Here is a 72,089-nt window from a genome sequence, read left to right as displayed (position 1 = left end):
CTATCTGCATGTTTCATCATGGAGTGTGGCCCCATGGTTTTAACAATTGTTTTATATAAAGGTAAACTGTACAAAGTAGTGATTTCCACTTTTATTGTAACCATTAACCATTTTAATCTTTACAAAAAGGTCATATCAGAATGGCTAAAAGAATCATACTGATACAGAGGTACTTCAGGACAAAAGCAGGGAGAGTAACCTGGACATAGGTGAGGTCAAAATAATGGGGCGCTAAGACTGGTAAACAAATTAAAAGGAAAAGACGGGCCAAAACAATTGCCAGAAATAGTGCCTTTTCTTGTTAGGAAATAATGTCTAAAAAAGTAGATAATTACTGAGCATTGAGCTGTATGAAAAAATATCTGATTATGCCCGTAATGTCATACGCATGTCTGCCCTTATGAAGCACCAATTTGTGACACTTTCTGTCAAATTAACCAAGTAATCCAAAGTTGTGAAGCAATGATGCTATGGTAAAACAAAAAACTAAATAAATGATATAATAGATGCAAGAGGGTCCAAATGTTGTGATCTATTCATGTATTACGACAGTGAGGTTGTATTTCTTGAACCAAAGAATCATCAAGACTAGCTGTCCTACTTTACATGGTGGCCTTTCTATGATTTGTAAATCTGCTTTTATTTTCATTTAACTGTATTATATTAGTATTTGCTCAAGTATATGGGTTGTAAATTCAATTGCTCCTTATGGGGAAATATTGAACTTGAATTTTAGAATATGGGAATTAATTTTAGAAATATATTAGATACTGTATATAGTTTCTTGTTAGTCATGTATGTTTTTTTTTTAACAAATCCAAATTCTCTGTTTGAAATCTGAGGTGCTCATTAATGTTTGTACATTAACCACTACCTTATAAACCTTAATATGTAGGTTTGGATTTTTTTTCTCCCTAAATAATAAACACCATCATTTAAAAACTGCATTTTGTGTTTACTTGTGTTATATTTGACTAATGGTTAAATGTGTTTGATGATCAGAAACATTTTGTGTGACAAACATGCAAAAGAATAAGAAATCAGGAAGGGGGCAAATAGTTTTTCACACCACTGTATGCAGTGTAACGATGTCCTTTTGTGTTTTTGAACTGCATCCTATTTACTTATTTTTAGGCATCTACCAAAGACGATTCATCTTCAGGTTGAAATAGATGGCAATACTTTTCTGGTATGGTCCCAGGTTAGACTCCTGCACGGCTGTGTGTGACCCGTAGTTCTGAATAGCAGACCTGTTGGGGTCATTTGATGCTGCACAGGGCTCTGCTGGCAGAAGACCTCCCTCTTTTAGGGAGCTTCTACATTACCCATCAGTGCTTTCACCATGCCATGCTATGGCACTAAAGAAGCACTCCCAGATCCAACATAAAAGGAGCTGCCTCACCGTGATCGGGAGTCAACATCAGGAAACAGAGGACAAAGCTCTTTGGATTAGTGGAAGGGGAGAGGAGGAACTATACTTATCCGTGTTTGTGGCTCTTTGATTGTGCTTACCTGTTTATTAAGGTACTGTGATTAATAAAAAGGACTATACTTGAACCCATGACTGTGTCTAAAGTTTGGGGCTTGGTTGTGCCTCCTACTAGTTATAATGCATTATAACTTGTTTTACAAGACATCAGGGATAAAGGTGAAAGCTAAATAAATAATTATAATAACAAAATATATATACTTTATATACTGAAGCATATATTATCTCAGGATGCTGGAATTCTAAAAGTTTCAAAGATAAATACAACTATTGTGGAGGGCTGAAACTTTAGCTAGAGTGCTAATAGCTGTTGAATGATTTGCCTGGTTTGTGCGAGATACCTTATTTGTCTCAGCATTTAAATTGAGGCTGAAGATTCACTACTATTTTCAATCACTTATCGATTAGAGAATACATTTTTCATATTTATCCCATTTGCTGAAAAAACAAAGCTTGGCGATCATTATGTACATTAATGACACACTGCTGTCTCTCTTCCTGCCCATGGCCACCTTAAAAGATAAACATTAATAACCCAGTCAATTAAAACAAACTGTAGCCAGTGAGCAGAGCAGTGTAGATATAATGCTTGTGCAACTTCATTTCTTAATTTTTCCTAGGCTCCATTGTTGTGTGAAGAAACACCTGGAACAGCATTGTAGCAATGGTTATTACCATAATGCATAGTACTGCCACCACTCAGGACCTAAAATACCAATGAACAATATGCATGATGACATGAAAATATTGGGTTCAGCCTATTTACATTTTTTGTTTTTTATTTTGTTTATATTATTTAGACTTTATCTTCTAAGCTTCACATCTTTGAGTACACTGTGTGGTGCTGACAAAGATGGTGAGTGAATCCAGAGGGTGGGAGCATTACAGGGTTAATTACAACTCGTTGCTGCACCGACCACACAACAAACCACCTGGGTTGGGACCCAAGTGACACAGAAATGACCCATATTACTAATCTGTCTTGGAAATGTCTGATGTGGAAACCTGGCCCATCAAATAAAACTGGTTGAACCTGTTTGAAACACTACCAGAGATGCAGATCCTAAGGAAGACAACAGTTTCCTTAAATCAAAGGTTCTAATAATGCAGTAGGAGGTACACTATACCATATAGGCTAGTAGTGTGGCCTGTGGTTAAGCCACAAAATCCCAGTATTTCCAGTTCAGTTCCCACCTCTGATTCTCTGTCATTTAACATTTTAGTATTTCACTTCTAGAAAATACCTTTAAACAATTCTCTTATATCGTTACACATGTACAGAACCTTCAAATGGTACATAAAAAATAAGGACTGATTAGTGCATTTACTGGAAATGATCACAGTCACCGAGCACAAACATAACTGCAGACCATGTTTCCAAATCTCACCTATTCCTTGTATGAAAACATTATCAGAAAATGCAGATCTATACTGTTTACTCCTTGAAATACTTCCAATGTATAACAATTTTCGGCAATTTTGCTGCTTCCTATAAATCCTCAGAGTGTTTTATCATGAAATCTGCATTCCTCAGGCAAGAAAAGCATACTATGCCTTCCCCACCTGCAAGCATAAGTACAGATCACAGGCCTGTTGCCCTTCAGAGACTGGAAAAATACACTAACAGACCTGCACAGTTAGTTTTATTTCACCTGAACAAATGCAAGACTGGGAGATGATTTTTTTTTTGTTCTCAATGGACTGCAAATTAAAATTATATGAATTTCCAGCTTCTTCAAAATGAAATGTGTTTTATGGACCTGCCATATTTACTTGGGTGATGATTAAATTCTGTTGTAATTCAGTAATTACTGAATTACTTGTCATTTTTTTGCCAACAGACAAACACGTTTGAAATGTCTCATCTTTTTCTGGTGTCAAGTATGATGTACACAACATTCCTTTCTCTACATTTTCAGGCTCCAGCCCAATGAATATGCAAACAAATAACTTCTCCATGGTTAATAACACCCCAGGGAATTTACCAAGAATAGACACATAGTGTTATTATTTACATACATAGCTTTTAAAGGTTAAATAATTTAAGGGTCACAAATGGGTTTTAAACTGGAAACCTTGCAGCTTAAAATCTTTAAACCTTTTTCACTCAAGCCAGCCATGTAGCAGATACTAGAGTCTTGGAGTGAAACTATATTTATTTCTTTATATAAAATGGCAAAAATCCTTTTCAGCAAAATGGTCAGAATAATCTCAGAATAAAGACAAACACATATAATGATAATATAATCAAATCAAAACAAACATATGAGGAGTGCCATGGATATTCATCCTTCCCTTTTCAAAAGATCGTATAATATAAGATTTAAATAATAATTTACAATAAAAACAAAACATGGCATTTACCCATCTCCTTACAAACAACCGTTTCTTGCACTGCTGACACTGTTCCCAAATTTTGAAACCAAAAGCACTAGCAGACCCACTGTCCAAGCTATTTTAAACTTGATACCTGGAAATGTCCGCGGCTGATGGAACACCATTGGCAAACAAATGTGACGGACGGATTGAATTTTGAAATATCCAGCACAAATGAATACAAAGAAGAGGGGGATGTCATGGAGCACACTTTCTTTTCAGACTTGCAGCAGCTAGAAGCCATTGTTTAGCACATAATAAACCAAGTTAGCTTTAACCAGTGCTATACCATCCAGCAGCTGGTCCTAGAACGAGTCTTTTAACCAATCACAGTGCTTGGCTGCCTTTGAACTCTAACCCAGTGCACCTGCAGCTGAATGGCAAATGTTTCACATTTCTAAAAGACTATAAAAGACTTTTGAAAGTGTGGGTTATAGGGTCTGACATCAAACAAGCTGTTTATTTGTTTCCCTTTTTACATAACCCTTATTTTAGTTGAGTTTAGTTTAGTTTGGTTTATTCTCCACCTGCTACATTCTTTCAGAGCACTGCAGCAGGTCATGCAGTTCTTTACACGAGGTTGTTTAAGCTAAAAGTTCATTAGCATGCTTCACTGGTAATGAGTCTTTTATGCTATTCTTTAAAAATGAACTGAAAGATGGATATCTAATTTACTGGCTGAGCAAGACCATTATAAGGATTGTTTATTTGTTTGTTTGTTTGTGTGATTGCTTGTATGAATGCTTTGATTTGCATCAGATTAGCCTGGACAGAAACATCAAACTTTTAGGCTCCAGTAAACAATTATAACTTACAACAAAAGATTATTGCTGTAAAGAAAGCTTTGAGCTTCTTTAAAAAAAAAATAATCAGGAGAAAAGTGTTTTGTGAATTCATTATGTTAACACAATGAAATGTAATTGGACTTGCTGCAAAAAGAAATCTACACTTTAAAAGCATCTGTACTAAAGTGAGAAAAATTATCAAATAGAAAATACTGCTTTTTATAAGCATTTTAGAAAAACATCATAAGAATGATTAAAATAAACAGTAGATATTTTTATATGTCACATTTTTCTCTTGGTACTTAGTAGTGTGTCCTATAAAAGGTATTACCTATAATGCAAATTAACCAAACATTATAGATTGAGTTAAACAAATTAACACACACATGCACAATATTTTTGTTTTTCAGTTAGATAGATAGATAGATAGATAGATAGATAGACAGACAGATAGATAGATAGATAGATAGATAGATAGATAGATAGATAGATAGGCTATGTTTCTTTTGTATCCTTTTCAGATCCAGTTCAGCCTACTACACTTTTATGCTGCATATTTATAGAGTTATTAGATTATACGCTGCATGTCTTGTAAACTGGGCACCACACTGATTCAACAGGTTGCTTCATAGTGCTTATGCCCCATGTGAAGTTTGTTGGTTCTTCCACATTTCTGGGTTAACTCAGTTAACTTTCTGCCACTATTAACAGACAGTTGACCAAGCTGGCTATTGATTTACTGTACTTTATCATAAACTAAATGTGTGTTACATTTATGTACACAGTACACAAAGATATAAAAATGCACAGACATGTATATATATATATATATATGTGTGTGTGTATATATATATATATATATATATGTGTGTGTGTATATCATCTATATATATATATATATCTATCTATATGTGTATCTATCTATCTATATCTATCTATCTATATGTGTATCTCTCTCTCTCTCTATCTATATCTATATCTATATCTATATGGTTCAGTTCCTAGCTCAGTCTTTGTATTAAGTTTGCCCCTTCTCATAATGTCTAAATGGAGATTTTTTAGGATTCTTTTCAAGTACTTCTTCTGAACCAATAATGTAAAAATCCTTGTCTGGATGCTGGATTTCTGGATACTAGATTTTTATATCTACAGTAGATCTACACATTATGTATGATAACAATACATTCTGCTGTGTGGATGACATCTGATGAAAACACTACAGAGAGAACATTATGGTAAATGTATACATCTTTTAACTTTCCATCACACAATTATGATAAGCCATAGTTGCTTTTTCATATTGCATCATCAGCAGCAGCCATAACATCACATACACCAGTCAGCCAGAACATTAAAACCACCTGCCTAATATTGGGTACGTCAGCTTTGTGCCCCCAAAACAGGCATGGACTCCACAAGGCCTCCGAGGTGTCCTGTATTATCTGGTTCCAAATTGTTAGCAGCAGGTTCTTTAAGTTGTGAGGTGGGGCCACCATGAATCAGGTCTTGCTTTTCTAGCACATCCCACAGAAACTCAATTAAATTTGAGATATGGGACATTTGGAGGCCAAGTCAACACCTTGAACTCTTTGTCATGTTTCTAAAACCATTCCTCAACAATTTTTGCAGTGGGACAGAGCATATTACCTTACCGAAAGAGGCCCTACCATCAGGGAATACTGTTGCCATGAAGTGGTGTACATAATCTGCAACAAACTTTAGGCAGGTAATACATGTCCAAGTAACATGAATGCCAGGACTCAATGTTTCCCAGCAGAACACTGCCCAGAGCATCACACTGCCTCTCCCAGCTTACCTTCTTCCCATAGTGCATCCTGCTGCTGTCTCTTCCTCAGGTATATGAAGTGTACATGTATCCTGTCCTCCACGTGATCTGAATGAAACTGAGATTCATTAGACCAGCCTCCTTCCTCCATTGCTTCATGGTCCAGTTCTAAGGCTCATGCGCCCGTTGTAAGTGGATACGGGTCAGCATCGGTATTCTGACTGTTCTGTGGCTACCAAGCCCCATACGCAGCAGGTTATGAGGTTATGATTACCAGATGGGTGCCAGTTCACAGGTTGCCCATCCTTGGACCACTTTTGGTAGGTACTAACCAATGCATATTGAGAATACCCCACAAGGCCTGCCATTTTGACCCAATTGTCGAGCCTTCACAATTTGGTGCTTGTCAGATTTATTCCGATCTTTACACTTGCCCATTTTTCTTGCTTCCAACACATCACCTTGCTGCCTAATATATGCCACACTTTTAACGGGTGCCATTGTAATGAGATAATCAATGCTATTCACTTCACCTGTCAGCAGTTTTAATGTTATGCCTGATTGCTAATAAAACTAAAAAAGAAAGTTGCATACACCAAAGTATTTATTAATTTTTTAACTTGTTTTTTTCCCCCAAGTATATGGGTGTGGGGGAAAGGGATTATCTTGCATGTCATAGATGTATTATAAAGGAAAAAGCACATTACTGCTTCAGTGTCATACCTGTTATTTTAGAATATTTTAAAGTAAATCACATTCTATATGAGATAATAGAGCCAGTCTGCTTTCTCTTTTTGTCATTCTTGTGACAGTTGTGCCTTGATAATGTAAATGAAGGATAAATTATGAAGGGTAAAATGTAACATAAAACATAACATTTAAAACTTCTTTAATTCCAGTTATGGGTGATGGGGACCAGAGGCAATCTCAGCATTCCTGGGTATAAGGCTGAAAACAGATATGGAGAGGCAGGGTCCACTTCCACACCCCCATACTCACAATGGGGCCAATTTAGAGTCCCCCAATCAACTAAATCGTTCTTAGGGGCTACATAGTAAAAGAAAAACTGGGGTACCTGCAGAAAACCTTATTTACACTTGGGGAGAATGTGCAAACTCCACATAGACAACTAAATGCAAAATTCAAGCCAGTGAATGCTGATCCATAATACCCACAGTTGCCCAGTTTAGAAGACTTTGATAACACCATTAAGTCACATTACTTATATGCTTCCACTTTTCAGGTCAAATAAACAATTTCAAGTTCTTAAATTCAGATTTGTAAAAGTAGTCTTGGCCTCTCTGGGAAAAAATGTGTTGTCCTATTTCGCTTTATTACGTTAATGGTATAAAAACGTGGGTTTTCACAATTTATAAATACTGTACTGTACTTCAATTTCTTAATTACAACAGGACTAGATGGAAGGCTGTGTGGTAATCTGCCTAGCACGCATTTACACCTTAACGAAAAGGGTCCGAAGTATGGGGAAAAGTCGACTTTTACTGGGCATCAAAGAAAACGTACTGTTTTAATTGTTTAAGTGCTGGTGGGCGTTTCGCTATGATTTTGAACTTTGGCGGGTTCACGCAGCGGGACGCTGGCGACAGGTCGGGCGCGCCTCCAGGTCAAGCCTGTTGGAGGACGCTGAACGTACCCTGTCGTTAGTAAAGAGAAAGCTGCGGAACGTTGAGTTATTGCGTGTACTAGTGTGACAAGGGCATCCTCAAGAAAAAGTAACTTACTTTTTTGTGGTGCGTATCGGCTCTTCCGAGGACAGCGTGTCGGGATGCCCTCAAATTCACGCTCGTCCTCGTTTAATACATGCCCTACAAGGACTGAGGGATGCACCTGCGCAGAATGCACCGTCAGTCGCGATGGGATAAGGGAGCAGCGCGTCACAGGATTGGCTGAAGATTTGTTGCCCTTGTGTAAGACGCACTTCCTGCCTCTAGGGGTTGTCTTTTAGACTCGAATAACGCGTTCTTTAGTATACTAAACTTACTTATGTATAGAAATCTTCTGATTGAGTATTGTTTTGGTGGAGGTACAGTATTTATATAGATTTTGGATTTGTGGTGCACTTTTTGTTTTTCATGTATATACACTTTTTTTTTTTGAAAATATTTTTTGTGGATTCTTTGGTCTTCATTGTGTGTAGTTTCTGCTTTTTTCTTTATGAAGACTACAATTTTGTCTATATACATTTTTGAGTATATTTTTCATTTTGGGGACTGACAGCTTTACTGTAAATATAATTCACTGTTTTTGATTGGGACATCATTTTTGTGTTTTTGTGCACCTGTAAATAAAACCCACTTTTGTTTTGGAAATATCCACCTATTTGTGTCAGTGTCTCCATGTCTAACTTGTCTCAAGTCTGATTCCTGTTGGTTGTGACCTATGAGATGGCCACTATGTATTCTGGTGCAAACCTTGCCACTACACAAGGTGTCAGAGGCTGAAACTAACTGTAGATTGGATACCAGCCTACTGCAGAACATCCATACTCACACCCGGCCATTTTAGAGTCAACAATCAACCTTAACATACAGTATGTGTCTTTGGGACTTAGGAAGAAATGTGCATTACTTGGAATCCATGTATACACTGGGAGAAAAAGAAAACTACACAAACAGTAACCAGACTAAGATTCCAACACAAATGTGGTGCCCATTTTGCCATTCTTCTATTAACTTATTCATTACAGGAACACAGCTTCTGTATCCATCCTGGCAGTTTTCCTTATAATACAGGAGGCAACCCTGAACCTTGGGCATATGGCTTGGAAGATGGAAGAAAACCATGGCAGTAAAAACATGCAGACACAGGGAGAACCTACTTCACAAATTCCACACAAACAAAGAAGACTCAAGGAGCCTACAACTGTGAGACAGGAGTGCTAATTTTCATATCACGAATAATCTAATGACATTCTTAGTATAAATCCATCCATCCAGCTAGCTATATCCTAACTACAGGGTCACTGGAGCCAATCCCAGCCAACACAGGAACAAATCCTGAGCAGGGCACCAGCCTACCGCAGGACATACACACCCACAGCACACTTTAGGATCGCCAATGCACCTAACCTGCGTGTCTTTGGACTGTAGGAGGAAACCCATGCAGACACAGGGAGAACATGCAAACTCCATGCAGGGAGGACCCAGGAAGCAAACCTGGGTCTCCTAACTGCGAGGTAGCAGTGCTACCACTGCGCCACCATGCTGCCCTCTTAGTATAAATATTATGTCAAATTCAAGGTTAAAATACATTATGAGCTGAGACTATCAAACATTTATACTCGCATTTAAATGCTTTATTTAGTTAAGTCTGATATTCTGAGTAAGTTCTTTCAATATAATATATGTGTCAATCTCTTGATTGATTTGTCCATATTATACAACTAATTATTCAATTCAAGGCCGTATAGCCCAGGTCCTACTCGAACAGCAGTGGGTCGAAGACAGGAACTATCCCTGAATGGGGTCCCAGTCTATGAATACTATAATTCTAATTAAATACAAGTTTGTCATGTAATGACTTTTCTGTATTGTTTATTTGTTTTTATTTTTTCACAATTTTTGGCTTTATTAAATTTCCTTTTTTATTTGTAAGGAATGACTGGGTGGAGGATTTGTGAAACAGACTAAACTTTAAAGATGAGAATGCACCTGCGTCAGTCACGTCAGTCAGTCAGTTCAATAACTTGGAGTCCTTGATTCAACACAAGTCTTAACATCTGTTTTTCAGGATTATATATGGCACATCTATGCACAGTTATCAATTAGAAGTCAGAAAATGTACTGACTCTATTGAGATGGTTTGTTTTCTGGGATGCAAGGATCCAAGCTCACGGTTAATAGGAAGAAGGTTGTGCTTATGCCAAACATGCTCTAAATGGAAATATATGTGTTTTTAATTCAGGTCAATGAGACATGCATACAAAATCACCTGCTGTTTATATCAGACTCACAGTGAACATCTGTATTGTTTATTTAGAGCTGCTCAGCCAGCCAGCTCTTTCTTATGCAATTCCTCAGCTTTACTTTATAAACACATTCAAACTTTATTTCAAGTTAAATCAACTCTGCTCCCAAAGTACAAACTGCTCATCATAAGGTAGTAACAGATATCAGAAACTAAAAATGACATTTTAAGATTCCCCTTTATATTCAACTGCTAGAAGCTGTAAAGCAAAGTATGAAAATAAATGGAAACAAATACAGGGTGGTCCAGATCTAAGTATGCAGACCCAGATCATCTGGATGACTTTATGCTGGGACAAATCTAGTTTGGTGCAAAGACGATTGATTCTTCATGTCGTCAGTTTGCACACTTCTCGATGGTCCCGTATTTTTCGGGTGATTTTCTATGTAATAAACTTAAGTTATAGCGTAATGAAAATTGCATAAATAGTTCTGAACCACCCTATATATGTTCACAGTTCCAATTATACGAAATGAATGCAAAACTACAATACAGGGATGTAATGAATACATTTAGGATAGATTCGACTTTTATTGAGCAAAGTGAAATTCTTGTGCCACCGTTGTAATGATGTATAAATGAATGCAGTAATTATGAGTATTAGAAGATAAATAAATGAATACATAAACAGCAGAAATAAATATAGTAAATAAGATAAGAGTTTAAAAATAAATAACAAACACTACAATTACATATAAACCAGCAGGTGGGTACAGTACACAGTGCAGGGAAGGTAGTATCAGGATACTGGGAGTTCTGTGACCTTATGGCCTGGGGGAAGAAGCTATTCTGAAAGTGGGTAGACCAAGTGGTGCAGCCTAGAAGGTTTGGGAGCATGCGCTGATAGCACATCCACAAAACGCAAACCACCTTGATTTGGAACCGAGGACAGAGTGAGACACCTCAGCAACACACTGAAAAAGTGTGAGTTTTTTTATGGTGGCAAAAGGTAGAAGTGAAAATAGGAAATGGTCTGGATGGCTGCCATTAGAGATCATGGATTCAGCTTTCCTCGGACATCTAGATAAGCAGATGGTATGAAGCTGTGGAAGATCAATCCCAATAATTTTAGAACCTGGTACAGATTGTACTTGAAGATGCTGTTGCCTTCATGCTTTTCTATGCAGTCATAAGTAAATAGACTTACAGTATAGCATTGGGCTGAGGCAGCAGCCTTGTGGAAAACTGAAGTTGGTGAACTATGTGGACTTTTTACTTTTACTTTTTAAACGATTACTAGTGCAAGGTATTCAAAGGGAGGTAGAGTGGCTTCCTTCATAACATTACTTATTTCTGTTGCTTTACAGTTTCAGGAAGATGAGATTATACTTGGACTGTTCACTTTTGGTGGGGACTTTACATGGTTTTCCTGTGTATTCTGTTATTTTAAAGGCTAACTTCAAACTAGAAAAGGAACAAAAGTGTCTGAAAGAAAAAAAAAAACCAGATTTTATTAAAGCTAATCCATTTTTGATTGCTTACAATATTTTGATGTTTCATTCAGAGTTAGGTCCTGCATTGTGAAAGGCTCACTAGGGGATGAAAAAGAGGCCTGAACATAGAGAGAGCAAATCAAACATGGTAGAGTGGAACAATACTATGAGATGAAACAAGGAAGTGCCGGCATTTCCCCCACCGGTTATCTTGGCAGTCTCAGATACTAACATTGAATACAATTTTACATTTACTGCATGATCTTGTAAAGGACAAAGCAGGTGCAAGAAACAGACTGATAATGTCTGTATGGGAAAAAAAAGAAAAAAAAACCACAAAATGTATTGAAGTTGGAATAATGGAAAGTACTGTTGTTACTATCAGAAAGAAAAAAAGAAAATAATTTTTATCAATAAAATAGAACCTGACCACTTCCTTTCTTTACACAGATGAGTGAAAAATGGAGCTTAGGAATGCATGATTATCTGGAACCACCAGAAGAACCCAAGAACTCCAGGATAGAATTTTAAAGGCTGTACCCTACCACACACTGTTAGAGTTTAGATTTTGGAGATGAGTTGGACTAGGATCTCAACTGGAAGGGAGAAATTCTGTATTTTTTACACGTTTAGTTTTTTCTCAATGTACAAAGGTATTAATCTTATTATAAAAATGAATCAAAGAACAATATAGACAAAGTAGGTCATGTAGGTAGGCAATTCAAAAACACAAAGCCGTGTTTAGTTAGTATGTATAAATAACGTATTAAATTACCTGGTAATGAAAATATAATGGCCAGTCCAGTACAGAAGGTGAATATGGGAACTCTCTGTCAACGTAGTAATGACAGGGGAAATGTAGGAATCTAGTGAAAATATTCCATGCAAATACACCGTCATTCTCCTAGATGGCTGTAGTAACTCAGTGGACTCCGGTAATGTTCTTTTTCATGCTGTATGCCATCATATTATCCCCTTTCTGACAAATAAGGGTCATAACTAATATGTGTGAGACGTTGTATGTTGTATAGCAGTGACACTTGGCAAATGAAGATGAAACAAGAAGCAGACTGGGGGAAGTGGAGATTAGAATGATTAGGTGACTGTGTAGAGTTTCACTAGTGGATGAAGAGTTAAATGGTGAAGAAGGACAAAGAAGTGTGGAGGTGATAAGACATGTTATGAAGGGAAACAGTCTAAAATGGTTTGGGCTTGTTCAGTGAAGGAGAGAAAATGATTAGATTTGTAATGAATCTATGATGGAAGTTGAGGTAGATAGAGAGGGATGTAGCGAAATGCTGAAGACATCATATGCTGTCTTGTCCATTCACATTAAGAAGAACGGATCTCTTTTGCCCAGAAAACTGTAATTCTAATCAATCAGTCATTGACCGTTGTTTGATTTTTTTTATTTTTTATAATCTGTGCATTTATTGTGATCTACCTTTCTTCACATTCCAGTCCAGGCAATGATTGTCAATATTATGGGTGAAATTCTCTTTTGGTACTCCAGTTTTCAAAGGAGACTATAGATTTGCCCCATGTGGCATGTGTAGGAAAGAGACCAGTGATAGACTGGCTATCCTTCCAACAGCTGGTTCCTGCCTTTGCTCTGGTGCCCCCCTACAACTGAACTGGATTAAGTAGGATTGTGAAAGTTTCATTCTTTTGATGCTGTGTAGGCATTCTCATTTCTGGATAATTAGCTTCAGCCATGCTCTGCACATTTGTTTGTTTGACTTGACTCTTGTATTTGACTTAAAGACCTCATGACAAAAACTTTTCCTGTTATTTTTTCCAAATGCATTCTGCTCTTCTTGCATCCTCTGATGCATTTCCTTTGAAAAACACATAGACAGCCTGTGTCTCATTCAGCTACATCTCTGCTCTCTGTTCCATTATGACTTGGTAAGCAAAGGTACAAATACTGTATTGGTATAGGTGTGGATGGATGGGTGGATGTCATAAAGGAAAATTAGTACTACTCTGGGGGTTAATGAAAGCTTTAATGAAACCTCCAGAGAGGTGTATTTAATAGGAGATTTCAGCAGATTATCAAAAAGGATGCATATATTACTTAAAATATTTTAATGACGAACACCTTGAACCTCAAATGGCAGTCATACAAACAAATATGGAATGGAGCAACCCATTTAACTGCAGTGGGCTGGCGTCCTGCCTGGGGTTTGTTTCCTGCCTTGCATCCTGTGTTGGCTTGGATTGGCTCCAGGAGACCCCCCAATGATCCTGTAGTTAGGATATAACGGATTGGATAATGGATGGATGGATGGCAACCCATTTAATGACTTCATCATGGCATGGATTCAGCAAGTTTAAAAAAAAAGTTCTTTTGAGATTCTGATCCATCTTTGACGTGATCCCATCACACAATTTCAGCAGATTTGTCAGCAGCACATTCACGCTACAAATCTCCCATTCTATCACTTCCCAAAAGTGTTCTGTTGAATTCAGATCCAGTAACTGGAAAGGCCACTGAAGAGAATTGAGCTCAGTATTGTGTTCATGAAACCAGTTTAAGAGGAATTTTGGTTTGTTGAATGGTTCAGTATCATGCTGAAATTAGCTGTTAGAAGATGGGTAAATTGTGGCCAACAATACTTAAATAAGCTGTGGCACTCACGGGTGATTGATTGGTATTAACAGGGCCAAAGTGTGCCAAAAAAACATTCCTCATCCCATTACACCAGCAAAACCAGCCTGGACTGTTGACACAAGGCAGACTGGGTACATGGTTTCTAGCTGTTGGTGTTAAATTCTGATCCTACTGGGACTCATCAGACCAGGCTGACAAGGTCATCTGCTGTTGTAGCCCACCCACCTCAAGTTTCAATGTGTTGTGCATTCATAGATGCTTTTCTGCTCACTGCAGGTGTACAGAGTGGTTATCTTGGTTACCTTAGCATTTCTGTAAACATATATATATATATATATATATATATATATATATATATATATATATATATATATATATATATATATATATATATATATATATATATATATATACACATACATACATACATACAGTAATATATATTACTGCCGGGATGCCCGGAAGGACCAGAGGAGGGATTATGCCTCCTCCAGACCACAAGGGGGCCACTGCCCTGGTGGCTTTGGGGACTACGGGAACTGAGTTTGGAAGCTCAACCCTATAGGGGCCTGTGGTCACCGCCAGGTGTCACCCCGATGCCTGGAGAGCCCTGGTCCTCAGCACTTCCACCACACCCAGAAGTGCTGGGGGGAAGACAACCAGGGACATCCGGAATGCCAGCGGAGATTAATCGGGAGGCACCTGGAGCATGTCCGGGTGATTATAAAAGGGGCTGCCTCCCTCCATTCTTTGGCTTGAGTCGGGAGTGGAGAAGGACGGAGCTCATGAGCAGAGGAAAGGAGGCAGCATGAAGAGAGAGGCATCATTGCGTATAGAGGCCTGGACTTTGAGGGAGTTTTGGGGTTGTGTTTGAGCACTAATTGTAAATAGTTGTAAATAAACGGGTGTTGGGTGATTTAAAACCATGTCTGCCTGTCTGTGTCTGGGCCATTTTCCACTATATACGCCTCCTCCAGACCACGAGGGGGCGACTGCCCTGGTGGCTTTGGGGACCATGGGTACAGAGCTTTGAAGCTCAGCCCTGTAATGGCCCGTGGTCACCGCCAGGGGTGCCCCGATGCCTACAGAGCCCTGGACCTCAGCACTTCTGCCACACCCGGAAGTGCTGGGGGAAGAGGATCAGGGACACCCAGAGTGCTTCCTGGTGCGCAGCTGGTACTTCCGCCACACTGGAGAGTGCCGAAGGAAGATTACCGAGAGGCACCTGGAGCACATCCGGGTGTGTATGAAAGGGGCCGCATCCCTCCATTTGTTGGTTGGAGTTGGGTGGAAGAAGACAGAGCTCGGAGGAGAGGAGTGGAGGCGGATCTGAAGAGGCAAAGACATTGCATTGAGGGCCTGGACTGATGGTGATTGGTGCTGTGGCACTGGGTTCGTGTGTGCTTCATACTTGTACATAAGTGTAAATAAACGTGTGTGGGTGATAAAATCATGTCTACCTATCTGTGTCCGGGCTGCTTACCACTAATATATATATATATATATATATATATATATATATATATATATATATTTTTTTTTTTTTTATATATATATATATATATATATATATATTTTTTTTTTTTTCACTGAGGGGACCTGGGGAGCAAGCATGGACAAAACAGTACCTCCCCTGGGACGCTAGATGACAACACCCATGGGTGGCAGTGGTGCCTCGGATTCCCACCTGGCTCCATGGGAGATGGAGTTCTCTACAACTCTGTTGGGATCTGGGGGCACTGCCAGGGGGTGCTGCAGTTGTTTCTGAGCCTATGTGGGTGGTTCTTCTGCCATACCTGCAAGTGTAGCCGGAAAAAGGTAATCAAACACCTGGAGCACTTCCGGGTGGGCTATAAAAGAAGCCAGCAGCCACCACACCGGGAGCCGGAGTCAGGTGGAAGTGGACAGAGCTTGCAAGTGGAGGAGTAGAGGTGGCAGAAGACTTGTGAGAAGAGAGGAGAAGAAAGGACTGTGAGCAATATAGCTGATTTATATATATACTGTATATATATATTTAAAACTATTCTTGATCATTGAAGTAATGGTAATACTGCAGGACTTATTATTTTGTTATTTAACCTATTTGACTTTTGTGCACATATGCAGTATTCAAACTGTCCAACATAATTTACATGTATACAGGTTAGAAACACAACAAGCACTATGGAAAGCAACTCTTCAAGTCATTTTCTATGGACTTTCACCTATCTTTGTAAAGTATGCAGACACTTGTCTAGGACGCAGCCTCTAACCTTGAATCTAAGCATCATGAATATGAAGAGATATCCAAAAATACTCAGAATCAGGTAGTACTGTAGTTATCGAATATGCTACTAAGTATCATGTGCCTACAAGTATGGTTAATCAGTCCAACATGTGGAATTGTGCTGAGTGGATTGTACGAGTGTTTCTGGCATTTAATCTACAATGGCACAGGTGTCTTTTGTGATTTTCAAGAAACAATGATGATCACATTTTTTGACTTGTTCATAAAGAGTTTGTTCATGTGAACAGATTCTTAATCAGTGACATTACACTGAACTGCTCAGTCATCCATGGGAAAGCATCAGGTAAAAAAAATGTCTGGAGAAGTGGCCCATGTAGAACTGCATTTTGGACTATGATGACATACCTGCACACACTACATTATTAGTCAATAAGTATGTGATCAAAAACAATGTAGTTGTTGTTTTGCACCCTCTGTTTTCGGCAGACCTAGCTCTTTGTCACTTCTTTTTGTTTCCAAAATTAAAATTGAGTCTGAAGGGAATTTCTACTGTGGAAGGAAAACAAAAAACCCACTTTCTGTGAACAAAGAATTGTTAGCATATCTGTGATTACAGTACAGGGCTAACATCTTGAATGGTATTCTCCTTAAGTCCATATTGCATTAAGCAACTTTTCGAGCAAGGAATGAAGGGTCAAATAATAAGTACAAATAGAAGTATGCAGCTCTGAAGAGTGTTTTCAGAAGTCTTCATTGATGAGGTGGAAAACACTGGGCTAGTGTAGATGAAAGTCAACAAATGGAGACCAATGCCTGCATTTTAACAAGAAAACATAGAGTGTGGGTGGGGATTAAATGGACAGCTGACCGTTTAGTCCTGGAGAATTGTGAATTCCAGCTCTAAGAAAAAGTTTTACCCTATAAAAGAACTCAAACAGGGTGACTTTGATCAAAGGTCCCAAAATATTCTATGATAGGCTTTTAATTTTAATGGCTTGAACACTGAATTGTAGCTTGGGCAATGCCTCTGGGAACGTTGCTTATTCTAACAGCGCCTACGTGGGTTTCCCTCAGGATATTGTGTGTTTTCTACCACATCTTAAAGATTTGCATTTTGATTTAAATGCAGATTCTTATTAGTAAGTGTGGGCATGTTTGTGAGTGTGTCCTGAGGTGGACTGGCACCCTAATGGCTGCTGGGGAACCAGAACTGCAAAAGTGAGTTAGTAAAGATAACAACAGCATGATAAATAATGACAAGTAAAAAGGTCAATGAATACTGCCATGAAATTAGCATGACTTTAACAGCCAAAACAATGAATCTAGGTTAAATTGAGGTTTATTTTAAATAGATTTATTTTAAATAGCTGTTTAGTAATAACTAGTTCATAAAGCCGACAAATTAGAATGATTATCTCTTCTTCAAATGCACATTTTGAGCCATGATACCCCCTGCACAATCCTAAAGCTCGCAGTCTTCAACCCTCTGGCTTACGACCATACACATTCAGTCTTTGCCTCAGAAGATGTTTGATTTTAAGCCTTTCTGGCAATCATCTTTAATTTGAATCCTTTTCTATGAGAGCACTGCAGCACTCTTTTACAGAGCACGGAATAATTGGTTATTTGGAAAGCACAATGCTCTTATTCTAACAGCGTACTTTGAAAAGTGTTAACTCATTAACTTCAGAAGACACTGCAAAAAGATAAACCTAAGCCAATGGCCTATGGAAAAGAAATCCCTTCTTGCATTTTTTTTTATTTTCCCAACAAAGTTTGCCTTTGGTAAATTTCAACTAAACCTAACCCTATTTGACCCTGTGGAATGACCCTTAGCCTTCCCATTGTCCTGTATCCTGTAGATGCTATATTGAAAGAACCTAATCATAAGAAAAGCCTTCTCCATTTCACACAATGGCGTGGCCAAGTGTGTACAATGCAGGCGGTCCCAGAATCGACCAGGGGGTCAGCACCTGTGCTGGTAAGCAGGTGACAGTAAATCATTTGGGCTAAGCTGCAATAGTTTCTTTCCTCTCAGTTGTACGTGAGGGGTTGAACCATTCAGAAATGTGAAAGATTAGATTTCCTTTTGTGCCGAGGGACGTTAAACAAATTAATCTATTGTTGTGCAGCTAACTGTAAAATCTCTAGCTTTATTGTTTCTAAAAGGATCTTTCATTGAAGTTTACTGAGGTCGTAATGTGTCCTCCGCAAAACTGCCTGACAGTGTCTCTGGCTTGTAAGGCAATTAGTCAAGAAAAAAAAAGGCAGGGAAATGAATCATGTTTTTCCTTATGCAATGTTAGTTCACTTTTAATTAGTGGTGCATTTCCTAAATGTCCACAACAATAGTCTCATAAGTGATCCATTTTTTTTTTTTTGTTAGTGAAGTTTGGCTGGAAAAATATGTTTTTACTATTATGCTGCTAAACTTTAGAACGAAACAAGATCTTCCCATTTATATTTATTATTTGCTAAGTGCACCATTCCAATTAAAATGAAGTTTGACTTAAAAGGAAAAGTTTTTCTACACAAGACTAGATTAGTGCATAACATGCTGCTAAAGTGAACTTTCCCCAGTTAAATTTGTAGCCTGACATGCCCCTTTATTAATCATATAAATGGAAGTTTATTATCTGCTAATCACTACTTCATGGCCCAATATTACCATAAACCATCAACTTTCAAACCTGGGGCGGTGGGCTTTAGTGGTATTTAACACAATGCAGAAAGCAGCCCTGAACAGTGGAGTGGTCAGTCTATTGCAGAACATGTTCACACACACTCATAGTCAAGTCAACTCAAGTTAGGAAGCATGCACTGGTACTGCACGTTGCTGCACCACCACCTGACGAAACAGCTCAGGATCCTGGTTGGTAACCCCCCAGGCAGACACGCGGTCCAGTCCCACCCTCCGGAAATGAACCTCTATCTGCCACAGCCAAGTGTTACGCGGGCGACCCCTTGGCCTGGTCCAGCCACTCGGGTCCCCAACAACGAGGATCTTACAAGCCATAGTGCCGTAACTGACACTCCCTCACAATGCAGGTAATGTGCCTCATTCAGGACTCCATGAGCAACCTCTCAATCGACACAAAGTCAAACCTACAGTACCCAAGGATTTTCTGGAGAGACACAGTACCAAAGGAGTCTAGTCTTCATCTCAGGTCACTGGATAACGTCCATGTCTCGCAACCATATAGCAAGACAGGAAGCACCAAGACTCTAAAGAACTGGACCTTTGTCCTTTTGCATAGATATTGGGAGCGCCACACACCCCTCTCCAGTGACTTCATGACCCCCCATGCTCTCCCAGTCCGTCTGCTGACTACATAGGAAGAGTCACCAGAGACATAAATGTCACTGCCAAGGTAAGTAAACCTCTCAACGAGGTCGACACTCTCTCTGCAAACAGACACACTGCTGATGGCTGTGCCCAAGAGGTCATTAAAGGCCTGGATCTATCTATCTATCTATCTATCTATCTATCTATCTATCTATCTATCTAGATAGATAGATAGATAGATAGATAGATAGATAGATAGATAGATAGATAGATAGATAGATAGAGTGCTATTACAAACAGATAGATAGATAGATAGATAGATAGATAGATAGATAGATAGATAGATAGATAGATAGATAGATAGATAGATAGATAGATAGATAGATAGATAGATAGATAGATAGATAGATAGATACTTTATTAATCCCAAGGGGAAATTCACATAATCCAGCAGCAGTATACTGATACAAAAAACAATATTAAATTAAATAGTAATAAAAATGCATGTAAAAGCAGACAATAACTTTAAATAATGTTAGCATTTACTCCCCCGGGTGGAGTCGCATAGTGTGGGGGAGGAACGATCTCCTCAGTCTGTCAGTGGAGCAGGACAGTGACAAAAGTCTGTCACTGAAGCTACTCCTCTGCCTGGAGATTACACTGTTCAGTGGATGCAGTGAATTCTTCATGATTGACAGGAGTTTGCTTAATGCCCGTCGCTCTGCCACAGATGTTAAACTGTCCAACTTTACTCCTACAATAGAGCCTACCTTCTTAACAAGTTTGTCCAGGCGTGAGGCGTCTTTCATCCTTATGCTGCCTCCCCAGCACACCATCACGTAGAAGAGAGCACTCACCACAACCGTCTGGTAGAACATCTGCAGCATCTTATTGCAGATGTTGAAGGACGCCAACCTTCTAAGAAAGTATAGTCGGCTCTGACCTTTCTTACATAGAGCATCAGTATTGGCAGTCCAGTCTAATTTGTTATCCAGCTGCACTCCCAGGTATTTAAAGGTCTGCACCCTCTGCACACAGTCACCTCTGATGATCACAGGGTCCATGAGGGGCCTGGGCCTCCTAAAATCCACCACCAGCTCCTTGGTTTTGCTGGTGTTAAGATGTAAGTGGTTTGAGTCGCACCATTTAACAAAGTCTTTGATTAACTTCCTGTACTCCTCCTCCTGCCCACTCCTGATGCAGAACACAATAGCAGTGTCATCAGCAAACTTTTGCATGTGACAGGACTCCGAGTCATATTGGAAGTCTGATGTATATAAATTGAACAGGACCGGAGAAAGTACAGCCCCCTGCGGCGCCCCTGTGTTGCTGACCACAATATCAGACCTGCAGTTCCCAACATGCACATATTGAGGTCTGTCTGTAAGACATTCCACGATCCATGCCACCAGGTGTGAGTCTACTCCCATCTCAGTCAGCTTGTCTCTAAGGAGCAGAGGTTGGATGGTGTTGATGGCACTAGAAAAGTCCAAAAACATAATTCTTACAGCACCACTGCCTCTGTCCAAGTGGGAGAGGGATCGTTGTAGCATATAGATGATGGCATCCTCCGCTCCCACCTTCTCCTGGTATGCGAACTGCAGAGGGTCGAGGGCGTGGCGGACCAGCGGCCTCAGGTGGTGAAGCAGCAGGCGCTCCATGGTCTTCATCAGATGTGATGTCAGAGCAACAGGCCGAAGGTCATTCAGCTCACTAGGACGTGATACCATTGGGACTGGGGTGATACAAGATGTTTTCGAAAGCCTTGGGACTCTCCCCTGTTCCAGGCTCAGGCTGAAGATGCGCTGTAGAGGACTCCCCAGTTCCAATGCACAGGCCTTCAGCAGTCGTGGCGATACTTGGTTTTTATCCAGGACACTCGCAAACACAGACACTCAAAGACTCCTCACTCAGTCTCTTGAGCGCCCCAATCAGAGCCTCCACACTCATAGGACGTGAGATAAAAGTCAGGACTTCTGAGCTGTGAGGCAGGAACACTAACCATGACACCAACATGCCTATACAGTAAAAATTACAAGCTTGCCTTTATACCTGTTAAAGTAACAAGGTTGTAAATATTTAATTTTACTCATTCACATGAGTCAAAGGTTTAGAACAATCTGTAACTTGCTCATCTGGTTTAAGGGGCATAAAGAAACATCCATCCATACATTCATCTTCTAACGCAGTTATTAAGTTCAGGGTCACGGACAGGCAATAACCATCTCAGCAGCACCAAGTGAGAAGCATCATTAGACAGAGTGCAAGTCCATCACACTTGACCTCAACACCTCTGTTCACTCATACAGAGCTTTCAGAATGATAACATTTTGGATTGTTAGGCTCAAAGGATTTTTATACTTGTGTTAGAGAGAGAGAGAGGGTAGGAGCACATGCTGATACAGTGCATTGCCGCACCCACCACATGACAAATCAACTCAGGATCCCAGATTAGGACCCGAGTGTAGCCAAGCAATGGGTGACACCTTAGCACCACACTAGTTCAGATGAAGTGGAACATTTTTATGGTGGCTGGAGTGCCAATTCTGCCACCAAACCTCAGGTTTCCCTACAGGTTGGAGGGCCTACATGCAAGGCTGGATGCAGATTAACGTCATACCCAGGATGGAGCAATTACAGGTTAAGGGCCCAACAAAGTAGAGTCTCCTTTGGCATTAACAGTATTTGAACTGGCAACCTTCCGATTGCCAGTGCAAATCTCTAGCCTCAGAGCCACCACTTTGCTCATAACTGTGTTAAATAAACAGATATTGTTCTAAGAGATGCAGCTGTGATCAGCTTGTCCTTATAAAGATGTCATGAGAAATTTTATACAGACTTTTGTTTTTCTGGTTAAAGTATGCAGACACTTGTCTAGGAAACAGCCTCCAACATGGAGTCTCAGCACCATGAATATGAGGAGGAATCCAAACATACCCAGAATTTGGTAGTGGTTATTGAATATGTCACTAAGTATCATGTGCCTACAAGTCTCAGTACCAAGTGGCACTGTGCTGAGTCTATGGAGAACGGTGCAGGTGTCTTTAGTGATTTTTTTCCCATGCCAACAGGGCAGATTCTCAAGAGACAGTGATGATCACATTTTTGACCTGTACATAAAGAGTTTGTTCGAGGTGAACAGAATGCTAATCAGTGAAATTACACTGAAGTGCCGAGTTGTCTATAGGAAAACATCAGTCCTGAGCAGTGGCGCATGCAGAGCTGTGTTTTGGACCATGACAGCAAACCTGCACACACCGCATTATTAAAGAGTTTTTAATCAAAAAGAACATGGTTGTTACTTCACACCCTCTGTATTTGTCGGATCTTGTTCTTGGTGACTTAGTTTTGTTTCCAAAATTAAAACTGTGACTGAAGGGAAGAAGATTTTCTTACTGTGGAAGGAATATAAAAAATAAATAAATGAAAGTCACAGTAACAAAAGTACAGAAAACGTTGACAGGAATGGGAGAAGCACTGGGAAAAGTGGATTGCATCTCAAGGGAAGTAAAAGTTCATTTCATGAATTTAAGGAATTTTTGAATCTCTCTCATATACTCCATTATTAAGCTTAGATAATCCTACTTTACCTATAAAGAAAATGTGCTTGTGACAGTGCGGGTCTAGCTTCATACTCCCACTTCTCTTTTGGGAGCCTCTCAAACCGAACACCGTCGTTAATGTAACCAGATGAGCTGTGCAATGAGGACAAATCACACTGGCAGCAAGGGGATTGTAAAAGTGCTTTTATTGTCCAAAGTGCAGTGCATCAAAATGTTTCAAACGAGGTTAAAAACAACAGGCTGGAAGCATCCCCCTTTTAAAAACCCGGTGCCTTCTTCTTTTAGCTGGCAGCTTCCCTGCTTCTCCCATACGGGCCCTGAAACAGGGGAGTCGCCCTACCTGCAGGTGCAGCTGCAGCTCACCCTCCAAAGTCTCCTCGACTCTCGCTGCCTTCCGCGGCGAGCCCTCTATACTGCCGGTCACTCCAACTCCTAAAAACCGTTCCGCTTGGAGCGACCACTTCTTTCAGCCCCAGAGTGTTGGCCAAACGCTCATTCCAGGGGCTGTCCTGCCAGCTGCCTGCCATACCCAGCGAAACTGCTCTCTCTTGCTCCCTTGCTCTTGCACCGGCTCTCAGCGTCTCCTGCCTTCTTCCTCCCTTAACCTCAGTCATTCTATCTTTTCTCTTTTCTTCTCCCCTCCACACTCGCACTCCTCTTATTTATAATGGGGACGTGGCACAAGTATGGCAATCAGCAGCTCCCAGCATCAATTACAGACACGGGGGATCCTACCCCTGTGCACTTCAGTGCGGAAATGCCCACACCCGTATAACTCCCAGGAACTGCTCTGGCCACACTACCACAACCCCTCCTTATGCCGCGAGTGCGGCAATTATTTATGTAAAAAACTAGCCATCCATTTGGAACCGCTGACCCGCTATATCACAGTGCTTTCCTAAAGATTTGTATATATTATCAACTATATGCTAAAGATGCTGTTATATATTCATAAGTGTAAAAGCTTTTTGAGAACAAAGAATTGTTAGCATATCCATGATTATGGTACAGGGGTAACATCTTGCATGATATGCTCCTTAATCCAATATCAGATTATGTGACTTTTTCAGCAAAATTCAGTTGTTACTTTCATTTACAAAATTTTAGCATAACAGAACCAGTCCCTAGCATGTTCCTGTGAATCTGCTCACCTAATGTGGCATATCCAATGATTCATTGCAACTAGTCCATGACTCTCATCAATAAAATCAAACATACATGGGCATCTTAGACATGGTTACCCTTGGCTATGGGATTTATCAAAAAACTGTACTGATCCATAAATTATTTGCCAGTTTGTACAGTATATGCATCTTTCAAACTGTAGAAAACACAATTTAGATGTTTACAGGTAAGCAACACAAGTGCCATGGAAAGCAGCTCTTCTATGTCCATTGTGTTGGGATATGATTTTCTTCGGTGAAGGGTGACCAATCAGGGAAAGGGATGGGCAGGATCCAATCAGGGAAGGGACACATACTGCAATAAGCATGAACCAATCACAGCTCAGTATCTACATTTTTTAAAACTCCCCATTTTTTCCCATCCACATTGTAGTTTTGAGCTGGCATTTTCGGAAGTATATACTGTAGTTCTGAAAAGTGTTCTCAAAATTCTCTGTTTTTGGGGGTAAAAATGCTGTGGTTGTGTGGAAGAAACTAATGTGTTTTTTAAATGACAATATAGTACTGTGGATCTAATGGAGCTGATTGAGGATAGTTGAGCAAAATATTCCCTTGCAAGCCAAACTTCTTTTGCCTTCTGCTGATTATTGTTCACATTTTTTATGTCTGTGTTTGAAAAGACTATGGGACAGGGGTGAAGAAGCTATTCTGCTCTGGGCAGTAAAATTTGTGTAAAGGATTAAACATTCAGAGTGAAAAGGGCATGACTCTGATGAACTGAACCCTGGAGAGAGAAATGTGCAGCTAGAGTGCAGGAAGAGCGAATGTACCAACATCGGCATTCACACCCGTCCTGAGTAGAGCCTGAATGGACTTCTGATCTTCACCTGTTGTCAAAGGGGTGGATTGATATGTAGATTACTTTATTCTTAATTTTCACAATTTGGAACAGAATGAAGATATAATCACCTCAGAGATTACACGGACTTTGCTCCCTTGTTCAGAGTGAAATGCTGAATTTACATTACTGGGATTGGTTAACGTGCTTACAATTGAGTCTTTGTTTTACTATATTTTTAAAATTTGGTTAAGGTTTAACAGTTGCTTGTTTGTTTTTCTCTTTGACAAAATGTTCTGTCATTTGAATGTTGTATTTGTATAATAATTATTTACTGGGTGTTTTCTTTATAATAAGGAGGTATGACTGGGTACTCACAGGATGAACATGCCTAACAGATAAAAGACAGAAACCAGACAATAACAATTCCATCAGCGAATGACATAATCTGCTGTGAATCTGCCTTGGGAAAGACTCAGTAAGTAAGGAATGTGCACCCAGACTGAAAAGTAGTGCAGACATAATAGTCCAGGTTTTATATGTTATATAGTATAGTATAGTATAGTATAGAGGTGTGTGCTTCTGCTTATCATATTAACCATATTGCCTTTCTTGTCTGAGAATGAAGAGCTCATTATCATTTCCAGGTCAGTAGGAGATCTGAAAGGTGATGTCTTCAATACTGTTTGCACATAATCTTGTCTTGGATTAATCAGCACTATAAGTAAGGGTGTACCTTAGTGGCCATGACTGATCTTGTTCAGGTGAAAACACTATATAATACTACAGCTTGGAGTACATGCTCCCACAAACCAAAGAACCTCAAGTTTAAGGTCAGTGTGAAAAGCAAAGGATTTTCCTTGATAGTACACGTCCCTTAGAGCTTTCAGAAGAATATGTACAGAACAGTCAGAATTCCTCCGAATGACCTGTGTCAGTGCAACCATGCTTCCCACAACTCAGAATAGCCTAATTTACACCACACAGGACCACAGTGCTGCAACACATCTTCATGCTCTGGATCCTCATAACTGCCTGAATACTATAAAATAAACTGCCCTAACAGCTCTTGTTGACTCACCCAAATATATACATATTTTAGAACCTGCAAAAGGTACTTTTATATGATATTCACATTATTTGAACCCTCAACTCACTCTCTTTCTCTCTCCATCTATATATATACAATATATATATATATATATATATATATATACACACATATATATATATACATACACACATATACACAGTATATATATATATATATATATATATATATATATATAGTGACAGATAGGGGGCGCTATCACTCCCTTGAACCCTTGTCCACAACTCCAAACACCAGGTAAAAGTCCAAGATTTGACTTTATTAAATTGCCACAGTGCACAAAGCACACTCTCCTCCACAATACTCATAAACAAATCTCAATACTCAATAATAATCCAATAAACAATCCTCCTACTCCCAAACACATTGCCACCCTTCCACCCAGCTCAGCTCGCCGTCTGGGAGCTCCCACAGTCCTTTTAAATACCCTGACCTGGAAGCGTTCCAATCCCCAGCCCATGTGACTCTCAATCCCTTCCGGGTCAGGTACAAGTCCTTTCTTTTCGCCCCAGAAGCACGTCACTCTTCCTCTGACTCACTTCCGGGTTATAGGGCACGAAGAAGTCTTCGGTCCTCCCTGCAGCTCCCTCTTGTGGCCCCTGTGGTATCCAGCAGGGTCTTGTATAAAAACTACATGTCCCATGACTCCCTGCTGGTCTTCGGGGCACCTCCATACTGCAGGGAGGGCTCCATCTGGTGGCCTGGGGGTATTGGCCGAGATGACAAGCCGGCCACATCTCACAATATATATATATATATATATATATATATATATATATATATATATATATATATATATATATATATATATATATATACACACACACACTATGTGTGTGTTTGTGTGCAGGTGCTTAGGGTTAATGTTGTCACATGTAAAGAATACAAAGAATACATCTGTCTCGACTAAAACTCTCCAAAATGTTTCCAGGACATGATCCAACCTGCGAATGTTGCAACCAAGCCCCAGCCTCACTAGGTCACATGTTCTGGGCCTGCACCAAATTAACATTATTCTGGACAAAAATTTTAATTACCTCTCAGACAGCCTTGGACTCACAATCCCTCCTAACCCATTAACAGCTGTGTTTGGGGTTCTTCCAGAGAGGCTTAAAGTGGAGAAGGACAAACAAATTGTGATTGCATTCACTACACTGTTGGCACGCAGACTTATTCTGATAAACTGGAAGAACCCAAACTCTCCTCTTTTAAGTCAGTGGGAAACTGATGTGTTATATTATTTGAAATTGGAAAAAATCAACTACTCAGTTAGAGGATCTGTGCAGACTTTTCTCAAAACATGGCAGGATCTAATCAGTAATATTTTAAAATAAGTTTATAAAGCACAGAGAATTTATTAATTTAGGTATTTTTACAAGCCTTAAATTTTACACCGTTTGGCTTGCTCTCTCTCTCAGGAGGGATCGATCTGTTCTTAACATAATTCTTTTTTTTTTGTAAAAACTTGATTGCTATGTATTGATTGTAATAAAATTAGTAAAAAAAAAAAAAAAAAAATTTTAATCTGCATGTGGTAATTAACATGCAATACGCCGCTACGCTCTGGTGCCGTCATCACGGAGTATTACTAGTTTATTGTTTTCCTTACCTCAAAACTTGCATGTGTGGTGTGTGTGAAAAAGAAAATACATCTTCTTTCAGTCTCACAGGCAGAATATTTAAACTTTGTACAGACTGGATGCAAACCTAGTCTTCTGGGTCAGTATGGCAGCAGTGCTAATGACTGCGCCACTATCACCCATTCTTTAGAAATATCAGAATAGATTGAACAGACTTTTTCTTAGTTAATTTATAAAGCTACTATGAAAATACGTAAAATGCATATGGTAATACCAACTTCTACACTCTTCTACAACATAATTTACTTAGATTTCATTAGAAGTGAACTGGAAAGCTGGATTTCAAACAGTTTAATGAGCAGGAAACAAACACTAATGATAAATGACTCCACATTGGTTTGAATTATCACAGGAGTAGCTCAGGAATCCACAGTTGGACCATTATTCTCTGTAATTTATATTAATAACACGGATTCTAAAAAAAAAGTAAACTTTTAAAATGTGATGATTACTTCAAAATTGAAAAAACAGCAAATACCAAACAAGCAGAGATTCCAAAAGTCCATGACCACCATCAAAATTGGGTAAACAGTAGAAACATTCTGTTTAGTGTAACATAACATTTTCAAACTCAATTTCATTTAATTTAGGAGGTTGTGTGTGAGGGGGCTCAATCCCCGCAGTGTTGGGTACAAGACAGGAAAGCAAAAAACAGTTATGGCTAAGGCAACAGGCCTTCATAGGGCCCACTAACACAACACCCACACACATTTAAGGTCACTTTTGAATGTGCATTAGAGATGTGGGAGGAAAACCAACACAGACATGGGGACAATATGAAGATTTCAAGCAAGTAACAACTTGGGTCAGGATATAAACTCAGGATGCTGGAACTGTGAGGTGGCAGCACTACTCATTGCACAACCATTCTTCATTTAGAGGAGTCCACATTGTGTCCGTAGCAATTAGTCTTTGGACTAATTTGTCTTATTTTAACGGGGTAATGGAATTAAACCTTTGATCTCAAGCAGATAAAACAACATTTAGATGTAGCGCAGGTCTTTAAAATACTCAATGGCACTAATAAAATGGACCCACCAGAAGTCTTTCAATTAAATACTGAATCACATACTCATCTGTGGAAATTAAAGATACGAAATGGCTATCTAAAGTCTCAGTGCTACTGTAACAGCCTGTCCCCTAGTGGTTACTTCAAGAAATGGTGCTCTCTTTCGGATTCACCCTACACTTTTACAGCCGGCCTTATTTTTTGCGATTTTATCCCCACCCCTACCTTGACTAATCCCACCTTCAAATAGTCAGGGATGAGCTGCCCTAATTATGAAGGGAATGTCCGACTAAGCAACAGTCTGGTATCCCACCCCGGATTAGTTCCTGCCTTTCACCTAAAGCTTCAGGGACAGGCTCTGTCTTTCTTCTATCCTGTAATTTAAAACAAACAATAACAACAAAATGAGCTGGTTTGAAAAACTGATGTTAATTTTAAATTAATTTTATTTGACAGAAACTTCTTTTACTTTATTTCTTTGATTTTATCTGACTTTTTTGATTCCCTGTCATGGTCTTCATAGAGGATTTTAGGTAAAGTTTTACATGCATGGCTATAATCTGCCTTACTTGACACTTTATTTAAACAGAGGTGTATTTCAGAGGATAGAACATAACAGTTTCGCTATCCCCCACTCTTTGACCACTTCTGGTCCGTAATTTATGCAGGGCGAGTGTGCAGAAAGGACTCACAAGGCAGTGTCCTCTTTGGCTGTGGTGTGAGCGGAGTAGGCGTGTGCCATATACATCGTTTACGATTATATCTTAATTGCTGTTTTAACGATGTGCGAGATTAAATGATCGAGTATGTAACTCGCTTTGCAAAAAAAAAAAAGAAGAAAAGAAACAGAGTTCATTAACTAATGCAACAGTATAGATCACTGCGCGTGCGCAAAGCGAGTTGCTTAGGCGTGCACGTCCAGCAAGCCGCAGGTTAGCGTCGCTCCCTTCCTCAAAATGAGTGAACAAACAGCGCCAGATGATAAAACAGGCTCGCCATCTACGTCGTCTGAGTTAATTGCCAGACGTGGTTCATTCTCACTCGCATGGCAAGGGGTTTGGTTTTGAAAAGACTGAGGTTGCTCAAAAAACGGCAATCTGCAAACTATGTGATAAATCGGTTGCCGTTAAAGACAGCCCGACAACTAACTTGTTTCACCATTTGCGAACTAACCACCGAAAAGAAGACGAAAAGCTTAAGGAGTCAACTGTCCAGCACAAGTCTAAAGTAACCAAGGTACAAGCACAAAAACACACTCAGCAAACTTTAGCGGACTCATTCTGCAAAAAAAGTGCCTTACAACAAGAATACCAACAGATAGCATGACATAAACGCCGTCACCAATTACATCGCAAAAGATATGGTGCCAGTTCAAGTGGTTGACAGATGGTTTTAAACAATTTTTGAATACTTTAGACCCAAGGTACACACTGCCTTGCCTAAAATATTTCAGTCAAACAGCTCTGCCTAAGTTGTATGATTCGTGTCGCCAAACTCTGACGCATAAACTGCAAAAGGTTTCACATTTTGCCACAACAACGGATTTATGGTTAAGCCGAACATCCGAGCCATACCTCTCTCTGACGGTGCATTTCATTGACAAAAACTCGCAACTGCAAAGCTTCTGTTTGCAAACATCCTACTTCTCAGAAGATCACACTGGCGACATCATTGCGCAAGGTCTGAAAGATGTGCTGGTATCATGGTCACTGCGAGAAGACCGCATGGTTTGCATGGCAGACAGCGGAGCCAAAGTTGTCAGTGCACTACGGATTAATAACTGGAAGAGGCTACCTTGTTTTGGACATAGGCTTCATATTGCGATTGGTGAGTAATTTGGGGTTCCTCTATAAAATGCAGTTTAGGTTAAATTGATCTTATTTATTATGACGTTTAAGAATACAAAAAGACCTAATAAGTAAAGCTATAGATGACAAAAATATAATTCAATATAATTTCAAATAATACATTACATTATCTTGGAATTATTGTTATCGTCAAAGTCCCAGAAAATATCGAGATATTTTTTTTTCCAATATCGCACACCCCTAGAGCGGAGTCAGCAGAGTCTGAAGACTGTCTTAAGGTGTAAACCTAACCTCGCTAGGCAGATTGTTTAGTTTAGGTTGTAGAGGTGTGGAGACCCAACTCAACATAACTCCCCATCAAAATGACAAGAACACACACTTCCTTTTGTGAAATACTGTGAAAGTCACTCTTTATTATTTACAGCTAAATACCAATCAATAATGTTAACTATATACAAAAACACAGATCTGGGGGACCCCGTCTCCCTTCAACAGATTGCAGCATCCATCACCTTCCTCAACAGCTTCCCATCAGCTCCAATGTCTTACCATGGGTAAGTGCTGTGCAGCTTGCCAACCTGACTCACCCCTTACCTTGCATTGAGCCCAGCAGCACTTTTGAACCCAGCTGCACAGCCAATAATCTTCCCGGCATGTTGCCCTGGCAACTCACAAATCATTCACTTTTGGCATTCAGTAATGCATTTGCCCGTATAAAGAGTAAATTCTGCCAACCTCTGCTTCAAAACAGCTGTGGAGAGCTTCTTTACCTAGTCAAACTGAATGGGGTGGGTGAGCAAGAAAAGAAATGAAGTAATGTAGCAAAAAGTCGACTATTACGAGCAGGCTCATAAAATCCCCTTTTTTAAGCCATAAAGAAACTCTGTCAAGCAGACTGGCAGGTCAAAAGCGCCTACAGTCCTTTCTGAAGAGCTTGTATAAACTTAATGGTATTAGACAGACTGCTTACTATAAGTTTTACAAAACAAAAATTATTATTAAAGGGTCTGTCTTTTCATTTTAACATGACAATAATAAGAGGCATCAACAAAAGTCACGGATGGCCATTTGCATTTCTATGAACCAAACATACATAATCAAGATTTATTTGTAGATCTGTGTGTTTTTTCCCTCCTAAGAATAATTTAAAAAGTACATGCCAGTTTGTAATAAGGCCACCATAGCATCCACTCAATATGTAACACACAAAATTAAAACAGAACTGTCACTTACAACAAATATGTGAGATATAAAAGATTTATTGCATTTTACTTTTACATATGAATTGAAGTTTATAAAATTTTAAATAATAGTCGCTCTTTAAATTATAACAGACACCCTCCCAAACTTTTACCAATGAAAGGGAGTTTGTGGCTCATTTTTCGAGTAGGGACACTCAACTCCGGTCCTGGAGGTCCACAGTAGCTGCAGGCTTTTACTTTAACTGGTTTCTTAATTAGGACCTGTGTTTCTGTCTATTACACTACATAATAAAACACTAATGGTCTGTGTGTACCATCCCTTAGACCAATCTGATTGGTCACTTTGGCTTTGGTGACGTGATGAAAGAAAGAGGAAATACAAGTGTGAGACACACAAGGAGGAGTAAAGGCTCAAGCTGAGAGAGTCACCTCAAAAGATGAAAAGTATAAAACCAGACGGGGGAAGAGAAAGGCACCTTGAAAATAATGACCAAGTCTGAGAAGCAGTCTTTACTGGAACACACTAGAGAGGTAGTGCCGGTGAAGAGAGGTTCAGACATACGTCAATATGGAGGAAAGGCACTGAAAGTACACATAGGGCAGGCAATACATAGTAAATATTTTAAATTATTCTATTACCTGTCTTCGATAGGTACTGAGGCTAGTTTACTAATAAAGTTGTATTTTTTTAAAGTTAGTTTTAAATAACTTGCTCGTAACAATTCAGAACCTGTAATTGCCTATTTTAGTTTTAAACTGCTTCATTAAGATTTTGTTGCCATTTTTTTTAACCAGTCATCTGTTAATAATGAGGTGCAGATGACAAAAGAATCACCATCTCTGCAACTAACGTGCTTCCATTTAACCTTGTGTCAGGCCCGCCGCCAGAAATATTTGGGCCCCTGACAACCGGGTACGTGTGGGCCCCTCTGCCTTCCCCCGGGTCCCCACATGCCAAAACCTTCAAATACGTACAGAAAATGATCAAAATTTAGTTTATCCGACAGCGACAATGCTGCATTTATGAATACCATACTTGATGAGTTAAGCCTTCTCGCACATCAAAGTTTGACTGCGAGAAGCAAAGTCAGTGCGAACGGAAGCTCGTAGCGGAATTGAAACAATACATTAATGAGATAGGCCTATGTATTATCTAACGTACAATTATACCAATGCAATGAATAGGAGTAACAGCTGAACATTTTAATATATACTAACGGTTAGGGTTATCTACATGGTGTACAATCAGTATGGTAACTTGCTGTATCAAACTTCAAAGTTTTCAAAAAATCCGGGTGATCCAGAATCTTTAGTGATACACACAAAACCAACACACACTCGTCACTGCTTTAAAAGTAACACTAAACAAACACCCAAGCGAATGAATTATCAAACTACGGAGACGGACTTCTGCTACACCATACACATCAACATCCACGATAGTGCACAACAATATCTCTGTTGTCTGAGACAGAACAGCGCCTGTGTGTGTGAAACGAAGTATTCAATTACAGCGGCAAAGTCAATCCATTATCCACGTACCCTGTTCAACAAACATACGACTCAACGTCAAGCTCAAGGACGTTGGCTCTCCGTTGTCTTTGAGAAGCGTGCCGCTGCTGGCCCCCTTTGAGAAGCGTGCTTCACATGAAACGAGCACGACATCTACTTGCGTGGAGTGTGCGGCTATTAAAACACTCACTTGTATTGTTGTAAGCGAAATGATTTAACTTTTCTATTACATGTAACTTGAATAATTGTCCGAATATATATCTACGCGCACACCATCAGCATAAAAAAAATCAAGCGTGAAGGGGCCCCCTTCCGTTAGGGCCAGAGTCAGTCCTATCCTTTTAATTCTTTCAAAGTAACATCAAGTCTAGTTTTTAAGGTCCCTAAATCCTGATGTGAACGACACTACTTTGTAACTGATCTCACTTTTTTATGGTTCCCTGCGTTATCAATTTATTTACGAGACGGGCTTCTGTAAAAAGCCAAAATTCCCCTTGGGGACAAATTAAGTTCGATCTATTCTGTGCGTCTTGTAACTGCTAAAAGAAATCCATGTTTTGCCAAATTACTGACGGCTGGAAATGTATGCATGCGGCTCACATGATAAAATATCACATCCATACAAAATTCATACTCGATAATATGAATGGTTACAGGCGTTAGTAAACGCAGGTAAATCTACACTTAATTGAACTGTAATAATCCAGCATTTCTTAACCAGCGGGTCTCAGTCTTTTGTTTACCAGCTCCTGAAAAAAAAAACAGCCGTGTCAGTAATTTACACAAACAGCAATGTACCAGCTATGCTGGTAACTCCTCGCCCGCTCTTCGATTTAATATTGTATTTGTCAGCGCGCCTGTTACGCATTTTATACTCGTTTTTAATCGCGCTCCAAACTCCACTCTTTCGATTGTGTACCGCATCGCTGTTTTTAAAATTTTACTAACCAAACGCTAAAACACCTGGGTCCCCAAAATCAAAGAGATTAAAAATAACTTCGATCTAATCGCTGGAACTACGCAGCTCGATATGCGACACATTTTTGTGACGTCATACACATGCGACGAACTTGTAATTACGAAGGTAAGGCCCTAGACGACCTGTCTTGAATTCCACTTTCTCAGCGCCGAAAAGAAAAGTCTGGCATTGTACTCCTGCACAAAAGCATGCGTGTGCTGAATCCTTTTATTTAGTCAGATAATATTCGGGTAAGTTTTTAATTAGTTGCAGTTGACGAAAACGAATTAAAAATGAAAATAGCAATTCGTTGCTTTAATTTTAAACTGTCGAAGGCAATTATTCAAACGATTTTAAATGAATCTCCTAAAAGTGCATCAGTTCCAAAAGGCGAAAAACCGTGGCGGCAATGACAAAGTTAGGTGTCATTCAAATGTGCTTGCTACCTTTTGTGCTGCTAGTTTCACAGTCTTCATCGGGTATGCTATTTTGTAATTAAATATGTAAATATATCTGAATTTGTTGCACTTTTGACAAGTAGTGTCGTTTGATCTATTCGGGCAACTTGCTTTTTCCAGGTTTGAGGTGATGGAGAGCAACATGAATGGAGCCGAAATCTGATAGCTGATACAGCCACATTAGACAATTCAGATGCACGATTTTGCTGGAACACTTGCACCTATTGCAATGGGGGAGGAAAAATCGCGTGGAGGGGTGAACGTGAATATCCTACACAAACTGTGACCAATTGTGATTAGACTGGATTATACAGTGGGCGGGGCTAGCTGTGTTACCCGGCTTTGCCCGGGAAATTACGAACTGCAGTTGAGGCCGTGTGATGTAGTGGTTAAGGCTTTGGACCGCACACTTCAAACCCTGAGGTTGTGGATTCATAATCATGAGCAAGTCACACCACCTTGGCACAAGGTCGTTTAAGGCTTTGTAGGATTTTATATTCGATTCTGTATGACACAGGGAGCCAGTGAAGGCGGAGTGAGATGGGTGTTATGTGCCCGCTGCTGCTGGTTTGAGTAAGGACTCTTGCAGCCGAGTTTTGAATAAGCTGGAGCTGCTATATAAGATTAGTAGGGGCACCTGCCAGTAGGGAATAATCGATGCGGAATGTGATAAAAGTATGGACAAGTTTCTCAGAATTAGAAAAGGAGAGGAAGGAGTGAACATGGGGTATGTTACAGAGATGGGATGGTATGATATTATTATTATTAAAGGTTTAAGATTTTCAGTTGTTAACGGCTTACATTCTAGCATTTCTTTTCGTGTTTTTCATCAGTTGTATGCTCAGGCATCAGTCAAAGTTTTCAGTTTTTTTTGTGGGGGGTGGGTTACCTTAAATATTTATATATTGAAGTATCCTTTCATAACAAGATACTGACAGTCCTAGATGTACCATCATGCCATATGGCAGTTTTTTGTGTGAGTGAGTCAGTCAGTCCACTTTGTATTCTATCTATATATTCCTGTATTGTGAAAGACCAGGGCACGCACAGCCACGATAAACCGACACAGACAGGCAGAGAGACAAGTTTAGCACACAACACCCAATTTATTTACACATACCCAGCACAAACAGTAAAGCACAGTCCCTTCTTTGCTGCCAGTCCTTCCGCCTCGTTTTTGTCCACTTCCTCCTGACTCTGGCCCCTGAGTGATGCTAACCGGCTCCCTTTATAGGGCACCCGGAAGGACTCCAGGTGCCCAGTGAGCTTCCTCCGGTAGAAATGCTGCCAAATAGGGCTGTGTAAAAGTGCAGGTGGCCACAGGCCCCAACAGGGTTGAGCTTCCATGCTTGCAAGCCATGGCACCACTGCAAGCCAAAGGGGCTGTCCTCTGCCAGTTTGGGGGAGAAACAGTCTTGAAAACACTCACTCCCCCAGTCCTAACCTACTCAGGGTGTCCCGGCTGGGTAAGGGCTCTGGTCGTCCACCACACTATAGATACATATGCTGTATATTCACTGTATATATATACACATATATTCATAGCATCCGTGTTCTGAGTCCTGATCTGATTGTATGGGTGGTTACCTACCAGGTAAAGCATGTGGTTGGTCTGCCAGTCGGCAAACATCCGCCACAGGCCCTTTCAGTTGCGAGAAGCAGATCAAAGAATGTTACATAGTTTACTGTCAAATAATGCAAAGAGGACGCAACACATGTTTCGCCCATATTTGGGCTCATCAGGCGTACACACTCCATTGCATCCCTCGCGGGGATCGAACCTTGGATGTCAGCTTCAGAGGCGAAGCCTCTATACACTGCGCCACGGCGTGTGGTTTGTTTATTTGACAACCTGGAGATTGGAGTCCCAATCTGATTGTATGGGTGGTTACCTACCACGTGTCGCATACTCTTTGCATTATTTGACATATATAATGCAAAGAGTACATACATATATATATAGATATACTAGGGGGCTTCGCTCGCCCACCCCCAGGTTTGTTTTAGCAGATATACAATTTAAAGAGATTGTTATTTTCATGGGAATTGTTACATATGCAGTATTTTCACTTTTACTTTAAAACTTTTGTAAAAACATTTATCCTTTATTTCCTGCCCTGGGCGTGGTTAAATCTCTTTCTCGTGGGACGTATAATGCTGCTCGCGTTGTGGGTTGGGGTCTGAATGAACGCTAAGGGCCGATTTATACTTCACGCTCAGAACGCGCACGCTCCCACATCATGGCTGCCACGCATTCCCATCATTCATTTCACGCGTCCTCTGAGCAGGTCCTCAGAAATTAGCAGGACGCGTGCGTAGCAAAAAGTCGGGGGGGCACAGTGTGCTAAAAGTCGGAACGTGACATCAGTGTCTCTGTTTACTATCTACCTGTGACAGAAAGCCTCTATGCAGATCCTACGGGATGAATGCTTCGATGTGGTGAAGCAAAATGCCGAAATACAGATGCATTCATGGTGCTTTTATATTTAAGCATCGCATATTCCCGATCGTAATGACATGATACATTTTAAAGTCTCACATACCATCTTTTGTGCCGTCTTTTTTTTTTATTTTTTTATTTTTGCAACTTAACAGCAGCAACATAATGTATAGCGCTGTATTTAAGCCACTGAGGAAAATCGTAAACTTCATCCCAGTTTTTAATCACTATGAGCTTCTTGGACCTGACAGCAGCGGCAAGCAGCAATAGATCACCACACAGAACAAATTAAATGTATGATATTCCACTCTGCACATTTAGAATCTTTAGATTTGTACTTGATACCACTTTCATAATGAAATGCATTAAAGTGTGTATGTTACATTTTTACATATAATTTTGTTTAAATAATGAATACTGTTAATAATTACACACATAAGGGTGTCACGGTGGTGGAGCGAGAGCACTGCTGTCTCGCAGGGAGTTATGTTGCTGGTATTTCCTGCTTGTCTTCCACACTGTGCTCCGGTTTCCTTACAAAGATATGCAGATTTGGGGATTTGGTGCCACTAAAATGACGCTAGTGTATGTGAGTGCTTGTATTCACCTTGCGATAAGCTGAGGCCCCGTCCAGGGATTGTTTCTCACTCGTGCCCAATGCTTGCTGGAATGGACACATGCCTGGATTGATGGATTTAATCAATAAACATCCTTTTCAGAGATATTGCGGTAAGGTGTCATCAGAATTTAATTGGGTGTTCTAGGCAATTCACAACACAGAGAAGCCGAACATGTTCTCACCGTGATAATATCTCGCACTGCCACCTGGTGGATTACTCCAGATTTACGTAAAGTACGCGTGCAAGTATGAACACTACAACGTTTGCGTAGCAGGAGCATCAGCTGCAGCATGCGTTGTGTCGCATGAAGTATAACTCCGGCCTAAGTTTTCCTAGCGACCATTTATTGTTGCAGTGCTTTCAAAGGTTTTTCAAGTTTGTTGGATTAGAGTTATTCTTGACATAAAAAATGCAGACATAACAGCATTTAAACTTACAGTTCATATTGTTACATAGAAAAAAGTAATTTAATAGCATTGCAATTATGTTAAGTTGCATATACTAACCAGTAGTAGGTGCCGTCACATAGAAGCGTTCAATTGAGAAGCAAACTGCCGTGCTGTTTTCTGTCAGCATGGACTCTCGAACATTAACTCCAAGGCAAGCACCATGTCAGTATGACACTGGAGTTGTTCCGGATAAAATGGCACTGCATTTATGGCAGTGCATACACTCATTATATTTAAAGTGCTGCAATGATACAGTGGGACCTCGGTTTACGAGTGTTCTGAAAGACGAGCTAAAATTTTTAATAAATTTTGACTTGATAATTAGCGAGGTCTTGCAATACAAGTAGTATGGATACACTTTGTCTGCTGAGCGTCATGTGATCACAACTGAGCTGATGGTGGTTCTCGCGTGCGCGGCTGTGTCTCTCTCTCTGCACGTGCATGTGTGTGTCCACGCAAGCACACACGTGTGTGTGTCTGTCTCTGCTATAGCGCTGGGAGACCGCGTGTCGTCCCATTGGTCCCATCAAAAGTAAAGTGCAGGTTAATTTGTTTTATGTATTTTTACTTTATATTCTGTATTAATCATTTTTATATGAATAGTTTTGGGTTGTGGAATGAATCATCAGAGTTTCCATTATTTCTTATGAGGAAATTCACATTGATATACGAGTGCATTGGACTGCGAGCACGTTTCCGGAACGAATTATGCTCGCAAACCGAGGTTCCACTGTATATAAAAAATGTGGTCTTTTATCTCTTTTGATTTTTTTCAGTTTATTATCTTCACTATGTTTCATCAGTGGGAAAACTAAAGTATGTTTGTTAAGAATTACAGAACTACAGAAGTTCTTCATTTGTGCTTCTACAATTGTTTAGTTTAAACAGAAGAGAGCTTGCCCATTGATGACTCTCCCCCTGGATAAAAAATTGTGTAAGTGCGAAAAGGGCCATTCTTCTTCAGTAATATGCTACCGTGGCTGTCTGTCTGTCCAGGATTTTAAATCGCCTTTAGCTCACAAACCGTTTGAACTATTAACCTGAAATTTGGTACATATATTCTACATGACTATCCGCTTTCGGGGCGATGATTGACCTCCAAGGTTATTCCTCTTTTTTTTTTTATTGTGGAATCAACTGTCAGCAGCGGGCAGCCGTGCAGCGCATGCGTACAGGTGCCATTCTCATCCCTACTACCTTCGCCGTCACTTCCCCTACCTCTACCTATGTTAAATCATTCTTGAGGCAGATTGAAAACTTAAGTGCCAGCCTAAGTGAAAAATTAAAGAAAACATACTAAGTAATTGCAACACAAGCACTGACTTAATTAATTTTAATGTGAAAAGATGCTGACGACAGAAGAGAAGAAGTGGGCCGATAGGGTGGAGAAAAGAGCTGCTCATGAAGCAGCAAGCACATCAACCTCCGAGCACATGAATACTAAACGTACAGAGAGAGTAAGAAAACTATGAATGCTCAAGTCAAGTGTATAATGTACAGTGCACCGTTACTGTATAATGAGCTTTATGGCATTCCTTTAAAGTTGTTGTGGAGAAGTCAAACAGGCACACTCTTAAACATTAGTTAGAAAGAAAATCGGTAGTATTGAAATGTTAAAATAAAACAGTTTTCAGGACAAGCATCCAAAAACATTTAAGTAGTTTTGTAGGCGTATAAAGCAAATAAAACAGGCTTTAATAAATGGTGTCATTTACATTTTTTAAATCTTATAATAAATGTCAACTACTAAGGGAGGCAGATGCAGAACTGATATACTTTAAAACACTGTCAGTCCTTCAAAGGTCAAACAAACATACTGTATATTGCCTCAGACTTTGTATTTAAAATCAAAATTGCTTGACATCTCCAAAACTGCTCAATGTTTGAAGATGTTAGTTTTGAAAATTGTTTCCCCTGAGTAGTTAAAGCTGAACAATTTTGTTTTTATTTTAGAATGGCGACAGTTTGCTTGAGAAGAATCGTCTGCACTGGACTGAAACATGAATCCAGAGTCATGGTCAGCAATTTCACCAGAAGGGATTGTGGTGCTCCTTACCTGCATACACTAACGAAACTAACCACTGGCCAAGCGTTTCCATTGAATTCTTTGTTAACTTCAGCCTCTTGGGCACTACTTAAAATTAGTCATTTTTCAGATGTGACCAATAAAGACCAAGAAGTTCACGACTTGAAACCGGACCCTAGAGAAAGAAAGGCATTTGGAAATGTGGGTAGAAAGATTCCCCACCGAATTCTCCAGGTATTTAATGAAAATGGAGAGAACTTAGGTCACATGCATAGAGCAGATGTCATCCGTGTTATGGATGAAAGTGGATTAAAACTGGTGCTGCTAAAGGATACTACTGACCCGCCAGTCTACCGCTTGATGACTGGAAAACAGATTTATGAAGAGCAAATAAAACTTAGAGAAAAGGAGAAAGCAAAGACTGGTAAGTATTAAGAAAGTGCGAGTTTCATTTACTTTGGGAACTCCGTGGAATCAGGCTTCAGGTTAGATTTCTGTGCAGCCTAACAGGAGATTTATTTTAAAAATGTATTATTTCCCTACACTGTTTGATGATAGACAAGTTCATAGAAGCAAAAATAAAAAAAAATGCATATTTTAAAGCTGAATGCAACAAGATTTTGATTAGCCGTGTATTGTATGTAAACCATTGGAGTTACCTGCAATTTCTCTACAAACTTTATAACAGTCCATTAATATACAGGGATTTGAAAAAGTACGTACATAAAAATATGATCTTCACTTAATCAGAATCTATGTAAAGGTGATATTGGTTTATGAAAATTTGACTTTACAATTTATTCAACCAAAAAAAAAAAATTTGCCATTTAAGTCTGTGGAAAAAGTAAATACACCCTTGGCCCCAATAGCTGTTATTGCCCCCCATTGGTAAAAACAATCTCAAGTAAACATTTCTTTAGGTTATAGTCTCTGACATCAGCCGGGAGAAAGATTTTCCCACTACCTTTCTGCTGTGCCCCCCACAACGTCTCAATGGGAATTGGATCCAGTCATTGACATGGCCATTTCAGAGCCCTCCATTTGTTTCCTTTTAGCAGTTCATTGGTGGATTGACTTATGTTTTGAGTCACTGCCATGTTGCAAGATTCACACTCCGTGGAGCTTTAGTATTCTGACAGAACACCTTGCTTCTGAAGACCCCAGGGAATGCTTTTGATCTAGACATGGTATTAACACATTTAAAGAGAAAACCAAATGTATGAGGTTTAAATAGTTCAGGTTCCTCCAAGATTCTCTCTAATGATGTTCTAATCATTTGCACCCAATTATAATTTGAGGTATTTATGGTAGTGATTAATGTAGGAGTGCACTTTTTTGCATTTATGTTTAGATTATACAGTGGACTACATAATGTAAATATGACAATTATAGATATTGCTTAAATGAAAATCAAATCTTGATATGTCCACACATTAAATTTTGTGGAGTAGACTCTTCACATGATAGATTTAAAATGTCAGGTAACAGTACATCCTAGAAGGACATAGGTAATTTAATAGGTAAAATACCAAAATATCTGAATTTCATATTGCATCTGATGTTCTACTGTATGTGTCTTAAAAGATCTAGTAAGGAGTATGTATGCATGTATAGCTAGTTGCTGAACTGAAAAGTGGACCTGAATACTTATTGTGCATTCAATTTGGCAACAGTTAAACAACGAAAAAGAAAAATATTCCTAACTTCAAAACCTAAATCTTCCCCCCCTTAATGTAGGTATAACTCAAGTAAAGGAGTTGGGGTTTTCATCAGATATTGCAAACCATGACTTGGAAATAAAAACAAAACAAATTAAGCAGTGGCTTGAAAAAAAGCACCATGTTCGAATAACTGTGAGAGGGAAATCTGCTTCTACGAATGTAGAGAAAATGGTAAGTTAACAGTTGAATTAAAAAAATTTTACCTCAGACCTTAAGTGATCAGCCAAGGTGGTTTGCCCACATTGCTTTAACATTTGTATGTTATAATGGGTTTCTAAGAATTCTAGACTGCAAATTTTATGTGCAACCTTGTGTTGTAGCAGTGGTCTGAATTTGGGAAAGCTATTGGAAAATGTTCTGTATTCTTAATCTATATTTGTTTCTTTTCCCCCACCCCATCAAGGAAATTCTACTTGAAGGTATTGTCCAAAGCATTCCTAACACAGCTACATTTGCATCAAAACCAAAGGTGATGAGAGAGGGAAAAGCAATGATGTGCATTCTGAGGCACTTGTCCGAAAAGGAGCTAAATGAGTTGAAGAAACAAGACAAAAAGAACACACAAGGAAATGAGATCAGTCCCCAAGACAGCCAGAACAATAAAAACTAAGGACAATTGCGTTCAGCTGCTGTGAGATTTATTAATAAAGTGCTTTATATTATATACATAAATGAAACATTATCCTGTTGCACCTGAGCATAACATATTGCCTTTTGCAAGCTATATTATGGGCTGCACTTGATTTTCAATGCCGTTTTTTTCTACCATTTCCTGTAGATCACCAGGCAGTGGTTCACAAGGGCTTACATCTTTATTTTTGGGTGGCCTGAATCCACTTAGGTGAGAGACCAGACTTCGTTTGGGACGAGTGCGTTTCTTTACATGTTTAAAAGACACAAACAAAAACAAATTTAAGTTGAAAAATAAATTACCCAGTACGAACATTAAACTGAAATACAATGCAACAGATTCTGAATTTAAGATGTAGTTTAAGACTAGCATACAAAATTCCTTATTTAAAATGGTGAATTAAAGATTTAAACAAACATTACACTGTGCTAGCTGGTGAAATATCAGGGGTCTGAAATCTGAATTACTTTGCTTGCACAAACTAATCCTCTTACCTTAAGTTTTTGCTTCTCAGGATCATGTTTAACATGGTGCCTTTCCAAACTTTGCTAAGGAGAGAGGGGGGGGAGAAAAAAAAAAGTAGTCAAGATAGAACAAATCTTATATTCATGCTTCATAGCTTAGATTCATTTTTAAATAAAAACTTACATTTTGAGTAGTTTAGTGCTTCGAGAACAAGTTCAAGAATTGTCAAATAAAGAGAAGTACCATTAATTAAAGCTGAAAACAAATTTAACACTTAAGACAGAAATCAATTTTGAGTTAAAAAATTTCCAGCTGTACTGGTAGCTTAGTCCTTATTCAGTCCTAGCTTGTTAAAAGCAAATAGAGAATGGTTTTCTTTTTAATGCAGCTATAATTTTGCCATTACACATTTATCATCTGTAAAGATCTTAAAAAAATGTTTTCCTGTGTTGGTCTTTAGTTTCTTTGGTATCTGAATTACATACTTATTTCTTGGCTTCATATTCACCAAGCCATCAAAAGCAAAAAAACACCAACCCCCCCGATGTTCAGCACTAGCAAATATGACCTTATTTTTTTATGCAGTTATTCCACTTGATGCAAAATGTTTTAAGCTCCATTACTTGGTAGAACTTAGCGGAACTAGGACCAGGCTTTTTTTTTTATTTAGATAAAACAATGCTAAAAAGGTGTTGTACTTGAATTATAGAACATGAAAGGGACCAATATTTGTGGTTTGTTAACTCTGGGTCAAAATTCAAAAGATCTCATCCACTGCATCCAAAGTCCAATAAAGCAAGAGGCATTAAATTGAAACTAATCCAAAATACAACCAAACTGAACCGTGCTACAAGCAGTAATACCTCCACTGCAATTTTGTTTGCCTTATCAAAACCAGGCAGAAGCAAATGAGTGACCTGAACGCTGACAAAGCCTTATTGAGAATATTCCGATTAGCTGGTTCTAGGAACTGGGAAATGTCAGAGGGTTTGCACACTGAAAGGATTACAGTAAATATCCTGAAAGAAATGCTTGCTTCATTTTTGATTTTTGTAAATGTCTTTATTCTATTTAGTAAAACACTTTAGCTACAACTGAATGAGTGGAGAATGGACTTAAAAATAAAAGTACTGTTTAAAAACCAAGCCCTCTGTCAGTTTAGCTAACATTTTAAAAGCAACTTCAAGAAAAGCACTCCAAGAACTAACGTGGCAAAAGACAGCTGTTACAGTTAGAAATATGCCTACACTGAGATTATACAGGCAAAATAACCTAATATACATTCATACATAAAAAGGCAGGCTTACCTTCATTGCAAAAGTTTTTTCACATCCAGGATGTTCACATTTGAAGGGTCGCTGCTCTTCATGGAAAGTGAGAATGTGACTTTGCAGATTAAAGTGAGTGGTGTATGTACGGTCGCAGTCAGCTTTTGGACACCTGAATACAAGTCTCTCTTCCAAGTGAATTTTCTGGTGCAGCTCAAGGAACCACAGCTTCTTAAATGTCTTTGGACATTGCTTGCATTGAATTAATTCTTCAGAAGACCCGGGGTTGGTGTAAAGAGAAGAGAGAGAAACCCTCAGGTTAACATTAAAGAAAAATGCAAATAGCCATAGAGCTCCTTCCTAGTTAACAACCCAGTTATACCAGAACATTATGGTATGTCTTAATATACCACACACCCCCACCAGGACTTAAATAAAAACACCACACACACACACACTATACAGCACTGTGGATCTATTTATTAATTCTAATATTGCTAAATTAACTTCACATCTTTAAGTAAATCCAATTTGCAGAAGTTGTCTAACATATTCACTGACTGCTAGGGCAACACCAAACTAACAGTCAGTGAATAATCCTGGATAAAGCAACCCACTCTAACCAAATTATGAAAAGAAAAAAAAAAAAAAAAAATGCAATTGTGTTTGAAGTGGCCATACTTTAGATCAGGGGTAACCAACTCTGGTCCTGGAGGACCACCGTGGCTGCAGGTTTTCATTCTAACCCTTAAGGAGTGACCATTTATTCTTAACTTCTTTTGAATTCATTTTAATTGACTTGCTCGTAAAGACTGACCCCTTAATTGCCCTTTTCCTTAATTAGCAGCCAAACAATGATACAAAATGAGCCAAAAACAACTGGTGTCCATCACACAATATCTGAAAATAAAGAAAATGATGAAAGTCTCAGGAATGTCAATCTGCCCAGGTCCCCAAAACATTTTACCAGTGCTCTTAGAAAAGAGAAAATCAACAATTTTGGAAATGTCTGCTAATGCATCAAAAGAGCAGCAATAAGCCACGGAATTAAAGGATGGGTTGAATTAAAAACAAGAATCAGCACCTCATTAAGCAGCTGGTGGCCCTGACTTGGTTTTCTGTTGGCTCCCTCACTTCACATTTCATTTCTGTTTGGGTACCGTTTATGTAAAGAAATGAAGCAATTCAGAGGAATAATGAAGAAATTCAAGGGAACAAATCTTAAAAGCAATTCAATTAAAATAAAGTCCAAATAAGTTAATTAGCAGCACAAACGGGGTACTCATTTAAAAAAGGGGTTAAAATGAAAACCTGCAGCCACGGTGGTCCTCTAGGACCAGAGTTGGAGACCTCCGCTTTAGATAATACACCATTGCAGACAAGTGCGTGCATAGTTATTAGATTTTGCAGAAGAAATACAAGTTGTTATAAGCATGCAGTGTCATTTGGTTTACTACTTTTGCATAAAAGTTGTGATACTTATTGTATTATCTTATTACTGTATTTTTTTTTTTATTATTGTATTGTTTTCAAGATGGAGTGGTTGACTGGACAGGCAAGATCAAGTTGTTTTTTTGGCCCAGTTTCAGATACACGGATTAGGATTGTATCTAATGTGAGCGCGTACACAGAATACCAAAAATCCCAATCTTTAAGATGGTACAGTACCAGCATTTCTGTATTTACAATACCAAAAGCAAACATTACTTCCACCCTGCCCTCCAACTCCCACTGTCGCCTCATGGTAGAATCATGGGTTGGAAGGTTCAACATGAAGGTTTCACTGGCGAACTATGTGATTTGATGTAGACTCCACAGCCCAACCCTCCCATCTTTCTTTAATATGCTAGAGTTAGTGACCCCCAAGTTACATTAAATATGCACATCACTGAAAAGATGAGTTTTCGTTGTAATCCATCAAGATTCATTTAGTACCATTTGAAACTACATCTGATGTAGTTCACCATTTATTCGGGGGTTAACCACCACCACCACACACTATTGGCAGCTCTTAAGTTACAGAATTTTCTGAAAGAAAAAAAAAGTTACCTTGATGGCTGCCATTTCTGTGTTTGAGGTATTCTGTCCAGGTTTTACCAACAAACTCGCAATCGTCTTTCTCACAGGCATAACCTATGCAATAAAATAAATTGTTAAAAATGTGCAAGTGTTTAGAAGAACTACATTATATCAATTTGCAAATTGTGTTATACCTTTGTGTACTTTTTCATGCCTTTTCAATTTGCTGAGTGAAGCAAAATTTTTCAAACAGCCGTCAGAGTTGCACCTAGGTGAAAGTTTTACAGTTAAAGCGTTTTTTTTTTTTTTTTAGGGATGCACAAAGAAAGTCTAACTGCACATTAAAAAAAAAATGCCAAGTTTCCAGTTCTCTTTATGAAAATCAGCTTAAATCACATACTTTTTTGGAAAGGTTTCCATCAGTATATTTGGATTTGTGCAATTAGTGACTTTGTAACCTGGTTTGAATGGACAATAAAAAATCAATTTTCCTAGAAATAAAAAGGTATTCTCAAGTAAATTTGCACATTTAGGATTATGTGATAATCTTTGCTGTGGATGGCAGTCAAGTATAAACAGGAGAGAGGCTCTGGCAAGTTTAAACCCATTTAGCAATGTTACATCACATTGGTACCTAGTTCATCTTAAAATATTTCAAAACTGATAAAAATACATAGAATTTATTCAAAATTAAAGAGGTTGAGTTAACAGCCAAAATTTGACAACCTTGCCATTATACTTTACATGTCCAATCATGCGCTCAGATGTTCGTTATATTTTACTACATCTACAAATACTGTACGTGTTTTGGACTTTGTAAGCATATATTCGTAAAAGAGAGGTCACAAATTTTAAGATCCCTCTCCCCGAACATTTGCATTACTGTTTGCTATTCAGCACTGGTGTCCATAAAAACACACTCTTATCAGAAAGTTTCTCTGTGCGGCACAAAAACCATTACATGTTTTTCACAGTCACTGAATGGAGTAAGTAACACATTTTAAAAATAAAACGAAAAAAAAAAAAGGGTGATGAGTGTAACACTCTCTCCAAGTCTGGTGTAAGTACTATGAAGAGAAGAATGAGGACAACATGAAGAACAGTAGTCTTGTTAATCATCATTATTTGGCGGATGCCTTCATCCAAGGCAACTCGCAGCATATGAGAGAGAAAGGAAACGAAACCAGCTGCGATTTACTTAATGGAGCACAAGCAGGTGAAGTAGTGCCTTGCCCATGGTGACTGCCACTAGAAAGTGTGAAGTCTTAAGTACTGCATTTGATCAAATCAGCATATGTAATAGAGACTGTGATATACACATCCTGAACAAGAACCGTGTACCAATATTATGCGCCAGCTTCACGGTCATCCATAGTGCTATGTGGACAGGAGATGTGACAGGATGATTTGCAGCCAGTAAGCACTGAGGGAGACAGACAAACAGGCTTTCCTCACCAATTATAAATTACATCACACTCACATATTTACATTACATACATGGCTTCAAAAGGTATGCAGCTATGCCATTAAAGTGCAGAAAATCAACGAAAACGTACGAGACGGATAAAACACACACACAGGCCAGTAATGCATACGCGCCAGCGTTATCCTACTTACTTGTACGGCAAAATATTGGTATGCTCAAATTCATGGGCTTTAAGTTGACTGTTCTTCTTAAAGACTTTTCCACATCCTTCATGTGCACACTGAGAAACAAACAATGATGTGAGCCTCGAGATAAAGAAAATGTGTGCAAACTTTAGGAGATTCATTAACTACCCCAAAAACAGTGTTAAAGAGCAGGGATGTAACATGTACACTAATAACTATCGGGTTATCTTTAAAGCTCTAGTAAGCAGGCTGACACGCTCGCAATACCTATTAGTCCCAGCTTTATAAAGTAATACTTACGGTATACTGTTGTCCTTGGTTCTCATGTTTACGTGCAATGTGTTTCTTGAGATTAGAATTGGTACTAAAGGCTTGAGTACACCCCTCCGACGTACATCTGCAAAACAATCGCTAAAAAGTCAGCGGTTTTACAACAAGCTTGAACTTCCTTGCACTGAAATACTTCGGGGTTTTGACAATACTTGCCGGAAAGGTTTCTCGCCGGTGTGCGTTAGCTGATGTCTTATGAGATGAAAGTTCCTGGTGAAGCTCTTGGTGCAGCCCTCATACTGGCATACAAAGGGCCTCTAGAAACGCAAACAGTTTTCTTTTAAAAATATTCAGACGGCGTGCGAGTCAGGAACACGCTAAGAAGTGTCCAATAGTCTTACCAGGCCGGTGTGGTTGCAGATGTGTGCTTCCAACTTCCAATTTTTATTAAACGTTGCATTACACCCTTCAAAGGAGCAAAAATACTTTTTGTCAGAAACGCGCTTCTCACCCATTTCAGCAAGAGGTAAAGGAAATACACAAGTATTTCGCCCGTTAAACACCAAACTTTCTCCCACCATCATTCTTACCACGTGTCTACTGTATATCCTCCGAAGCGGACGAGACCAACTCTTGGGGATGCAAACGAAGGGAAGGACGAATACGACAACACTTATTAATACCAAATAAAAATACATTTTATTTATGTAAAAAGTCGAGCATATATTTATATAAGTTAAATAAAAATGAATGGTGAAATACCGAAAATAAAAGACTAGTAAGAATAATATATTTGTTCTTTACTTAATAAATTACCCCCTCAAAGAATATTCCAATGTAACTTGCCCACAAATTCAGTGGGCAACTACATTATGATTCGAATAGGAAAGATTATATTTTATATTGCTGTACCTGTAGGAAAGCTTAATGCATTTTTATTTTTCTCTATAAGATAAATATATATTATAATATCATGTTACGCTTGTCTTCATTTTATTGCTATCTAATAAACCAGCATAAAATATTAGTTACATATATTTGAACACCCCTCTACTTTACTCGGTTTCCAATGTTCCAGGAAGCTCAACTGACAGCTGAAGGCGCTTATCGTTTATTGGTGAGTTTAACTCATTCTCGTGTGTTATTCGTACGCTTATTGGTGTGAAAAAAAGCATGTTCGTCGGAAGAGAATGCTTGGCAAGTGGCATACAGTACTGTGTTTTTAGGTTATTTTGCTCTTTTAGCGTGAAGTTTAAATTTAGCCATTGTTCTTTTGAGGGAGTTATTTTAAATTAAGGTTGTTGAAAGTTCTCTTAATCTTTCCAGTTCATTTACTTAATGGGAGCTCACCCACTATATTGGACATCTGAGAATAGATGTTTTTTTTCATATAGACTTTTTAAAGATTTAATATTATTTATTGTTAAATTATCTTGACCGCTGCACTTTGTTATTGTATTGATTTGAGTTGTTTTACATAATCTTACATTTCCTTGTCTATTTAAGTTTATCCGGCACTAGCTCAGGCTCCTTCCCCTTCAGAGAGGTGACATTCCACGTCCCAAGAGCCAGTTTCTGTAGCCGAGGATCAGACCGCCAAGGTCCCCGCCTTCGGCCACCACCCAACTCACACTGCACCCAACCTCCTTGGCCCCTCCCATAGGTTGTGAGCCCATGGGGAGGACGACCCACGTTACCTCTTCGGGCTGTGCCCGGCCGAGCCCCATGTGCAGGCCCGGCCACCAGGCGCTCGCCTTCGAGCCCCACCTCCAGGCCTGGCTCCAGAGGGGGGCCCCGGTGACCCGCGTCCGGGCAAGGGAAAACGTCGTCCAAGGTTTTTATTCTTCATTAGAGGTTTATTGAACTGCTCTTTGTCTCATCCCTCACCAAGGACCAGTTTGCCTTGGGTGGCCCTACCAGGGGCATAAAGCCCCGGACAACATAGCTCCTAGGATCATTGGGACACGCAAACCCCTCCACCACGATAAGGTGACGGTTCAAGGAGGAGTTTAAGTTTATTTTGTGTGGCAGTATGAAAAAACAGGTCAGGTTGGTACAGCGGTGTTGCCACATCCATCACATGATGAAACAGTTTGGGATCCTGGTTGGCAATGCCCTGGCAGAGACACAGTCCAGTTCCTTCCTCCGGAAATGGCCATTTATCTGCCGCAGCCAGGTATTGCGTGAGCATCCCTTTTGCCTGGTCCAGCCGCTTGAATCCTCAACAATGAGGATCCTGTAAGCCGGCTCACCCTGAAGGGAATCGTGCCACATGGCCATAGTGCCATAATTGATGCTCAGTTACTACAGGTAGTGTGCCTCATTCGGGACTCTGAGCAATTGCTCATTCGACAAAAAGTCAAAGCAGTTACCCAAGGATTCTCCCAAGAGATGAGTACCACAGGAATGCAGTTTTCATCTTAAGTCACTGGATAGTGCCCATTTCTTGCAACCATATTGGAAAACAGGAAGCACCAGGACCCTAAAGAACTGGCCCTTCACCCTTTTGCAGAGATATCAGGAGTGCCACATACCCCTTTTCAGCGACCGTATGGCCCCCCCATGCTCTCACAATCCATCTACTGATTTCATAGGAAGAGCCATCACAGACATGAATGTCACTGCTAAGATAAGTAAACCTCCTGACGCTGTAGACACTCTCTCTCTCTCAACACACTCACTAAAGCATTAAACAAGGTAGGAGCAAGAGCACACCCCTGACAAACTCCAGAATCAACTGGGAAAACGCAGAGGTTCTGCCTCCAATCTGTACAAAACTCACAGTACAGGAGTCACAGTACCAGTGTACAGGCCAGGCACGACATCCAGATAATTTGGGGGGATCCCGCAAAGACTCAGGCTGTCCCACAGGGCAAATCGATTAACTGAGTCAAACACTTTACAGTAAGTGCCAAAGCTGCAAAGAAACTCTTGACAACATTCATGTTTACTCTTAAAACCCTTAGTGCCAGGATGCGGCTGATGGTTGACTTCTTATGTGTAAAACTAGACTGCTCCGATTGCTGGTAGGTCAGCAAGTGATCACAGATCATATTGAAGAGCTTTGCCCCATCTGTCATTTCTATGCACTGTATTTCACGTCCTTAGCTTCTTGTTGCAGATGCAGTCAAACCAGATCTTAATGAAAGTTTTAGACTTCAGTTATTTTGTGTGAATTTAATAAAAGTATGATATGTATGCCTTTGGTGTCATTTAATTAACATTCACCCTATGTTTTTTAAAAAAAGTTGTTGCTGAATAGTTGTCAAAAATATGAAACTTTGTTCATTTATCTGTATGGTAGAGAGATGGGCAAAAGTAATTTTTACTAATCTTTTCTCTCCCCTGCTCCCTACTAGCCTGTTTTAAAGATGATGGCCATCACAATATTTAGCATTTGGAAGACTTTTTAAGAGGTCAAATATCTCTTGAACCAAAAATTATGTTTTAATGATTCAAAAAATGTCTTTATCAGCATAAAATACTCTGAAATCAGTCATGTTGTACTTTAATTTATAGCTCTTTAAAATTGATGATCGGGTATTGAATTTCACTTTTTTGTGATTCTTTTTTTTTAACCAGCATGGAAAAGGTAAACAAAGTTGTTACTCATACTATAGAGACTTTGTTATATTAAAGCATAAACAAAACTTCTTTGTGTGTTCCTATCCCTCCACATTTCAGAAAAATACAACTTTTACAATGTTAAGGGACTTATACCTCTGGTGTGGCAAGATGTAAAAAGCTGACTTTTTTGGGTGTGACATCATCTATTTGATTGTAGTCCACCCACTAAAAATGGTAACTGTGTGCTGCCTAGTTTTTGAGGTATACGGCCTGTTTGGCCAGAGAAAATATTGGTTATCTGTAGATGCATAATGCTATTTTAAATATTAATAATATATTGTATTTTCATTATATTCATCACAAGTTAAAAAATGAACAGTCTTAACCCTGAAGTTCTCCAACTCTGTTTACACACTTGATATTTTTTAAAAGTGAACATGTTTGGATTGCTGAGTGAAGTAATGCGAGAACTGATTGTTAAGCTTTTCATCCATTTTATATAATTTACAAGAACCTGAAGTACAGAACTTGACAGGTGACAAGATCTTGAGGATTTTGTGATTTGGGATCTAAGCTGATGTTCTTTTGTCATTTGATGGCAGAAAGAATGTTGTGGAACCTGGAGGACTGTAAAAGTTATGGCAGACGACCGGCAGCTCATCCCGGCCAGGACGCCCCTGTGATGGAAGGATGGGGGAAGGCAGCTTTTTCAGGACACTGCCTCCCCCATGGCAGATGGCAGCTCCCCTGGACTGTAGCGGTGCCCCGGATTCCCACTGGGCATCCTGGAACTTGGAGTCCGGTTTCTCAGCCTTGTTGGGTGCAGTGGGTGCAGCCCAGGGGAGCTGTGAAAGGACCTGGGGAGTCATGCTTCCCTTGCAGCCTGGAAGTGCTTGGAAGTCATGAGGACAGAAGCCCCACAGTACTTCTAGGATGATTAAAGACATGGGATTCACCATCTGACCTGGAAGTGCTGGCAAGTCACAGGGACGAAAGAGTGTAAACACTTGCAGGTCAAAGACTATATAAAGAACTGTTGAAGACCCAGCAAGCGAGCCGGAGTTGGAAGGAGTGTGACAGAGCTTGCTGGGAGATGTGGAGGAGAAGAAAATTATTGTATTTATTTATTTAATTGTGTACTAGTGGTGGAGGTGCTTTTGGCACTGTTATTAAGAGAAAGAATATTAAAATACTTCTTGTTGCTTTTACCTTATGTCCTGAGCGTCTGTGTTGGAGTTGAATAGGCAGCAGTGACCCCTAATGTTCACAAACTATGTTTGTTGTGTCCTGTGCATGCCTTACAAATGTATGTAAATTATATATATGTCATTTCTTTTAAGAATGGCTAAGGATCTCACTCGGTGCTCTTTGAAGTCCATAGATCTTAGAAGTTTGTTTTTGCTAGGATTTTGGTTTCTGCCAGGATAAGAATAATGCAGTGTTTCTAATGTTTTTGCTGTTTCTTTTTCAGAAAATTCTAATTCACCTTGTTGGCATTAAACCCTGTGCATGACACAGGCTTGAATTCTATTTAAACATGGTTAAGCCTGAGTCTGACCTGGAGTGACATGAAATGATCTGCTTAACAGTGTTAAGCTTGAAAACCTTTTAGGACAGTATTCTTCTGCCATTTAATTGATGAAATTACACCATGCTGCAAAAAAAAAAAATTAATATTGGTAATTGTATGGTAACTTGTCAATTTTCATGAGTGGGGCAGAGCCTTCAACCAAAAATACAATGGCAAATGAAAAGCTGTAAAGGCTTGATACTGAACCATTGCTTGCATCGAGTGATAGTTATGATGATATAAATTGGCCATCAGATGTAGACACAGACAGTGGAACTGATGCATTCAGCACTGTAAAACCAAAAAACTGTGATATGTCTCGTGACTTCGGTCTCATGAAGACAGAGTGGTGGCTCCAAGGCTAGGGATCTGCACTGGCAATCGGAAGGTTGCCGGTTCGAATCCCAAAAATGCCAATAGGGACTCTGCCCTGTTGGGCCCTTGAGCAAGGCCCTTAACCTGCAATTGCTGAGCGCTTTGAGTAGTGAGAAAAGTGCTATATAAATGCAGAGAATTATAAGGTTCACAGTGGTATGACAATAAGTGCATGGTAAAAAGATGAAGTGATTGCGATCAAGTTGAAGGACAAGAAAGAGCTTTGTTCTCTAAGAACTGTTCATAATGTAGCAACTATTGATGTTCATGTCCAGAGAAATGTGGAAATCACTAAGCCTTGCTCTTTAGTAATCTACAATAACAAAAAGGGCTCGTTCATCATGCAGGTCAGACACCAAAATTAATTACTTAAAATACTCAACAGAAAAAAAAATTAAGCAAAGCACTTAAAGGGACACACAACACTAAGAAGGCTACATCCACTGTGATTCAATGTTGTTAAACAATCAAACAGGAGAATGCCTGTTGGGGAAGTTGAATACTTTTTAAAGGCACTTTATAAAATTAATAATAATTCAATACGTTTATAAAGCCCTTTTCTTACTACTCAAAGTGCTACCACAAAGATAGGTCCCAGGATGCAAAGTCATGATCTCCTTATGCACAAAGCGATTCAGTATTTTGGTTGAGAAATGACAGTATTGCATATGAAAGGCAAAGACTTTTCCAAGGCAAAATGGAAGGTTAAGGAATTAGAAGTACAAGCAGTCCTATGGTTAAATGATTTAAAAAAGGTTTTTCACTAGGTTCTCACTTCAAAATACTAAAATTGAAACCCAGTGGTTCCTGTGTATTTCTGGTGTGGTAGTCAAAGCCTACCCTCCACCACACAACATCCTGTGGCCTCAGCATTTTACACTTAGATCTCATGCATCCCTGTACCTTTCCCACTATGGAGCTTTAAACTGCCTCAGCCACAGTCTCAGACTCAATAATTACAGACCAAACAGAATAGAATTACAATAATCAATGCGAGAAGTGTCCAACGCATGAGTAAAGATAGAGGTGCTATTTTATCACCACTCCCATATGAGAAACGGCCACAGGATTAGCAAGAGCGCACCACCCCATCTACTCTTTTTCCCCACAGACCCCATCTTTGCTGCGAGAAAACCACCGCTGCGTATTGGGAGTCTCCGGCATTTGCTTTGTAGTATGAAGACGGAGGTCAGATATAGAGACACAGGTACACCCGGCTTGACACAGTTCTGGTTCTCCCGAGTAGATCTCCACTCTTGTTTTTTCTACAGTCTCTATTAAAGACATCATGTTTTTAATGGGTTGTCCCCAGGCCGACTGGGTGAGATCATTGGGGATGGCTCTGAGCAACAGCACACAGGCTAGTTGCTCCACCACCTGCTGGGCATTATTTAAGTCTGGATGTAGGCAGCAGGTGTATTAAATTCCCACTGGAATATTTTCTCTGCCTGCTGTCCCAGGGTACCCCCATCTTTCTCAAAGGACTTTACCTTTGTGGGGTTTTGTGGAGCGGCCCCTTTTCCCGGGAGCCCATAATAAGTCCCCAGTGTGTTCCCCCTCTGAGCCCAGCTTTAGTTCGTAGGCCCCGATGTACGAGCCCAGTGATCTATTCTAGATCCCTGGGTAGAAGCTCACGCTGGGTTCCCCTTACCCACAGCTACTGTCTCCAACCCTGCAACTTGGGAACGGTACTCTCCCACCTGATCCTTTAAGGCAGGGGTTCTCAACGTCAGTCCTGGGGACTTCTTGTTGCTGCAGGTTTTTGTTCCAACCAGCTTCTGTTTTTAATTGGACTCCTGAGCTAATTAAATGAACTCATATTTCCCACGTTCTGTGTTTAAGGAACAATATATTAACTAGAAAACTAAGTTTGCTAAAAAAATATTAAAATGTACCAAGCAGTTATATAGGAATAATGTATTTTTTTTCTTTTTAACAGTATTTTCATCTTGATTTTCATTCTACTTTTCTAGGTGTTCTAATTGTTTAATTAATCTGTTATTTACTAATTAGTGGAACTGACTCTAACGTAGCTGCAGCCTTTGATTATTCAGTGTTGTTTTTCTGGGTGTCTGCTCTGCTCATTTTAAGTTGTCATTATTAAGATATGAAGGGGGAAAAACTGCACAGAGAAAGGGCAAAGTATAATGAAATCAACAAAAGCGAGTTAAGCATTTAAATCTATAGCAAAAGCAGAAATATTTATAAATCTATACTAATAAAAGGCAAAGCCCTCACTCACTCACTCACTCACTGACTCATCACTAATTCTCCAACTTCCCGTGTGGGTGGAAGGCTGAAATTTGGCAGGCTCATTCCTTACAGCTTCCTTACAAAAGTTGGGCAGGTTTTATATCGAAATTCTACGCGTAATGGTCATAACTGGAAGCAGTTTTTCTCCATTTACTGTAATGGAGATGAGCTTCAACGCCGTGGGGGCGGAGTTTCGTGTGACATCATCACGCCTCCCACGTAATCACGCAGTACATAGAAAACCAGGAAGACCTCCAAAAAGCGCTGAAGAAAACATGCATTATATAATTGAGAAGGCAGCGAAACAATAAGAAGCGGCGAGTGACATATACAACCATATTCATGAGTTCTGCTACTTCGGAAACAAAGCACGATGTAAACCTACACTTTAAATTAAGTTCATAGACAGGCTGGCGCTGGCGTTTGTAATTTAGTGCCTGCCCATATAAGGCCGTCCGTCAGCGGCAATCCAATAGCAAACTGCCACGGGTAAATATTCACGGGTGAAGGACTGTGCTTATGGAGAGGAAGATGAGATGGTCAGGGTGGTGTTTGACACAAACTCAGCGAAACTGCGAGAGAAAGTTTTAAGTGCCAGGACTAAGGTAACATTAAATAAAGCTATGGACATAGCACGAGATGGCACCAGCACAGCTGGGAACCTTCGATGCAAGTACACCGAGTGGCTCACGTGAACTGACGCAGTGCACAGATAAAAAGCAACAGTTCCAAAAAGCGCTGAACAAAAACCGAATTACACAATTGAAAAGGCAGCAAAAAATATGAAGCGTCTAAATAAGCATATTCATAAATGCAGCTACTGTGGAAACAAAGCACACGGTGGAAAAAGTCAATGTCCCGCTAAAGGAAGACAGTGTAAAAAAAACCCGTGCATGCAGTGTGTCAGGTCTCAGATAAAGAAGAAGACGAGCTGTTTATTGATGCAGTAAGAAACGAATCGATGAATGAAACCTGTCATCTTTACAACGATTGACAAACACGGAATGTAACTTGAACACAACACATCCTACAAATACGAACCTGATTGAAAGAAATAATGATAATCAAATCCTTGATGACAGCAACACTCAGTAACACTCACAAAACAAATACTGTATATTGACAGTCATGTTACGTTATTTTTAAAATGTTCCCTTTTCTTTTTCTACCTTTTTAACACACTACTTCTCGCTGCGCGCGGGTATATATATATATGTATATATATATATCCCGCTCTACATACTCGAATAATGGATACTTTATTCGCCATCAATGATTGCTTTGGTAAAGCCATACTCAGTGTATTCATTAGATGAACGGTAAAAAAGTAAGAGCGAGGGGAGGATGACTCATTGAGGCATGCAGGCTGTAGTCTTGCGTCAACTCTATCTGAATTGCGCGATCACATTTGAAAAATATATCTTTTCAAGTTCTATTTAGTCCATATGTGTCAAACTCAAGGGCGCGGGCCACATCCGGCCAGCGTGTAATTATATCCGCCCGAGATCATTTTATATACTGTATTATTGTTATTAATGGCCCGGGTATATGAAGCGCTGGTAACACAATAAACTACAGATCCCATAATGCAGCGCTTCAGCTGCCTTGCTGAACACTTGCAGCATCATAAGGTAGACTTGATTGGTAAGTTATTGCGAAGCTAGAGTTATTGCGCACTGAGTTTGCACGGCGCTTTGGTGACTTTGAAGAACAAAAAAAGTCCGTCTACATGCGGCTCGAACCTTGTGCATATTTGGTAGCACATATCTGTGTGAGAAGCTCTTCTCAGTGATAAAGACTAACAAAACAGCACACAGAAGTCGCCTCACTGATGAGCACCTGCAATCCATCCTGAGAATCTCCACAACACAGAACCTCACACCAAACAGAAACGAACCTGTGGCCAAAAAAAGATGCCAGGCGTCCAGCTCTAAAATGACATATGAGCAAAGACAACTGAATGATTTGATTTGTTATTGCACGTAAGAGCGGGAGTCAACCGTTTTAACAAACAGCGTATTGCACTGATACGAAATAGCTGTGTGTGTATATATGTAGATATGTATATGTATATATATGTTTATATATGTGTGTGTGTATGTATGTATATATATATATATATTGTAGCGTCTTCCCAGACGTAATGACGATCCGAGACGGTCACTTGGTTAGTCCTTTCTTTAATAAATAAAAAAACGGTTGCTGTTCGCCGCAACCACGCCGAACAGACAGAACTTAAAAAAAAAACAATCTCACAGCGAGAGCGACATGACCGAACTTCTCTCCTGTCTCCACCCTCCTCGTTACAACCCCAGCGCTCCCGCCCTCCTCCTCGGCTCCACCCCCCCATCCCTCCGGAACCTCCTTTACCTTCCACTCTATTACATGAGAAATAACAGGGACAACAGAATAAATAACTGAGGGATGCAAATCACAGAACACAAACTGCAAAACAGAACTCTACAATAAAGAACAGAACGCTACACTGCTCCCTCCCCACTAAGACCCTCGTCCCGAGGGTCCCACAAAAAGTCCCTGAGGTGCCCGGGGGGTCTTCTCAGTCTCCGAGGCCTGCGGGGTGTGAACGCAGGTGGCTGTGCCTGTGGTCCCGCAGCAGGAGGGTGCAGCGCAGGGGGGGAAGTCAAAGGGTCAGCAGATGGAATAGCAGCTGGGAAGGGGGTGGTGGCCACCCGGTCCCTTTGAGAGGGCATGGGCCGCCTAGGGCTCTGTTGAGGCTGACCAGTGCCCCTGTAGGGTGCCAACCTGTCCCTGTGGAGGGCCACCCGCCTTCCCCTAGGAGGGAGCTGAACTCTATAAACCACCTCTCCCAGTCTTTCAAGCACTCTACAAGGGCCCACCCAGTGGCAGTCCAACTTAGGACAGAGACCCTTCTTTTTTTTCGGGCTATAGACCCAGACCAGATCCCCGGCCTGGAAGTCATGACCTTTAGCCCGCATGTCATAACACCTCTTCTGTCTTATGCCTGCTTTTTGTAGCTGGTCACGGGCAAAGGCATGAGCTGAATCCATTCTGTGCTGGAGCTTGCTAGCATATTCCGGCCCTGGCGGAACAGCGGCACGTCAGGGGTCTCCCAAAGGTCATCTCCGGTGGTGTGCGCAGTTCTCGTCCCAACATGAGCAGGGCTGGTGTGCATAGGGTGGAGTCCTGTACCGCAGACCTGTAGGCCAATAAGGCGAGGGAAGGTGAGTGTCCCAGTCCCGCTGGTGCTCTGCCGTGAGGATGGCTAACTGTTTCACCAGGGTTCGATTGAAGCGTTCAACCAAGCCGTCGCTCTGGGGTGCAATGGTGTGGTCCGGGTCTTCCGCATGCCCAGGCGTCGCACATGGCTGAAAACACAGCCGACTCAAAGTTCCTTCCCTGGTCACTGTGGATGGTCTCTGCGGCTCCAAACCTTGCAAACATGCCCTCCACCAGGGCATCAGCCACGGTCTCTGCCTCCTGGTCTGGAATGGCATACGCCTCTGGCCACTTGGTAAAGTAGTCCATTGCAACAAGGATATAACGGTTCCCCTTATCTGTACAGGGGAACGGGCCCACTATGTCCACCGCGACTCTCTCCATCGGGGCTCCCACTGCCATCTGCTGAAGTTCGGCATGGGACTGATGAGGGGGACCCTTGTGCGCTGTGCAGAGGTCACAGCGACGGCAGAAGTCTTCCACGTCCCTCCTGACCTGACCCCAGTAAAACCCTTGCCTGATGCGACGGAGAGTCTTTGCCACCCCAAAGTGACCAGTCCCTGTGGCACCATGGCATGCCTGGAGGATATAGTCCCTCAGGGACCGGGAACCACCACCTGCCACCTCTCCTCTCCAGTGGCCGGCTCCTTCCAGGCCCTCTGCAGTACCCCGTTCTCTACCCTAAGGGCATCAAATTTCTCAAATAGTCCTTTGGAGGCAGGAGAACACCCTGCCACCTCCTCCCACTGTGGTTTGCGGCCTGCCTCCACCCAGCGTAGCACCGGCTGTAGATCAGCGTCTAGCCCTTGTTGAGCTCTCCACTCTGTTTGGTCCAACATTTGAGTCAATCTGCAAACCGGTCCACCCCCCTCACATGTAGCATCTTGCTCCTCCTCCCCCTTGATCTCGGCCTCCCTGGCCTCTCTCTTCTCACAGTACTTGCAGCCCGCATGCACACAAGGCGTCGGGACATGGCGTCAGCATTAGTGTGCCGGGTTCCCGCCCTGTGCTCCACTGTGAAGGAATACGATGCCAGCTCCTCAAGCCAGCGGGCTATCTGGCCCTCTGGTTCTTTAAAGGACATCAGCCACTGTAGGGCAGAGTGGTCGGAACGGACGGTGAAAGGGAGGCCGCACAGGTAGTACCTGAAATGTCCTATGGCCTTAACAACTGCAAGGAGCTCCCTGCGGTCACGCAATAGCGCCGCTCAGCTTTGTTGAAAGTCCTGCTAAAATAGGCCACTACTTTTCCCCTTCTTCCCCTACTTGGCTCAGCACCCCCCATCCCAACACCACTGGCATCCGTGTCAAGGATGAACGGCCGACTGGGGTCGGGGGGGGTGAGGATCGGAGCGTTTGTCAGTGCCATCTTCAAGGAGCTGAAGGCCTGCTCGCACTCTGGTGTCCACACAAAGTCACAGCCCTTTCCCTGCAGGCGGAACAGGGGTGCAGCTATACAGGAGAACCCCCTGACGAACCGCCTGTAATAGGAGGCCAGCCCAAGGAAGCTCTTCAAGTCCTTGATGCTGGTAGGCGTCGACCAGTCCTTACCGATCGGACCTTGTCCTCCAAAGTGCTGATCCCTCACCCCGATCCTGTGTCCCAAAATTCCAGTTCCTTCCTCATGAAGCAGCACTTTTCTGGGTGCAGCTTCAGTCCTGCTGCTGCTATCCTCTGTAGGACTCTCCTCAGCGAACTCAGTGCCGCCTCGAAGGAGCCCCCATGCACAAGAATATCGTCCAAATAAACCAAGCATTCTTGGCGGGGAATGGCATCCAGGACCCTTTCCATTAGCCGCTCAAATGTGGCTGGGGCGTTACAAAGGCCAAAGCTGAGGACCTTGAACTGCCACAACCCCGCCCGGTGCAGAAAGCGGTCTTGGACGGGCCTCTGGGCTGAGTGGGACCTGCCAATAACCGCTGCGTAGGTCTAATGAGGAGAACCACGATGACCCGACACCAGATCCAAGGACTCATCTATGCGGGGTAGCGGTACGAGTCTTTTTTAGTCACACTGTTCAGAGGCCTGTAGTCTACGCAGAACCTCATTTTCTGACTCTTCTTTTTGTGGACCATCACAACCCCCGAAGCCCACGGGCTATTGGACGGCTCAATGATCCCTGCGTTGAGCATTTCCTCAATCGCCGTGTCAGCGGCCTCCTGATGTGCCAGGGGGAGGCGGCGGGGGCGTGTCTTGATCGGCCGCGCGTCCCTGTGTCGATCTCATGGTGGACCAGGTGTGTCAGGCCGGTCTCTTCTGAGAGTGCGAAGATGTCCTTGAATTCCCACAACACCTGCCACAGCTGCTCTTGTTGCTCGGGTTGCAGGCCATCACAGCTGCCTCCATATCTCTTTCACTGCCGTCAACCTGTCAGCCTCCCCCGACACCGGCTGTTGGACCAAGGACTGTGGCTGTACATCTCCCCTGGTGTGGATGACAGGGTGCACGGAGACAGGCGGGTCCACCTGCAGGGGTAAGTCCTCCATCTGATGGGTCCCCGCTGCTTTCGATGCCGCTGGAGGTGAGCTTTGGGACTGCGCAGGTCGGACCATCTGCACCATGGGACCCCCCGGGAACTGTAGTGTGTTTTTCCCCAAGTCCAGTACACACCGAGCTGCCCTTAGAAAGTCTAGGCCTAATATGCACTCATCCTGTACAGCTGCAACCCACACCTTAAAGTCCACTACTAGGCCACCTACCCGGATGTTCACCAGCCCCCGCCCCAGCATGGGAGTTAACTCCCCCGTCACAGTTCGAAGCTTGACAGATGTGGCTTCCAACTGCGTCCCTGCTGGAACCATGTCGGGTCTGAGGAGCGTGGCAGTGGAGCCCGTATCTATTAGAGCTACACAGAGCGCCCTTCAGGGTGATAGGGACATGGCAGAAGTCCCCAACATGAGTCCAGCCGACGACCCTGATCCATTCCGCCGTCGTCTGCTTCTGGGGAAAGCTGAGCCATACTTTCCGGCTTTGCAAGTGGGCTCTACCCCGGCGGACCCACGGAGTGGGACGGATGAGTAGGGGTCTGCGCCGTCCCTTCTACGCAGACCCTGGGCCGTTTCCTGTCGGTCAGCACGCTTTGGGCACTGTACGCTGATGTGGCCGCCCTGGCCGCACACCCAGCAGACAAGATCTCCGGCGAGGTCGGCTGCTCTGCGGGGCTGGAGTGACACAGCTCGAATCATCTCTGTCAGCTCGCTGACCCACGCCGGCCTCTCTGGTCCTTGAATTTCGCTACCCACGGCCCTTGCAACAGGGCTACAGGTGAAGGCATCAGTCTCAACCGTAGCTCCCACTAGCTCCCTCTCCAGCGCTATCTCTAAAGCGTTCTGCAGCGTGCGAGGGTGGGCCAGCTGCGTCTGTACCCGCAGATCCCTCGGGACAGAGCCGGATGAATTGGTCCCTTGCAAGCTCGCTCTGCACCACGGCTGGCATGTGCGAGTAAGCCCTCCTCGTCAGTGTTTCAATCTCTGCAGCTAAAGCGGAGCGCTCCCTGTCAGTCTCTGTCTATTAGCTAGTTCAGAGCGCAGGACAGCGGGCTGATTAAATTGTCCAAACCGCCGCTGCAAGGCCCCAACTAAGGCCTCATAGTCACCCCGTTCTTCTGGGCTAAGTAACAGCAGACAGCGCGAGGCATCATCCGTGAGGCACAGAGCCAGCTGAAGTGCTTTGATGTCTTCGGACCATCCCGCAGCCTTCGCCAGCAGTTCAAATTGGGCATAAAAGGCCTCCCAGTCAGTCTTACCAGAATATTTCGGCGTTTTCATCTGCGGCTGGACACATAGGGGGCCGCCATTTCTGTTTCCGTTCGGCTTCCCCTCCTTCCTGGTGAGTATTTGCGCGCCAGCGCCGTCCCCCGCCAACCCCGCGCTGAATCCGGCGTCAGCAGCTAGCTTCCTGGCCATCTGCCTCAGGCGAGCTACGTGCTCCGTATCCCAGAGAGCGTCTATCCTACGTCCCGGATAATCAGCGTTATCACCGTACTCCACCTCCTCCTTGACTTTTGGTCGGCGCCTGCGTTGTCCCGCTGTGCGGCCATGCTGCTCACGGTGATAGCAGGGTTAGCTGGAAGCTGCTAGATAGCTCACCCGAAAGCCAAGCACAATCCGCCGGTGTTTACTTCTGACACCAGTGTAGCGTCTTCCCAGACGTAATGACGATCCGAGACGGTCACTTGGTTAGTCCTTTCTTTAATAAATAAAAAACGGTTGCTGTTGGCCGCAACCACGCCGAACAGACAGAACTTAAAAAAAACAATCTCACAGCGAGAGCGACATGACCGAACTTCTCTCCTGTCTCCACCCTCCTCGTTACAACCCCAGCGCTCCCGCCCTCCTCCTCGGCTCCACCCCCATCCCTCCGAACCTCCTTTACCTTCCACTCTATTACATGAGAAATAACAGGGACAACAGAATAAATAACTGAGGGATGCAAATCACAGAACACAAACTGCAAAACAGAACTCTACAATAAAGAACAGAACGCTACAATATATATGTTTTTGTGTGTATATATGTGTGTGTATGTATGTATATGTGTATGTATATGTATGTGTATATATGTAGATATATATGTATGTATATATGTGTATATGTATAGATATGTATATATATATATGTTTATGTGTGTGTGTGTAAATATATATATATATATATATATATATATATATATATATATATATATATATATATATATATATATATATATATATATATATATATATATATATATGACAACAACACTCATCACTCACAACAGTGACAAAACAATTACATTGACAATCAGGTTACGTTATTTTCAAAATGTTTCCTTTTCTTTTCATTGCTTCTTTAACACACTACTTCTCCGCTGCGAAGCGCGGGTATTTTGCTAGTGTCTTATAAATGTAAAAAATATTCTGCTGCTATGCTTTTATGAATGACGAATAAAAGAAAAAAATACCTGCTAATGAAATGAGATCAGTAATATCAGGTGTTGTCACTGATTAGGAATCTGGTTGGAACAAAAACCTGCAGCCACAGGGGGTCCCCAGGACCGACATTGAGAACCCCTGCATTAAGGGCTTATGGTCATGGTTGGGTGTCAAGGTCTTCTTTAGGTTCTGCTCCTGGTCCCACAAGGAGGCAATCATTCTGTCAATTACACCAGTGTAAAATAAACAGACCTTGACACCAAAAGACTTTTGGAGCAGCTACCCATATACTTGAATAAGGCTGCAATATTGGAGCTTTGGCAACACAGAAATGTACAAGTTGAGTTCAAAACAGAAACTGAGTGAAAATGGAAGACAACTGGCTTTTAAAACAGGTTGGCGGAAGTGACATCATCTGGAGCCGGAACCAGAAGTGACGTTTTTGGGACTGGAACCGGAAGTGACGTTCTTGGAGCCGGAACCATAGGTGATGATATTGGGTCAGATCCGGAAGTGACATCATCGGAATCAGGCAGAACTTCCCGTGTCTGGTCTGCCGAGATAGAAGAGAAAGGTTTATTGCACCTCACCAGCCCCTGGCCTGGCGTGGAGTTACCTTCTTTTGGTCCTTCTAGCTGCCTCCCATGCACACATGTGTGACAGAGTATGTTATTTGTTGTAATGATAATAATAATGATAGCCCTGTGATTGACTGGTGTGTTGTCCAGTGCTGTTTCCTGCTTTCCAGGTTCTGTCACCCTGTAATCCCTAATTGAATTAAGCAAATTTGAAAAATGGGTGTTATAGTAATGATAATCCAAAATTGGTTTAAAGCAATAGTAGTTTTCAAGTTAAGGAAAAAAATGGAATCATAGAGTCCTTTTAAGTAATGCTTAACTGGATGTGTGTACAGTTAATGGTCTACTCACATCCGAAGTTCAGTTTTCTTTCTTCTTGCTTGTTCTCTTTGATTTCATTGATGCAATTCAGCAGGTTCTTCTTGTTTCTTTTTGAATACTAAAAAATGAACATAGGGTTTGGGGTAAAGGCAAGTAACTCTGCAACTGCAGTAGCATTCCAACAGTAGCACTGTGGGATTTTTCCAATTACTGATGCATACCTTGGGTTTCCCATGATGACCCTACCTAGTATGAAGACGGTGTATAAATGCATAATGTAACAAACACATCACATGCTCATTCAGAAATAGAATTCAGTTAAGAAGAAAGTTTGTTCATTTTTCGACAAAATGAATCAATTAAAAGCAAACACTGATAGCCATTTTGCCTTTAAACATTACCTAAGTAATGACCCATCTCTAACCTGCCCTTCTTAAGTAAAGTTCTAGAGAAGGCAGTCATTATGCAGTTAAATGACCACCTAAATAAACATGCTATTCTTGATACATTTCAGTCAGGTTTTAGAACAAATCACAGCACAGAAACTGCACTCGTTAAAGTAGTAAATGACTTGCGGGTAAATGCAGACAGAGGCCATTTATCTGTTCTCATCCTCTTAGATCTGAGTGCTGCATTTGACACCATTGATCACAACATTCTTAGAAATCGCCTTAGTCAATGGGTGGGCCTCTCTGGCAGTGTCTTAAATTGGTTTGAATCCTACCTGACAGGGAGAAAATATTTTGTTAGTTGTGGTAATTACAACTTGAAGACACATGATATCCGATATGGTGTCCCACAAGGCTCTATCCTGGATCCGCTGTTATTCTCAATCTACATGCTTCCGTTAGGTCAGATTATCTCAGGGCACAACGTGAGCTACCACAGCTATGCTGATGACACACAGCTGTACTTATCAATAGCTCCTGATGACCCTGATTCTATTGATTCACTAACAGAATGTCTGACTAGTATCTCAGAATGGATGAATAGTAATTTTCTCAAGTTAAATAAAGAAAACTGAAATTTTAGTGATCAGCAATAATGGATACAATGAGGCTATTAGAAATAAACTGGATACATTAGGATTAAAAGTCAAGACGGAGGTAAAAAGCTTAGGGGTGATTGTTGACTGTAATCTGAATTTTAAATCACATATTAATCAGATCATTAGGACAGCATTTTTTCACTTAAGAAACATAAGTAAAGTTAGACCTCTTATATCACTGAAAGATGCTGAGAAATTAGTTCACGCGTTTGTTTTCAGTCGACTAGATTACTGTAATGCACTCCTCTCTGGACTACCCAAAAGATATAAATCGTTTGCAACTAGTGCAGAATGCAGCTGCTAGAATCCTAACTAGGAAAAGAAAATCTGAACACATCACACCAGTCTTAGCGTCACTACACTGGTTACCTGTGTCATTCAGAATTGACTTTAAAATTCTGCTTATGGTTTATAAAGCCTTAAATAATCTCGCCCCATCTTATATATCGGAATGTGTGACACCTTATATTCCAAATCGTAACCTCAGATCCTCAAATGAGTGTCTCCTTAGAATTCCAAGAACAAAACTTAAAAGAAGTGGTGAGGCGGCCTTCTGCTGTTATGCACCTAAAATCTGGAATAGCCTGCCAATAGGAATTCGCCAGGCTGATACAGTAGAGCAATTTAAAACACTGCTGAAAACACATTACTTTAACATGGCCTTTTTATAACTTCATTTTAATCGTAATTTAACTTAATCCTGATACTCTGTATGTTCAATTCATCATAACAACAATTCATGGTGGCTCTAAAATCGGTACTGACCCCTACTCTCTTTTCTGTTTCTTTTTCCGGTTTCTTTGTGGTGGTGGCCTGCGCCACCTCCACCTACTCAAAGCTTCATGATGCTCCAACAATGATGGACGGATTAAAAGGAAGAAGTCTACGTGACCATCATCATCATCAAGCCCTTCCGTGAGAACCCTAAATCCAAAGAGGACTGTTTCATTTATGTTAGGTAGAATGCCCAGAGGGGACTGGGCGGTATCATGGTCTGGAATCCTACAGATTTTATTTTTCTCCAGCCGTCTGGAGTTTTTTTGTTTTTTCTGTCCCCCCTGGCCATTGAACCTTACTCTTATTCGATGTTAATGTTGATTTATTTTTTATAATTATGTCTTTCATTTTTCTATTCTTTAATATGTAAAGCACTTTGAGCTACTGTTTGTATGAAAATGTGCTATATAAATAAATGTTGTTGTTGTTGTTAATGACCCAAATTGAAATCTTTGTTCCTAAGTGCATTTTCTTTTTAGACTTAACTGTTCTCAAATTTTTCTCATTGAATGATCTAAAACTTTTTAATGGAGGGAGCAGCATAGTATTTTATCGCTGCTGCATCACAGCTCCAGAGACAAAGTCTGATTCATGACCCGGTCTTTATAGATCCTGCTCATTCTCCACATCTTCTCTGAACATTCTGGTTTCCTCCTACATCCAGAAAACATGCAGTTTAATTGAATTGGCTACTCTAAACTGGCATGCAAATGAGGGGCACCCCTGTGCTGGACTGGCGTTACACCCCATCCAAAACTGCCTCCTGCCTTGTGACTATATAATGTTTAAAGGGTTCAGAACATGGAGTGGTGGAAAAACCCGAGGGCACTTCCAGCATTTATGGCTTACTCCAGTTTTGTCTCATTTTAATCTTTTGGGCACTGACTCTCCATGAATCAGCTCCATTTAAGGTTTCCTGTAGTCTACTGTAAAAGATCCACAATGGAGTCTTAATTAGTATGTGTTCTTAGTCCTTCAAAGAGTGACAGCTGGAACAAGATGACAAAAAGCACTTTCTTAATAAAAGATAATATGGATGTCAGGGTGAATATAATTACATTATTTGTTATTCTGTGCCTCATTAATTTGAATTTGCACTATAGCTTGGCGAAGTTCCAAATAACTGCAACAGTTATTTTGTCATGCAGATGATTTTTTAACAATAACATGATTAAAACAACTCTTAACAATGCAGAGCGTTGCCTATTATCTGTACAAGTCTGGGCTGTCATTCTTTGTCTTCAGATATTTTTAAATACTTAACGTTTCTATCAGTCCTTTGTAGTCCTTTGCTGACTAAAAAGCAGTTGGGGTTTATTGAAATAAACATGTAAATTCTCAGGCAGTAATCAATTTGCCATTTGCTGCACTAATTCAGTCTTTTGGTTTTATTAGCTGCTGGAGCTTTCTTTGTAGTGGAGGGTGGTGGTTTTGGGCAGTGGCCCTTTTCGCTGAAATATATAAAGTACTTATAAAGAGAGAAAACATATTTCCCACATCCATTTGAAAACCAATTATTAGGTAAATTTTCCTACATACCTTTACTTTATTTCCTTTTACCTTGCCTGGCTTTAGGTTTTTTTCACTAATAGAAGCAGAAAGCAATTTTAGCACAACTCAACAGTGCCACCAAGAGCAAGGACCGTGATGTTCGTTAGACATCATATTTGAGAGGAGACTATCGCTCTGCCTTTATTTGGTATAATATGCTGCTGCACTGCCTGCCGTAATTCTGACTTATCATGCATGCCTATTTCATATGTCATTTGCAGAACTCTGACCTTTTGAAAACACTGTAAATTATGTTGTTTAAACAATGCTATTCATTTATTAATTTTCTGAATCTACTCTTTTCTATCTGATAGTCACCTGGGGCTGGAAACGATCTCAGAAGCAAGGAAACAAGCCTGGTTAGTGTGTCAGTCCATCACAGGGCACTCAATCTTGCTGAGCCACTTCAGTGTTGGCAGTGTTGGCATCTTGTTTATGAGATATTGGAATAATTCCTGAAGAAAAGCTGGGTACTGTCAGGCAGTGCCACTAGCTGTTAGCCCAACTTTTTATCCACAATAAAAAAAATTAGGATTACTATGTTTCTAATAAATAAGAAGATATTAACAAAAATTATTATAAACAGAAGCACACCATTACTGTGTGATAAAATCCAAAATGAGCTGATTGTGGCCATATGTGACATTATAGTAGTGTGATGCTAAGCTGAAAATGCTGAATTAATATCTGAAACTAGCCAGATTCCATGTCAGTTAATAGAAAATATTTTAAAATATCTCTTGACCTATGTGTACCTACAGCTCCTTTCCTCAGTATCCTTGTGTGTCTGAAAATCTCTTGACTGGCTCCTCTCTCACAAGCTTGTTCCTGTAAAGCCTGCTTCACAGACTCTGTCATTTCGAGGCACCTTGTAGGCGACTCTTAGGGTGCCTCCTACACCTTTACTACTCCTTGTGTGTCTCACACACACACACTTCCCCTTCGACTGCATAACCAAAATCAAACTGACAAATCACACCAAAGATAAACTAACCAATCGGATTGCTCAGAGGGTCTGGATGGAGACACACACACACAGACCTTAGCGTTTTATTATACTATTAGTAGATAGGCCCATAAAAGCCCCAGCTTTATTCATTGTTTGATGCACTCAGTGCTTAATATTTTTTCCTATGTCCTCCCTTTTCCTAACCTCCTTTTTCAACCACACAACCATAGGTAACTGGTTCCTTTCCCAATGGCATCAGACAAAACCCTAAATGAGGCACCAGTTCATCAAAGAGTACATACCTGCACTTGACTGGCCAACATTAAAACCCTAAGCCTAACCTTTTGTGATTTGGATGTGGGGGTATCCAGAGAAACTGTGCACTAGTCGTACTGTTAATGGAAAAAGTCAAAGCATTTGAATATATAGTTTTTTTGTACTTACCTTTGTAGTGGATTCTCATTCACTCTATCTATCTATCTATCTATCTATCTATCTATCTATCTATCTATCTATCTATCTATCTATCTATCTATCTATCTATCTATCTATCTATCCTTGTTGTAAAATACCTTGCATTACATAGCTGTGATTTTGCAATGCATGCTTCTTTGAAAGGGCTTTCAAGTATTCATTTAACTGCCTGATGTTATTCAGTTCAGTCACTTATAAGAATAAGTTCAGGACACACTCTTGCTTTGTGCAGTCTGAAACTTCAGTCTGTTTGTCAATAATTAACATTTGGAAAAGTTGCAAAGTCCTTTGGGCAAACAAGACTATGCCCAGTAAAGTAATCTCCAAGCTCTGCTGTTTTCATAGTTTAAGGAAAAAAAAAACCTTTTACCCACAGATAGCACAAATAAAGATTAAAGGTGAACACCCTGGTTGAGGATGACTCATACTCTTGCTATCCACAGTCTTTAATATGCCAGAATCTATGTTCTGATGCTCCCTCCAATCTAATGGGTGTGTCTTGTTGCATACTTGGGAATGAATTATGAGTTTGAAGTTTTTCATTAACTTACAGTCTAGAGAAGCAGGGTTCCTTGAGAGAAAGAGAATATGTTAGTTAAGTTTGTGTACTCAAAGTATAAAAATCACTGCTTGATTTGGGTTTATAAACCAACTACTATAAAATTAACTATTCATCTATTTTTATTACTTACTTCATCCAGTCACAGGGTCTTAGGTGCCAGAGCTAGTTCCTGAAAAAAACAAAGCAGCAGGACATCGCAGACTACATCAAACCTAAAATTATACTATTCTGATATGCGGGTCAGATTGTTTTCTGTATTGTATTATTTTATTATTGTAGTATTTTTAAAGTTTAATGAAATTTTTAAAGAGAGGATCAGTGTTATAGCACTTTTTATAATTACCCTTTTGGATGTGGGTTCAATAAATAGATGGGCTGATGGATGTTTCATAGCAAAGATCTTTTAAATATTACATCAGCATCAGAAAGTTTCAGTTAATTGACTTTATCTTCTTATCATTCAAATGCAGTGAATTTGTCGGGTAGCTAGCTGTTCTGTAAACTAGTAACAATTTCCACATCTTTGTGGCCCTAAAAATGTACCTAACTTACAGTGGGTATAGAAAAGAATCACCCCCTTCAAAATATTCCCATTTTTTTGCATTACAGCCTTAAATGAAATCACACAAACCAATATTTTTTCCAGCTTTACTTACTCAATACAATCTATAACATCCAAGTGAAAGATATCACAACTACAGTTCAGAAGAATTTTTAAAAATAAAAAACAAGAAATACTGAGATTAACAAAGGATCAATCCCCCTCCTAAACTCAATCAGGTGTAAGTGCCCACCATTTCCATTGCAGACCACGATTACTGGCTTCCACCTGTGATCAGTTGTAATCATTGTGATTAGTGAAGCATACAAACAGCTGTTCCTGGAGCATTCATTCCCTTGCTTGGCAGTGCAACTGACAGCAAACAACTGACTATGGGTGGCAAGCCATTTTCAAAAGATCTCGGGGATAGAGTTGTAGACAGACATAAGGCAGGAGATGCATACAAACAATCTTAAAGGCTTTATCAATCCCAAGGAGCACAGTAAAGTCCATAATAAGGAAGTGGCAAGTGTTTGTTACTACTGGGACCCTCCCTGGATCCGGCCGTCCCTCCAAACTGGATGGAAGAGCAAGGAGGAAACTGGTAAGAGAGGCTACCAAGAGACCAATGGCCACTTTGAAGGAGTTACAGGATTTGATGGCAAAGAGTGGTCATTATGTGAATGTG

The 72,089-nt window shown here is 40.6% G+C and overlaps 2 protein-coding genes and 1 long non-coding RNA gene across 4 annotated transcripts in view; 1 reads left to right on the top strand and 2 right to left on the bottom strand.

Annotated features, from left to right (window-relative positions):
• Positions 1-8,276, bottom strand: part of LOC120523841 — a 161,737-nt gene extending 153,461 nt beyond the window's left edge. Inside the window, exon 1 of the long non-coding RNA XR_005632707.1 lies at positions 8,179-8,276. This is a non-coding gene — a long non-coding RNA (uncharacterized LOC120523841). The remainder of the gene's footprint in view (positions 1-8,178) is intronic.
• A 26,514-nt stretch (positions 8,277-34,790) lies between these two features.
• mtif3 (mitochondrial translational initiation factor 3) lies at positions 34,791-43,081 on the top strand. 2 transcript variants are annotated; one of them, XM_039745494.1, is made up of 4 exons: positions 34,791-34,874; positions 40,669-41,165; positions 42,479-42,633; positions 42,866-43,081. In XM_039745494.1, exons 2-4 carry the CDS (start codon positions 40,670-40,672, stop codon positions 43,070-43,072), a joined length of 858 nt encoding a protein of 285 aa, XP_039601428.1. In that variant the 5' UTR covers positions 34,791-34,874; position 40,669; the 3' UTR covers positions 43,073-43,081. The 2 variants fall into 2 exon arrangements, with proteins under 2 accessions (XP_039601428.1, XP_039601427.1); XM_039745493.1 differs by lacking the exon at positions 34,791-34,874 and adding an exon at positions 34,881-34,999.
• An 18-nt stretch (positions 43,082-43,099) lies between these two features.
• On the bottom strand, positions 43,100-49,310 carry gtf3ab (general transcription factor IIIA, b). Its single transcript, XM_039745492.1, has 9 exons — positions 49,128-49,310; positions 48,943-49,043; positions 48,757-48,853; positions 48,463-48,551; positions 47,040-47,113; positions 46,876-46,959; positions 44,866-45,095; positions 43,588-43,641; positions 43,100-43,339 (listed from the first exon to the last, which is right to left on the bottom strand). The coding sequence occupies exons 1-9, from the start codon at positions 49,308-49,310 to the stop codon at positions 43,184-43,186; spliced, it is 1,068 nt and encodes a 355-aa protein (XP_039601426.1). The 3' UTR covers positions 43,100-43,183.
• Positions 49,311-72,089: the final 22,779 nt, after the last annotated feature.

The sequence above is a fragment of the Polypterus senegalus genome, chromosome 2 (genome assembly GCF_016835505.1).
Source record: "Polypterus senegalus isolate Bchr_013 chromosome 2, ASM1683550v1, whole genome shotgun sequence".
Lineage (NCBI taxonomy): Eukaryota > Metazoa > Chordata > Cladistia > Polypteriformes > Polypteridae > Polypterus > Polypterus senegalus.
This window is presented reverse-complemented; position numbering and strand designations above follow the sequence as displayed.

Bases quoted from the DNA above. Each gene is read 5' to 3' on its own strand.
- gtf3ab (XM_039745492.1), bottom strand. From the start codon at position 49,310: ATGATGGTGGGAGAAAGTTTGGTGTTTAACGGGCGAAATACTTGTGTA. The intron at 47,114-48,462 runs GTAAGTAGGATA...ACTTTCACCTAG, and splicing joins ACCAATATTTTGCCGTACAA to GTGCAACTCTGACGGCTGTT. The intron at 43,340-43,587 runs GTAAGAGGATTA...AAACATGTAAAG, and splicing joins CTGAGAAGCAAAAACTTAAG to AAACGCACTCGTCCCAAACG.
- mtif3 (XM_039745494.1), top strand. From the start codon at position 40,670: ATGGCGACAGTTTGCTTGAGAAGAATCGTCTGCACTGGACTGAAACAT. The intron at 41,166-42,478 runs GTAAGTATTAAG...CCCTTAATGTAG, and splicing joins AAAGGAGAAAGCAAAGACTG to GTATAACTCAAGTAAAGGAG. The intron at 42,634-42,865 runs GTAAGTTAACAG...CACCCCATCAAG, and splicing joins CTACGAATGTAGAGAAAATG to GAAATTCTACTTGAAGGTAT.